The 60948-nt window shown below is 40.5% G+C and overlaps 1 protein-coding gene across 1 annotated transcript; it reads left to right on the top strand.

Annotated features, from left to right (window-relative positions):
* Window positions 1–17862: 17862 nt before the first annotated feature.
* CLRN1 (clarin 1) lies at window positions 17863–52328 on the top strand. The gene is made up of 3 exons (XM_045556152.1): window positions 17863–18408; window positions 39285–39464; window positions 51570–52328. Exons 1-3 carry the CDS (start codon window positions 18156–18158, stop codon window positions 51833–51835), a joined length of 699 nt encoding a protein of 232 aa, XP_045412108.1. The 5' UTR covers window positions 17863–18155; the 3' UTR covers window positions 51836–52328.
* The last annotated feature ends 8620 nt before the right edge of the window (window positions 52329–60948 follow it).

Below are 60948 nucleotides of genomic sequence, written 5' to 3'. Positions count from 1 at the left end.
ATTTAATATATAGTATAGCAAGCATTAATTCTTGGTCCAGTGGTTTTCTTAAAGCATCCTTAATATTTAAGTGTTTCTGGGGAGACCTCTCTCCCATTTAGAAACTAATTATGGTATGAATAAAAATTTTTATAATAAATAATAGCTAACACTTATTAAGCATTTATTATAGGCCAGGCATTATTTCAAGGTATTTATATTATTATTCCATTTCATACTCAGAGCCCATTATTAGCACCCATTTTAAACATATGACCATTCCTGACTTCTAGAATTGAGCATTATAGATTCCAGGGCTGCTTAACCAGGGTGTTGTTTGGGGATGACAAAAGATTCAATAGTTTCTAAAACATTTGTGCATGGAGGATTCTGAGAATACGGCAAAGGAGGAAGCACCAGGAATTTGTCTCCTCAGCTAAACAACAATTTCACTGGAAGAATCTGTCTGATGTAACTATTTTAGAACTCTGGAGTCTATTGAAAATTGCAACTTCCAGGGAAGGCTTAGACAGTAAATTGTGGTTAATTTTGGTCAATTTCAACTCAGCTACCCATTCCCCACCCACAGCCCCACTGCATGCAGGTATGCATCCTAGAGCAGCTTGCACATAGCTTAGGCTGGGCAAAATGGACCCCGACCTCCAAGTACTGAGGATCTGTGCTCTGCTTGCTGAGTGCTCCTTCTGATCACAGAGGTACAAACAGACAGGTTGCTGCACCTCTCCCAGTGCTGCAAGCCTTTCCCTGTCCAGCCAAAGTGACTTCCAGGGAATTTAAAGGGCTAGCAGCACTCCATCTATCCTTAATTTTTCTGGTTTTACCCCTTTGGGAGTCAGATATTAAAGACTAGACATTCAAAAGCAACTGCACATATGTAGGAAATTAGAAAATGATGCACATGCTCAGGGAAAGGCACAGGCTCATAAAAGACCTGTGAAGACCTTAATTTTACACCTCAGGCTAATCCTTGGTACAGAGATAGCCAGCAATAATAAAAAAATAAAATAAATAAAATGACAGCAAACCCTGGGGAAGGGAGAGAATCTGACTTTCAGAGTCACCACATTATTAGATTCAAATGTTTAGTTTTTAACAAAAAAATCATAGGGCATAAAAAGAAATAGGAAAGTATGGCCCATTCAAAGGAAAAAAATTAATGAACAGAAACTGCCCCCCAAAAGGATCTGATGGCAGATCTACTAGACAGAGACTTCAAAATAATTGTCTTAAAGACGCTCTAAGAACAAAGAAAGGTGAGGAGAAAGTCAAGAAAACAATGTATAAATAAAATGGAAATATTAATAAAAAACAGAAAACTTAAAAAGAAACCAAAAAGAAATTCTGGAGCTGAAACATAAAATAACTGAAATGGAAAATGTTACTAGAGAGATTTAAAGGCAGATTTGAGTAGGCTGAAGAAAGAGTCTGTGAACTTGAATATAGGACAATGGAAATGATCAAGTCTGAGAAATGAAAAGAAAAAAGATTGAGGAAAAGTGAATAGAGCCTAAGGGACCTGTTGGATGCCATCAACATACATACTGTGGGAGTTCCAGAAGGAGAAGGAAGAAAGAAATGGGAAGAGAGAATATTTGAAGAAATAATGGCTTAAAACTTCCCAAATTTGATGAAAACAGGAATATAAACATGTTTATAAAATATAAAGGAGCTCAAAAAACTCTAAGTTAAATAAACTCAAAGAAACCCACATCAAGACACATTATAATCAAACTTTTGAAAGACAAAAAGAGAATCTTGAAAGCAGAAAGAGAGAAATGACTCATCACATACAAGGAATCTTCAATAAGAGAAATCAGATTTCTCATCAGAAACTTTGGAGGCCAGAAGGCAATGGGCTAGTATGTTCAAAGTTCTAAAACAAAGCAAAAACCCCTGTCAACCAAGAATCCTATATCTGGTAAAACTGTCCTTCAAAGTGAGGGAGAAAATAAGACATTTCCAGATAAACAAAAGCTGAGAGGGCTTGTTATTACTAGACCTGGCCCAAAGAGATTCTCAAGGGAATTGAGCAGAGTGAAATAAAAGGACACTAGACAGTAACTCAAAACCATATAAAGAAATAGAGATCTCAATAAAGGTAAATATATAGACAATTACAAAAGCTGATATTATTGTAACAACAATTTTAACACCACATTTTGTTTTCTACATGATTTAAGAGAATAATACATTTTAAAAAGCAATTATTAGTCTAAAAGCTATTCTTCTGTAACTTTGGTTTATAACTCTACATTTTGTTCTTGACATAATTTCAGAAACTAATATATTTAACAGGATTACTTGTTTATATTTTTGGGCACACAATGTATACAGATGTAATTTTGTGACATCAATAACCAAAAGGGGTAGGGACAAGGCCATAAAGTAGAATTTTTGTATATTATTGAAGAGACACTGATATAAGTTCAAATCAGAGTGTTACAACTTTATGATGTTAAACGTAATTCCCATGGCAACCACAAATAAAATAGCTATATAATATACACAAAAGGAAATGAGAAAGTTATTTAAACATTTCACTACAAAAAAGACCTAAAAACAAAAGAAGACAATAATGCAGAAAATGAGGGACAAAAACTCTATAAGACATATTAAAAACAAATAGCAAAATGGCAGAACTAAATTATTCCTTATCAGTAATTACTTAAAATGTAAACAGATTAAACTCTCCAATCAAAAGACAGAGACTGGCAGAATGGACAAAAACACATGGGCCAACCATATGCTGTTTATAAGAGCCAACTATATGCTGTTTATTTAGCTCCAAGTAGATTTAAAAAGATACAAATAGATTGAAAGTGAAAGGATGGAAAAATATATTTCATACAAATAGTAACCAAAAGAGAACAGAGATGGCTATACTAATATCAGACAAAATAGACTTCAAATCAAAAAAGATTACAAGGAACAAAGAAGGACATTATATATTAATAAAAGATTCACTAAAGCAAGAAGATATAACAATTATAAACATTTTCACACCTAATAACAGACTGTCAAAATATATAAAGCAAAAACGGACATAAGTGAAGGAAGGAATAGACAGTTCTACAATAATAATAGGAGATTTCAATATCCCACTCTCAATTATGGATAGAACAACTGGGCAGAAAATAAGTAAGGAAATTGAGGACACAATATACCAACTAGATGTAACAGAAATATTCAGAACACTCTATCCCCAAAATGACAGCATACACATTCTTCTCAAGTGCACATGGGACATGTTCCATATGTTACACCATGAATTAAGTCTCAATAGATTTAAAGAGATAGATATCCTGCAAAGCATTGTCTTTGACCACAAGGGATAAAAGTTAGAAATATATAACAAAAAAAACCCCAGAAAATTCACAAATTTGTTGAAATTAAAGAACACACTTTTGGCAGGGTGCAGTGCCTCACGCCTATATTTGTAGCACTCTGGGAAGCTGAGGTGGGAGTATTGCTTGAGGCCAGGAGTTTGAGACCATCCTGAGCAAGAGTGAGACCCCATCTTTACAAAAAAAAAAAAAATACAAAAAATTAGCCAGGCATAGCAGCATGCGTCATAGTCCCAGCTACTCAGGAGGCTAAGGCAGGGGAATCACTTGAACCCAAGGAATCTGAGGTTGCAGTGAGCTGTGATGATGCCACTGCACTCTAGCTGGGGTGATAGAGTGAGACTCTGTCTAAAAAAAAAAAAAATACACTTTTAAGCAACCAATAGATCAAAGATGAAATCACAAGGGAAATTAGAAAATACTTAGAGACAAATGAAAATAAAAACAAAATATATCAAAACTTGTGGGACACATTGAAAAGAAGGAAGTTTATAGCTATAAAGTAGTTCCTCCTTATCCATGGGGGTATGTTCCAGTGTTCATCTGAAACCTCAGATAGTATTGAACCTATATACTATGTTTTTTCATATATATATGTATATATATACACACACGCACACATACGCATATACACACACATGCACATATGATAAAGTTTAATTTATAAAATAGGGATGGTAAGAGATTAACAACAATAACTAATAATAAAATAGAACAATTATAACAACATACTGAAATAAAAGTTGTGTGAATATGATCTCTTTCACTCTCAAAATATCTTATTGTACTGTACTCACCTATTTTGACACTGAAGTTGACTGTGGGTAAGTGAAACCACAGAAAGTAAAACCACAGGTAAGGGGGGACTGGTGTAAATGCATACATTGAAAACCAAGAAAGATCTCCAATCAACAAAATTACTTTACAAGTTAAGGAAATAGAAAAAGAAGAAAAAACTAAACCCAAAGCTAGCAAAAGGAAGGAAATAATAAAGATTAGAGCAGAGATAAAATAAGAATAGAAAATCAATGGAGAAAATCAGTGAAACCAAATATTGGTTCTTTGAAAAGATCAAAAAACAGGCAAACATTTAGCTAAATGAACCAAGAAAAAGAGAGACTTAAATTACTAAAATCAGAAATGAAAGTGGGGACATTACAACTGATTCTACCAAATAAAAAGGATTACAAAAATGTAATATGAACAATTGTATGCCAACAAGTTGGGTAACCTAGATGAAATAGACAAATTTTTAGAAACACAAAACCTGTCAACACTAAATCATGAAGAAATAGAAAATCTGAAGAGACATATAACCAGTAAGGAGATTGAATCAGAAATCAAAAATCTCCCAACAAAGAAAAGCCCTGGACCTGATGGCATCACTGCTGAATTCTACCAAACATTTAAAGGAGAACTAATTCCAATTCTTGTGAAATTTTTCCAAAAATTTGAAGAGGAGGGAACACTTCCTAACTCGTTCTATGAAGCCAGCATTACCCTGTTACCAAAGCCAGATAAAGACACTACAAGAAAACAACAGACCAACATCTCTTATGAACATTGATGCAAAAATTCTTAACAAAATATTAATAGTAGCAAACCAAATTCAGCAGCATATTGAAAGGATTATGCACCGTGACCAAATTAGACTTATTCCTATTACACAAGGATGCTTCAACATATGAAAATTGATCAATGCAATATAGCACCTTAACAGAATCAAAAAAGAAAACCACATGATCATCTCAATTGATGCAGAAAAAGCATTTGACAAGATTCAACACCTTTTCATGATTAAAAAAAAAAAACTTAAACTAGGAAGAGAAGGAAACCATCCCAACATAATAAAAGCCATACGTGAAAAACCCACAACAAACATTATACTCAATTTTGAGAGACTGAAAGTTTTTCCTCTAAGATCAGGAACAAGGCAGGATGCCTGGTTTTGCCACTTCTATTTAACACAGTACTAGAAGTTCTACACAGAGCAATTAGGCAAGAAAAAGAAAGAAAAGCTATCTAAATTGGAAAGGAAAAAGAAAAACAAGAAAAAATGCATGCAAAGAAGCTCTGTCCTAGTCAAATATTTCAAAGTGCTTCCTGGTTTGAGAATAAACTGCCCAGGTTGCTTACTGTACAAAGCAGAGCTTAAGCACATGGTTCTGCCCCTGACATACATAGAGTCCAAACTGAGAAACATTATCCTTGCACATTTGGACCAGCAGTTGCCAGGACAGGGTGTCCAGTGTGGATGCAGAAGAGAACTGCTTCCACATATGGAATTAAGGAGAGCACATATATGTCCTGGAAATGGCAGTGGGTGGCTGTGGGTACACACATGAGCAAGGGCACAGGCATCATCAGTGAGATCCTACTCCAGAGTTATTAAAAGTTGAATTTGTTGCTATTAAACCACCAGACAGACCAAACAACCAAAATAACCATATATATGCATCCATTAGAACACTCACAAAGACATTTTATTAAGTAAAAAAAGCTAGATGCAGAAGAGTTTGCATGGTATATTGCCATTGGCTTGGAACACAAGTGATGAAACGGAGGTTGTATTTACATCTTTGCTAAGATGAACAAAGAATATAGCAGGAAAGTTTCACAAGAAATTACCTTGGGGGAGAGTGCCTGGGAGACTGAAGGTCAGGGATAGGAGAAGACTTAGTTTTCACTGTTTACTTTTATAATTTTTGAATTTTTAAAGCCATGTATATGTATTACTATTTCAGATAGATGACAGATAGATAGATAGATAGATAAAGAAATAGTTAGCAGGATTTCTTACATTTGCCCCCTCCATGTCTATTTTCTACCCATCTTCACCTTCTCACACACCTCAGAGGCTGACCTTTGGTTTTCAACTGGGTTTGGTGAATGGGAGCACCAGCACAGATCAGAGGAGAGGAAAGGAAGAGTCAGATCAAGGTATTTATTCTCCCATCTTTCCCCTGTGGGGTTATGGTGGACTCCAGAGTCAACGGAAGGTCCCAGTTCCTGTCAGGTGGCTTTCTCCAGCCTTCTCTGTCTATAGATTTCAAGAACTATGTCCTCCCCAGTTCCCTTCAGTTCTGCTGGGGACTGTACCATCCCTTGTGGTTTCCCTAAATCCTGCCCACACCTTTGTAAATTGTAAACTCTCCTCCTTGGATTATATTTGAGTGAGCCAAAGGTTCCTGTTGAAACATTACGAGAGAGACAAACAAGCAGAGAAATGAGAGAGGGAGAATTTGAACCGGGTCTAGGGGTCTTGCTTTACCAGAGGCACCACATTCCAGACTGTGACCCTCAGCATTACAGACTCATTAACTTGGCTTTGCTAGGACTCTGAGAATGGTTCCACTAAGGTCACAAAAGACTGAAGAATTAATCAGAACACCAGCTTATCTATTAAAGTGAGAACTAGAACTTCCAAAGGGATCGGCCCACTCACCTGCCCTGGACAGCACCCTTCCCCCTTGTAGAGAAATCCACACATAAAGCCAGATTACAACTGGGAGCAAACAACCTCGCTCAGAGCAATGCAGTTCGGCAAATCTCCTGTTTAAATGTATCAAGCCATCACCATCCTTCGTGTCCACCTCTGTTGCAGGGATGACCCTGTATTTGGAACCTAAAACATCAGGTGTGAAGGCCAGAATGTTCTTCTCTCAGCAGCTGAGGGCACATTCTAACTTTTTTCTGACAGTCTCTTTTAAATTTTCTTTCCTGAATCTTCTAATTGACACATTTTCTCTTTAAACATGTTTATATCATTAATTTTGCAAAGGCTTTAGAGAAGCTACTATAGCCAAACTTTGCTTGCTCTTCCTACTTCTGATTTGGAAAAACATTTTACCTTTATGGCTCAATTTGTACACATACACACACCCTTATTCTGGTGGTTAATATTTATTGAGCATCTGTGCTGTATCAGGAAATATTTGTGTGATGCCCTGGAGATAGAGTGGGGAACAAGGAAAAGTTCCCTGTCTTCATGGAACCTATATTCTTGTGGGAGAAACAGAAAATAATCAAGTTGACCAAATAAATCATATAATACAATTTTAGGGGCAAGAAAATAAAGGAGAGCAATGGGATAGAGAGTGGCTGGTCAGGTGCTGCAGAGGTAGGGTGGTCCAGGAAGGACCCTCTGAGAGAGTAACATTTGAGCTGAGATTTGCATGAAGGGAAGGGACCAGCCATGCGAAGTTCTGGGAGATGATTGTTTTTAGCACAGGGAAGGGGCAGGACAAGCTCCCTGAGGCTGAAACAAGCATCAGGTGTCCCAGGAACAGAAAACAGGTGCATGTGCTAGGCCCAGGGAGAGAATGATATGAGAATAATTCACAGAGTAGATAGACTGGACCACAAAGGGTCTTGCATGCCAGAGTAGAGTCTAGATTGTATTATAAGTGCAATGGGAAGCCACTGGAATAGATCCAGCAGAAATGTGGTGGGATCTGACTTACATTTATACAGGATCGCTGTGTCCACCAAGTGGAGAATGAATTGCACGGGGAAGCAGTTAAGAGGCAATTGCAAGATCCCAGACTAGAGAGGATGGTGGTTAGGACTAGGGTGATAACTGGGAAGATACTAACAAGTGGTTAAGATCAGGATGTATTTTGGAGGTGGAGCCAGAAAAAAACATGTAGAGAGAGTACAGTAAAGTAGGGGGTGGTAGCAAAAATCAAGAATGGCTATTTGGGCTTTGGCCTGTGGCTGAAAGGGAACAGCAGTGCCATTAACTGAGCTGGGAAAGGATCAGGGTTGGGGAGGGGTTTTTGTCTTGAGAAATGATTCATCCAACCACTGTAATTTCAAGGTTTGGGGGGAAACTCATCCAGAATGGTTTTATTCTTAGAACTCCTTGTTCCCTGTTCCCACCTCCAGCCCCCATAATACAAGGAACCAGAAAACCCCAAATAACTGGATTTTTAATGCCTTCTATTTCTAGGAGAAAGAAATACACAACAAATAAACCAGAATGGATTTATTAAAAATTGAACTTTCAGGGTATCATAGGTTTGGTACAATTTCAGTTTAGTCCTCCTTCTGTACCCACTGCTCTGCGTGGTGACAATCCCAGGACACTGCGGAGTATTATAGTGTCTTCTGAATCATCACAAAAAGATGAACTTATATATGGCATAAAGTTAGCATTAGGTAGAAATTGCCTTATACATGTTACACCCTTGGCAGAATCCCAGAATACACTAAATTGCCTCATGGAGATTATTTAATCTAATAATTTTTCAAACAAGTAACTGTCCCCAAGAATTTCAGATGTGTGGGGGCTTTAAAAATGCCTCTGTACTCCCTAAAGATACTAAAATAATCCCTTGGGGTTTATTTTACCCCTTGGTTGCTTCCCCTAACCTATGGAAAAATCACTGAATCATGTCAAATCTATTCATCTGAAGTAGGAAAAAATGAAAGCCAAAGAGGAAAGTTACTTGAATTTGGTTTTTGGGTAAGTTAGTGTCAGGAACTACCTATATTGAACCCAAATATCTTGACTATGGTGCTTCTTCCAAAACACGTTGAATGTTTATATTAGAATAATTTTTGAAAGAAGCATTTTCTTGAATTATAATTCTTTTGTAAGCAATGATCCCTGTATGTAATAGTATATAACTCTATTAAACAAAATATTGAATTAACTAGCATATCCTGTTTTTCTACTCTAAGAGGTCAATTCATGTTTAAAAAGGTTATTCATGTTTAATTCATTTGCATGAGAAAATATCTGAAGAGCTACATGCTAAATGGTGGCATTTCAAGATATTTTAATTGTTTTCCTTTTAAAGGTATAATTTACATACAGTAAAATTCTCCCTTTGTAGGTATATAGTTCTAGAAATTTTGACAAATGTTTTCAGGCATGAACCCTATTGCCAGTCATCACTGAATAAAATTCCCTCATGCCCCTTAATAGTTAAACCTCCAACCCTTGACAACCTTTGGTTTAATTTTTGTCCTAATAGTTTTGCCTTTTTCAGACATCATGTAAATGAAATCATTTATGGTCTTTTGAGTCTGGTATCTTTCACTTGGCAAAAACCATTTGACATTTATTCATCTTGGTGCATATGTTAGTAATCTGTTCCTTTTCTCTCCTGAGTAGCGCACCATTGTATTGATGTGCAACAGTTTGCTTATCCCTTCACCAGTTGAAGGACATTTGGGTTGTTTTCATTTGGGGGCAGTTATGAATGAAACCACTATAAACATTTGTGTACAGATTTTTATGTGGAGATATGCTTTCATTTCTCTTTGCTAAATATCTGGAGTAGGGTCACTGGGTCATACTGTATGTTTAACTTTTAAAGAATTGTTAAACTGTATCCTACCCTTGACAGTACCTGTGCTGTCCAGGTTATTTGGGGTTTTCTGGTTCCTTGTATTATGGGGGCTGGAGGTGGGAACAGGGAACAAGGACACAGACACTTGAAAGTGCCTGTGCCACTTTGCATTCCCACCGACATTCTTAAGAGTTCCAGTTGCTCCACATTCTCACCAGGATTTGGTGTTGTCAGTTGTCTTTTGTTTGTTTGTTTTTAAAATTTTAGTCATTTTAATAAGCAGGTTGTGGTATCCCATTGTGGTTTTGACTAATGGTATTGTGCATCTTTTGATGGGCTCTCACAGAGCAGAAATGTTTAATCTTCCTTCCCTCCTTCTCCCCCTCCCTTCCTCCCTTCCTTCCTGATTTTTTGTAGAGACAGGTCATGCTATGTTGCCCAGGCTGGTCTCAAACTCCTGCTCTCAAGCAATCCTCCCGCCTAGCCCAAAGTGCTAGGATTATAGGCCTGACCACCATGCCTGGCCTAATTTATCTATTTGTTTTTAATTTTATGGTTCATACTCTTTTTGTCCAAGAAATCTTTACCTAACCCAGGGTCACAAGGATTTTCTCCTATGTTTGTTTTCTTCTAGAAGTTTTTTATTTTAGGCTTTACAAGTAAATCTATTTTTGTGTATGGTATCTTGGTTAAAATAATATTTTTCACAATGATAAAATATTTCTTGTGTAATTAATGTGAGAAAGTTGTTGGCTAGCCTAGCTTTCATTCCAACAGAAGTCAAGGTGCAGAGTTCTCCTCCATAAGGCCCCCAGGTTGTTGAATTTACATCTATTCTCAGTAGTGCCCATGGCTCAGTGCCCAGACATTTTACATCCTTTAAAGACACATTGTCGTGTCTGACCTGGCTTGCAGTGATTTTCAGCATGTGGCAAGTCAAAGAGTTTTGGCTCCCAACTAAGTAATTCCATGGGCAATCTCCAGCCCAGCTTAGGGTTTCCAGGGCTCACCCCCTCCTTACCCACCTGTGGCTGCTTGTCTTGGAGAGAAACTTTATAGAGAAGACACTCATAACCTAGGTTTCTTTGGCTACAGTCTGCCCTTATAATTTTTTCAAATAAGGACTATGCACATAAAATATGCACAGAGAAGTCAGAAAATTAATAAAGATCTCATACTTATTTCAATCTGAATTTCCTGGAAAGGGACTCTTAACTTAGAAGTTTTGCCTTGCTTAATAAAATTGTCGTGGCCACTAGGTTTAAAATATTTAGTTTTAACATTTCGCTGCCCTAGTGACTAGCCTATATTTTACCACCCAAAGGGACAGTATTGTGTCTCTAGGTACACATATATGCACATCGTTAAGGATTTTCATTTTCTCAGAGATGGACAAAGTATTTATTCTTGCCAATTAAATGAAAGAGAGAGAGCAAGAGAACCTCTAGAATAGTTATGGTAGAAAAGATATTTGAAAGATTAATTCATGTGTGTTCTCCCTTCTCTACATGTCTGACTCCTTTACATCTACCCTGGGAGTTGGGGGACAGAAAGAGTCAGAGCTGAGCAGGGCATGCCTTGCTGTCTGCAGATTTGATAAAGGACACCGTAGTCTGGGAAAGCAAAGAGGAGAAAGAGACCCAGCTGTCTGGAGAGCGTGTACTGGGAGACTGAGCTGGAACTAGGGTCTGGAGGGAGTCAAGTCCCACATGTTATACCCAATTGTACTGCTACCCAGTCCTTCTCGTGGCCAGCCAGTGAGGCCTACCACCAGACAGCAGCCACTGACTCACAGCAGGGCTGCCTGTCTCTGCTCTAGGACTTAGTTCAGCCCTCCCTACCCACTTCTGTTCTTCTCCATGAAGTCAACCTCAGGAAGTTCAGCAGCCTAGCACTCCCGTGGTTCCTCCAGGATGGGAGGGTAGGGCCTTGGACACCTAGTGACAGCAGGAAAGTACAGTACTCATCCCTGATGAAGGAAGGACCAGACAAGGCCAGCTTGATTGCAAGCTCCCACTAAGCTAGGGCAGTGTTGGCCATAGAGGCCCTGGGAATGGGGACAGGTGACGCTAACACATATATGTTGCGAACCACACATGGGGTCTGCAGAGCTAATGTCTGTCCTTCACTCAGGTGGCCTTCACAGCTAGTTTCACCTAGTGCACTGGACCAAGAACCAGACAGTGGGGAGAGCTGAAAATCAGTGCTTCTTGGAGCTTTCTTTAGAAAGCAAACAAACAGGTAAAAGACTAAGAAAACTTTAAAAACAGAGAACTACACTTTACTGCCGAGAAGGAGAATGTTGACAACTGGTAGAAAAATTGAGCAATCAATTTGGGCAGTATAAGGCAATTCAAGGCCTTATTGGTGGGAAAAGACTGCTTCCTTCTCACTTTCTGCAGACTGGCTTCCAATCCTTTGACTGTGTCTCTCAATATAATGTCTACATTTTCAGGAGATATAATCTGGTTGATCCAGATGTTTACTCCTAATCTAAGTAGGCCAGAGAGGGTAGGTCACATAGTTCAAACGTGGCTGCCACAGAGTTTATATTATATCTGTGGATATTGGTAGAATTTCTCAAAGAAAGTGCTAAGGGCTGGGCAGACACCCTGAAGGTGTATATTACGCAGTAGTAGCACTTGCAGTAGTCATTTCACACTGTTGTCTCCTGTTGAGCTTGTTGTCTAGTTAACTGTCTTTTCACATGAGAGCCTGCCAACCCAGATTTCTCCAGGCAATTACATTTTAAAAATTCAAATGCATCTTGTTGCTTTGGTCCCATCCTTACAAACTATTAAGACAACCTTGAATCTCAATTTGATCATCTATTATTTTTAGCTGTCCCTGCTCATAGTGCTCTCATAAAGGTTTGATATGAAGCTAAAATTTTGGATGACGTATAGTCTATGCTTTTAACCAAGTCATTGTTAAAAACATATGGGTGAATTAGTCTAAAGATCTCTCTAGCTAGCATTGTTCCATTAGTCAACCCTCCTTGTTTCTGGAGATTTGACAAAATATAAACCTACCTAACTGTACTATTATCTAGTTCTTCACCACAAGAATATTTTAGGAAACTGTGTGATCTGATTAAGGATTAAGCTATTATATTACCTGGAGTATCTTCACAGAGAAGGGGCAGGAAATCCAACAATTGCCCCAGTGCGTCTGAAAAGAAGAGCAGTTAGAACAGAGCTGATACATAGCAAGCTCCCCTATGCATTACATTTTTGTTAATATTGCTGTAAGTCATCAAGGAAATTGTCAGTATTTTAAGTGTCACACACACAGACAAAGGAAGACAGTTATACAACAATAATAGCTGGTAATGACAGAATCAAACTACGCCAAAGTTTACCACCTGAGCACGTCTACCCCAGGTTATATCAATAAGAAAAATTATTATCTATTTCTCTGTACTAGGAATCTAGTTCTATTATTGTTAAAAAATGATGTCTCAAACTATGCCTTCTTTCTTCACCTCTTTAGCTTAAGCAACTTTTCTCTCCTTCTTGTTATAGGTCAGACATTCTGCTGGGTTAAGGTCTAAAGATCAACATAGCCTTGGTGTGAGATACCAACAAGAAACACAGACAAATCCAAAGGTGTCACACAGTATATTATGCGGCAGATCTCACAGGCAGCAATTTTCCTCAACTCCCTGCTTCCTCCCTGCGACTTCTCCATCAGAAGCCCAACTCTTCCCCTTTCTCTAAATGTCCCTACAACTGTCATCAGCTCTAAAAATCCCTGCACTGAATTCTCCTTCCCAGTCCAAATTCAAATCCACTGTGGGTTCATCTGTATTCCAAGAGAACTTTGTTTTCTTTTTCTTCCCTTCCCTCAATCCTTTTAATCCTCTAGTTCAAGCAATTAGCTCTACAAATATTAGCTGCAATCAAGGTCTAGCACATGTGGTAATTTTCCCTCTAATAAATCAATCAATTCTTTCCATGGAGTGTTTTTTTCCCTTACAGTCATTAGAGAATTACAATGCTACTTGAGGATCACCAGCAACTTGAATTAGTCAAGGAATGTCAATCAAATTTGCCAGATTTTGCTTTAAAGATGAGAAAAATGGGATAGATTCACAAAGGCCTCTTGTCTTAGAATAGGAAGCTTGATAGACCCTCGTTGAGTCTCTTTTAGAGAGGCCTGCTAGTATAATGATCCATTTGGAGGAAAATCAAAATCAGTACTACCAGTGACAAATCAGACAAAAGGCAGAACCTCTCATTAAATAATCTAAAAATTAATAATTGGAATAATCAACCATGCAGTGTCCCTAGGCAATGCAATATTCTAGCATAGCTAACAGGTTAGCACAGCAAAGAAAAAAGAAATAATCTACCAAATGGACAAATTTTAGTTCCATAACTTAACAAAAAAAAATTTTGTTTTCTTTTGTTAGATGGAAACTAAAGGATGCAAACTGTGCTTCTCAGAGCTGACTTTAGAGTTGGGGGTAGGGAGCCCTAAGGGGTAAGGACTAAGGGGGTCCAATGACAGTTCCTTGACCACCCATCCTCCCAGTATAGCAGCTCAATTTTTATCTCATTTCACCCAAGAGTTCAGTTGAGGCAATGGTTTTTCTGCTTAAAAATGACTTGATATAAGAATATTTTCTTGAAGAGAAAAAAAAATGATTTGAGAATCACCTATGTAGCCTAGACCACTCTTTTCATAAATATGTAAAATGAATGTGAGAAAAATTAAGAAATTCTTAATTTAGTGATAGATCTGGAAACAGATCCATGCTGTCTCTTACACTTGGGGAGCAAATCAGGTAAGAATTCACATGCCTTTGAATTTGGGCTTTTTTTTTTCTTTTTGGCTTTTGTTTTCAAATGGGCTTAAAGAAAAACTAATGCCGCCAAATTAGTGTGAGAAGAGGCATGAATGCTATATTGGAAGCAAAAACAGAATCTGCAATTGGGCTCCTTTCTAGTCACTCTGAAGAATCATGTCATTATCTGGCACCTGAAAGGGGTCACAGGAGGGGAGGCCTAGTTCCATTTTCCTATGTCACCGAATGTATTCCTATTAAGATTGAGAGAAGTAAAGATTTCAGCAGGATACTTGGTGAAAACTTGCTGACATTAATGACTCGAATTCTCAGAGAGACTGCAAGGAAAATGGTGTCATCACTGTCATTCAAGACATTTAAGATGAAATTTCAAAAGAAGGCTGTCAGGCATAATGACTGCCAGATTCCATTATATCATTCTCAGAGGGTGGATCACACACACTACTATGCAGCCTGTGGGTGGTTGATATTGAAGTTTGAAAGGAGGCTGCACAGAGAAGAGGTGAGGTAGGTGTAGGGCCCGAGGGGGGCTGTCCCTCATGGCCAGGATACGCCCCCACTGACATTCACATAGTGATTTGAGGGTAAAGCTATGATCCAAATCTATGATTTAGGGGTAAAGCCTGGTCTTTAGTCTTGGATATGCTGAAACCTGACCCCATCAGGACATTTAGACAAGATCATGCTCTTGGTGCTGACAAAATTCAGAAAGGTTTGACCTATAAATGGTAGTGCCTATTTATCAATTTACTCTGAGCATATTCCTCTCTAGTGACCGAAATGTTCATGTCTGCGTGCATTCCAGCACTGAGATACCTGCAAAGCCCAGTGAGTGTCATAAAGTGTCTATGTGAGAATGGAGTAAGAGCAGTGGCCTCCAAACTTGGCTGCACACTGCAATCATCTGGGGTGATTCAACACCAAGGTCATCCGCTAACATCAAATAAATCTGAATCTCAGGGATGAGGATGCAGACTTCAGTATTTTAAAATCTTCTCAAGTGATTCCAATGATCAGCAAAGCTGAGAACCACTGGCTTAGAGCAAATGGCCCTTTCCACTCAGGGAGCTTTTATGTCATAAACCAGTGGGTTTTGTTTTGTTTTAAACTAGGAACAGGCATAGGTTTGCCAATTTTTTAATTTGTCAAGTAAGGACACTAAAAATTCAACTACCATTATTTCATTAAGAAAGGAAATTTTAACAACAAAAAGTAGGAAGGACATAATTTCAGGATAAAAGATTAACTCCCTATGTTGTATTTATTTTTCTCATGTCTCTATAGAACAGTGAACACTTCGCAAACTTAAGAACTGATGTGATCAAATTGCTCTCTACATCCATAATCGAAGCTTTCCTTCTTGGGCAGCTTCAGATACACTTCACTGAGTTTTGGTTAATTAAACCACTCTCCTATGCTAACCATCCCTCTCTTGCCATATATATCCATTTTGTGGAGGTATTAATAGTATTGATTAAGTTGTACAGAATATCTCTTCCCAGGTTTTGGAAATGTTTAGTCTCTCCCAATTACAGAATATGTTGATTTAATAAGCTTAACTCTCCTTAGACATCTTAAACTAAGTGTTCCAAGGTGGGTGTGACACAAATACACACAGATAACCACTTATTTGTTTTGCTAGTAGACAGTGATGGCGATTATGCTAAGCCCAACAGAATTCACTGCAAAGCCAGATAACCTGTGATGAGTTTTTTATTCTGTGTCCCAAGTTACACAAAATAAAAAGACTTATTAATATTGTAAACCTTATTTTGAGGGTCAATTTTGAATCTTCTACACTCCTAGTTCTTCTGTGGCCATGTTTTTTTTTTTTTTGTCCCCTCCTCCCCCAAATGTACACTGGCATTCTTGAATCAGTTCTATACTTAGTTGTCTATCCTTAACAAGACAAGCTCTGGCAACTCCTAGGAGAGGATAGCTGTGTGAGAAGTTTACTGATCCTCCAAGACTACACCTAAAGTTCACTTCAAAGCATGCACAATGTAGAAACTCATTTATGCTGAGAATGATGTGAAATACATCTTCATTTATTAATTTCTTCTAAGCTGTCATGCTTAAAGGTGGCACAAGAGAATAGAAGCAAGCATAAACTTATGCTTTTGGCCATCTGGGAAAGTTCTATTTGCAGATGTCTGTGTTCTTCAAGCACCCAAGATGTGTTAATTAATAATAGGCCACTCTACATTATGTTACTCCCAGACCAACTAAACCAAACTAAAGTGATCACCATCTCCTCAAGGTCAGGGACTTTGCTTAGTATAGCATATACACCTCAGAATTAGAAGACCTGGATTTGAATCCCAGTCCACTACTATCTTCAGCAAGTTGTGTGTAAACTCTCTGAGTTTTAGTTTCCTTACATATGAGATGGGGATATCATCATCATCTTTTTCTTCTTCTTCACTGTACATGGTAATTGTTAATTAATTTAGGTAATATATTTAGCAAAGTGCCAGACATACAAGTTCTTACTAAAGTTAACTTTGTAGATCAGAGCTCAGCATAATAACATAGCATACAATATCCACCAAGCACTTCATGAGACACACACACACACACACACACACACCAGTCCTACATCTGTTTGCAGAAGGAGGAACCTCATTGGAGATACAGAGTTAAAGAGCTGGCACTGAATTCTGAACTTTAGTTTTCACGTCTTGACAATTTAACCAGACCCACCTTGCTACTTAAGCTTGCTCATGACTTTGTCTCTTGTCTCCCTAATGGACTACCTCTGCTGGCACCCTTGCCTTTTTCATGGAGAATTCTAAGGGCCATCTATCTGACCACAATCCCTCTTTCCACGAATATGCCCTTGTCTTTACAGATTTTGGTATTCTTTGGACCTAGAATCACATTCCCTTGCTATTCTCCTGAAGCAGCCAAACTCATTAAAAGAAAACATTTAGAAATCTAGATACTTGCACCTGCATCTACATATTTTTGTGTGCCACGAAGAATTAGAATCAAATTCTCTGTTGAAACATCAGTTCTAAACCATGGATCTGGGAGAAGTGGAGTTAGGAGGGCAAGCCCCCATGGTTGGTCTCTGCCACTTCATATCCACGTATGATCTAATTCAGTTCAATCTTTTTATTCTGCTATAATTAGAATTTTTCAAAATCCATTAATTATCAATACATGTACATATGTTCTTCCTACCTCTGCTAAAGCTCCCTTCCCCCCCACCAAACAAAAAACAAAAATAAAAACATATCAATAAATGAACTTCTCAAGTTGCTGAAAATTTACCATAGGATTCAAGCCTGTTTCTGAAAGTTTCAACTCCCCCAGTCAGACAAAAGGCTGAGGAAGGGAAGCATTTATCAAGTTACATGGAGGACTCCATCTGTTATCTTAGACCTTTGTTACAAAGTGACACACGAGGAGATACCTGAAGGCAGTTTGAAAGAGTCTTATTTTACAGATTCTTAGTCCAAAGATTTCAAATTGGACAGAAGCAGCAGCAGCAAAGGAGAAAAGCCAAGTATGAGTGATGAAGAAACTATCTTCTGACATTTAACCTGGTGAGAACCACTGTTGATGGTGAAGCCGCATTTTCAGCAGGGATCTGTCTGTTCAGCTTCTATAATAAATGCAGTCAAAGGGGCAGTCCCTTCTCGTTGCTCACAGAGGTCTTGTTTTTGAACTTCACCCTCACAAAAGCGATTTCTCATCATGCCAAACCAACAGAAGAAAATCATTTTTTGCACGGCTGGGGTGTTAAGCTTTGCGTGTGCCCTGGGCGTTGTGACAGCACTGGGGACCCCCCTATGGATCAAAGCCACCATCCTCTGCAAAACCGGGGCTCTGCTCGTCAATGCCTCTGGGCAGGAGCTGGACAAGTTCATGGGAGAGATGCAGTACGGGCTTTTCCACGGAGAGGGTGTGAGGCAGTGCGGGTTAGGAGCGAGGCCCTTTCGGTTCTCATGTAAGTAGCAATTGGATTTGAATTATTTAATACTTTAGGCAGACTCTTCCAAGTGTTGGAAGGAATTATTTTTAAGAGTCTTGCCATTTCTATTGCAGAGCATTTTAAACCGGTGTGAACCATTTGAAATACCTAGGACTCTGAGTGAGCAATTTCTTCTTCCTAGTTTTTGTTACTTTACTTGTTCTCATTAATTATTTAATTCTTGCTATTTTTATTATGATAACACATAGTTAATTAGTTGTTATGTAATTAAGCTTTTTGAAAATGTAAACAATTAAGATTCTTAAATATTAATATTTATATAAGAAATTATGAGTCTTTTTTCAAAAGGGAACTTGGGGAAATAGGAAAGCTACCAGAAATAATCTTCACAACTTTTGTTCTTTAAAAAAGGACCAGTGTCCTGGGCTCCTTAACTAATCCACTAATCCTACCTGGTTTTCGACTTTGTTCATAATTTTGTTTCCTTGTCTCCTCCCCCCTCCCCCTTCCCTACTGGGACCTTCACTGCTGATAAATATTCTGTTTTCATTTTTCACCAATTTGGAATCACTTGGCTGTAGAAATTTAAAACTATCTGCTGTGGTAACTGGGAAAGAAATAGATGCCTATTTAGTGTAGAAAATTTGCAACTGATTGACCTTCAAATCATGTAGAGAATATGAGACAGATTTTTCTGTCATGATTTTGTGAAATGGAAGTGTTAACCGCAGCATTTATAACCTGTTTATCTTAAGAAGAGAATTTTTAAAAAATTACCATGTGAATAGGCAACTTATTAAATGAAAATTAATAAGAAGTCATTTGTTATATCTCTCACAACACACATTCAGACGTTATTATTATTTCAAAAGGGCTGGTTTGGAACAATCTTATGAAGACACAGTCAGTAAATTACTGCATAAATCACTCTTCAGGAAAGGAGGTTACCAATTGAGGCATTTAAAATGAATTATTTTGTCTGGGTTTTTTTTTTTCCTCTAGTATAGGTAGAAGGCTAAATTAATTGAATTTATTATTAACATATGCAGTGTCTAATTAAATTTCAGTGCTGACCTATTTATATTTCTGCAACATTCCTTATGTCTTCTTAGCAGTCATTGGGCACCAACCTTCAACTCACATAGGTTACTAAGGGATATGAATTTTCACAGGGCTCCAGAAAATTTCCAAGAATTAGTCTTCAGCTTTTCAACTAATAAAGTGGGTACAAAGTCTTTTCACTGAATGGCTTTAAGTTCATTAAAGTAAAGACCTGCTTAGTTTTCCTTGGGAGGGATGGGAGAAGAGAACAAAGTGGGATGGTATGTGATATGCAACTGTATTAAAAAATAAAAAAGGGGGAAAAATGAGTGAAATGATTTCACCATGAGTCACTGGCAGCCAAAGCGTTGAGTAAAGCTCCTCATAAATGAATTTAGACAAAAGCAGAGGGCGTATGGTGAATTTTCTGGAGCCTTTGCATTTTCTACAGTGAAATGGAGAGAAGCTTTACTCATACCATAGGACATGTTTCAAAACAATAATACTTTGATATTATTACCATACATTAAGCACTTTACATACTCTGTCTCCTTGAATCCTTAGACAGCCACATTCTTCTGTGGTTCAATGAATGATTTTTGTGGCTGTGACCTCTGCCAGTCCTTTAGTGGTGCCCAACCTTTTTGGCACCAGGGAGTGTTTTCATGGACCCGGGGTGGTAGGGGGAATAGTTTCGGGATGATTCAAGCGCATTACATTTATTGTGCACTTTATTTCTATTATTATTACACTGTAATATATAATGAAATAATTATACAACTCACCATAGGTTGGGGACCCCTGCAGAGGATGAAGTTGTTCTAATCAGGTGCCCCACTCTTCACTTTCTGTGAGGACTTGGCGGAGCTGGTGGGGTTTAAACAGAACCCTCACTTATCTTTCAGAATTACATTCGTCTCCATAATACCCTCAACATTTTTTCTCCTTGCCTAGTGAAGAAAATCTTTCAGTTGCTTGTTTGTTCTGCAGTGACAATCCTCTCCATATACTACAGACTACACATGTTAAGTATACTCTATATACTATGCATGTTAAAATCTCATTCATTTTGGTGAGGCCAGTGAAGTATATTTAAAGTATAACTTTTTTCTGCCTAAGCATAAAAGTACCTCTTTCAATGTAACATGAGAGAGAGTTGGGAAAACTGTGGAATAAATAGCTCCAATGGATTCCCCAAAGAGCATAATGCTCATTTAAATACACACTTTTAATTAAATAAACATTCACCCTGTCAATGATGTTTCATCAGTGTATCCTTGAAGAAGGAGAGTCCTCAGATACTCTTCCTGGTAGAAAAGGATAAGCCCTGTTAATACAAATAAATAAGTGATCTAACCTTGCCTTCTCAATAACGGCTTCCTTGGAGCAAAATTTGGGGGCCTCCAGAGAGCTCGGGTGGATGATTCTTTTCTGTTTCTTCCAGAACCAACTTATAACTAGAATACAACTCATTTCCTAGAACTTCCCTCTTTCTCTTTGTCCCTTTAGAAAGTTATTAGGCAAACATCTGGATTTGCAGAAACTTTCTAGTGTAGGAGGAATATGAAAGGTAACTTATCAAAGTATCAGTCGTCTTATGGCCAGTTTTCTTCATGTTGTCATGTTATCATCAGTTAATGTGAATTTACATTTCAAATTCCAACAGAATTTACATTTCTGTTGGATCGCTAAACACTATTTTACTTAACCAAACTTTTCATTTTAGAACAGCATTGGTCAACAGAAATATAATGTGAGCCATAAACGCAAGCCACATAAGTAATTTTAAATGTTTTTCTAGTAGACAGATTAGAAAACAAAAGCAAAAAGAAACAGGTGAAATTAATTCTAATATTTTATTTAACCCAAGATATCCAGAATACTATCATTTTAACATGTAATCAATAAAAAATTATTGAGATATCTTATATTCTTTTTTTTCTTGGTGCTAAGTCTTTGAAATCTAGTGTGGTATTTTACATTTACAGCACACCTAATTCAGACTAGCCACATTTCAAGTGCTCATTTTAACGGCTACTGGATTGGTCAGTATGGAGATTCACTCTGAATAAATGGACCATCGACAGTGTCCACATTCTAATTGAATTTTTGCTTGGTTCTGCTGTACAATTCTATGTGCGTTATTTTTATGTGCAATACTTATGTCACTTTTAAAACCCAGTGATACAGTATAACATGAGAATGAAGAATGGGCCAGAAAAATAGTTTGGCAATGTAGTCATGTTTGTTCCTATTAAATGTTCCCTGTTGACCACTCTCTCTCTTAATTATAACAAGAATCTGCCCTGCCAGCATGCACAGTTATGCTGGGAAAACTTCTGCCTCGTTTACTCTGGCTGATTCTCATCCATTTATGGGTCAGTGATTCATTTTCTAGAGGTCACCAGCATTCATACCTAGCACACAATTTCATTCATTATAATGAAGGAATGTTTTCTTTTCAAGGCAATACAACTGGTAGGCTTAATTTTTCCTGGTATGTCACCTGTAAAATTTTAATGATGATGTTTAAACTTTAAATGTAGCCATCAAGACAAAAACTGCCAGTTTTAAGCTCAGCGTGTGTGGGTGGGTTTCTGTTTTGGTGGTTTGAAACACTGCAGAACGTCATCAAAATATGATACCCAAGAATCATATGGTATTAATCATTCCTAGATATACTGATCTATTCATTGCCAAGGCAGTTCAATGAGCTGGTAAAAACATATGGAATTATTTTTTGAAATGTGGAAAATAAAATTTAACCAATCATGTATCATCACAGCTTGCAACTTTAGTCATACTTTCAAAAGCATTTTAATTTGGACCTTATGATTGAAAATTCATAAAAAGCTAAACAGAAATTTAGCTTAGAAAAGCAGAGTTTCTTTACTAAATGAGGCATTTGACCCAGATTGGAGAGGATGTTGACACTCCATCTGTGAGCAAGCAGGTGGCTTCTCAAACATATTTTGAGACAGAATAGTTGGGGCTCAGGTCTCTGTGACTATCACTGAAAGTTGGCACTCTCTGTCTCCATGGTCCCCTGCAAGTGTGACTTTGCTCCTGCTGACCTGGGCTGCCCCGAGCTGCCCTGGTGACCCATGGGTCACCATCCTGCACACCCTGCATCGCCCTGCCCATGGCAGAGCTACCAAGGTCTTTGATGTATCTGCTTCTGATAACACTGCCTGTCTCTCCTCCCTTCCTTAGCATGTGGCCTGTGTAGAAGGTAGGAGGGCTGGGTGGGGCGAAGTTATGGGGGGAACCTAAGGAGTTCGCCTGGGAAGATTACCCGGCTCAGGGAAGGGAGGAGGAAGACACTTGCACCATTTCACCAGCAAGCATGGGCTCTCCTGCCTTTTGGCTTAGGCGCCCTGTTTCCTAATCTCATTTCCCTACTAAAACAGTCCAGCAAATAGAGGTTTTGCTTACCTCCCACTGGGAAAAAAGTGATTAATGAATTAGAAGGTAGTAATGTGTGAGAAGCACTAGTATGAAAGAAAAACCTTTAACTTTTCTCAGCCCAATAATAGTTTTCTCCTCCGCCCCACCCAGACTTTGACATTCACTCTATTATTTCAAAATACCTATAAGTATTTGACAATGCATATTTCTCTGCAAAATCTTAATCCTCAAGAAGGCAGGGGCTGTGTATTATTTACCCCAGTACTCCCTCAAACCAGGGCCTAGGACTGTGCATGGCACAAGGAGGCACCTAATAAATGTTTGGTAAACTGAGGTTAAGCAATCTAGACTTGAGGTGGGTCTCTGCCACTCACAAGAGATTAGACTTTGAGCAAATTCCATCACTTCATTGATTTTCAGTTCTCGCATCTGTAAATGAGAGGTGAAACTAAGTGATTTCTAACATCTCTTACAGATTAAATGCTCTCTGATCTATATAATGAGGGGCTGGCTGTTCTAGACAAGGTCCCTCCAGCTTTGAAATTGCATAACCCATCCATCTAGTCTCGGTCACATGATGCTTCCACTGACAGATTTTGGCCACCATCATTAGATGTGCTGCGTTATGTGTGCCTTTGCTCTGGTCCTCAAAGCTCATGATTTTTAAAGTAAAGTGCTCTGAAATGTCTACCATTTATCAGGACCCAGACGGGTTTTGTTATCAAAGTGAATGTTTCTTTTCTTCTCTGTCACAATCTTTTACTTTTTTCTATGGAAAAATGCAGATTAACAAAGGGGAAAATGAAAAATGGGATGCTTTGGAATTCTGGGGAGATGGGCTAGTGGGTTCATAGAAAAGGAGCAGCTATAACTACCCAAACAATTGAGATGGCATTATTGAGAAAGCAAAAAAGGAAGAAGACCAAAAACAGAGACTGACTTCCCTCTTTCTCTAATTTTTCCTTTCTCTGTTTTTCCTAGCAACTCCTCCTCCATCCTCACTGAAAAACTCCTCTTTCCTAAATCTGATTTCTTAAACTGGTAATAGCAAGAAGTTAGGGATGATCAGCAGGTTTAATACTCCAAGAGTATGCTTTACTTCAAACAAGAACTTAGTAGAAATTAAAAACATGGGGAAAATGCTTTTGAGGATAGGAACTTCCGATTCTCTCTGCTTAGTCCAGAAAAAGAACCTTCATTTCTTCCTTCCCCTAATATTAATAACTACCCTCCAATATTCTTATCCAAAAAATCCACAGAATGAGCATTGTTCAAGAATTATAATTTTGCATATGTGTGCCCGTGCACATGCACACTCACCCACACCCAAACACCTTCCTTCCTTCCCTTTAAATCACCCCACATCCTAAGTGGTTGCGGGGAGGGAGGAGGAAGCCACTCGCACCATTTCACCAGCAAGCATGGGCTCCTAAGTGCTTGGAGAATCATTGGCCTGAGCACAGCCGGGAGGGGAAGAGGTGGCGGGCAGGGCTGCTTCTGAAGCTCTGGATGGAAAGTCCTGAGTGGAGCTTCTGCAACAGAACCCTGGTGTACAAATTTTATCTATTGGCGGATAACTCCAAAGTTGTTCTCACAAATTTCTGCTCTGTTTTCTCTTCTAATTTCTGAGGGTAACTTGTTTTCTCCAAGGACTTTCAGCCATCTCAGAAGAAACAATGCTTATTTCAGCTGCCCATTTATTGGATTCCTTGTGGTTCCAGGCATTTTGCATGTATCATCTCCAAACCTCACATGGGAGGTGTTATGATGCTATTTCCCCTTGGACAAATATGGAAAGTAGAAACACAGAGAGATCACAAAATTTCCCAAAGCCACACAGCTAGTAGGTAGCAGATCTGGGATTCAAATTTGAATGCCTGTGATAAATCATGCTCTTTCCTCTGCCACATTTTGCCTCCTTAGAATAGGAAAAAAAGATACAAAGAGCTGAATAAAATGTAAGATTAGCTTTCAGTTTCACCATCTATTTAAAAAATATTGTTGATACCTCACAAGAGCTTGCTTTCCTGCATCCATGGGCCAGTACTTGGCTGTAAGACTTGAATTTATTCATTGTCTTTTTATTTTACATTTCAGTGTCCCTGCTGGGTAAACCCCAATCTTGGACCTTTGGAGAGTGAAACAGTCAAGTGAAGCCTTTTAATAATCTAGGCTGAGCAGGTCGTATATTATGCCCAATCTTTGGGTTATGCAATTATATTACCTTAATGTTGACAGATTAAGGCAGAGATATCTGATAGCACATGTGGTTAGCTGATTTACGATCACTGCCAACTAAAATCCTTGTGGCACGATCCCCGGAGTCAGTTACTTTGACTGTAGCAATGATTTCACCACAGCAATTAACAAAATGGCAGATTCTTTTCTGAGGTGATGTGAACAGTTTCAAAACAGAGTCAGGGACCGAAAGAAAAGCAGGTATATAGCATTTGATTCATTTCAAAAACTAGTATTTTATTAAAAGCCAAGGGGATAGAATTGCAGCATCAATTCAAATCTCATTGTTAAAAAATGAAGTAAAAAACAAAAGCTCACTTTTATCTCTGAAATATATTAGGAACTTCATAAAGCTATAGGCATATTTTTCTAAAACAAAACTCATATATGTTACACTGACAAATTCGCCTCCCATCTAGTCATGTGGATAAACACCCAGACTGGCTGTGCTATGATAAACTCTTATTAGAGGTATGATAGAACTGACTGAACTGCAAACTTAGTACCTGGCAGGCTAATTCATGCATCATATTTTGCTCCCTCTCGGCATGTTGTAACTGTGGCAAAGCCATTCTTGGGAGTTATTACCCCAACATAATCATACCCCTGTGGATTAGGAGCAGTTAAATGGGTTCTGTTATCAGAGACACATATGTGCCAAAGCAGCTGTCGTCCCTAAGCCACTATGGGTGATTAAGACTCACTGATGGGGCTGCCTCCGAATAGACTAGTCAGGTGGATACGCTTCAGCTGAGAGAAATTCAGGTGCAGTACTGAGAAAATTCTATTTTAAACGGTTTTATCATACCATCAGGTCTCCTCCTTTTAAGTGCTGGGGTCACGGATCTCATTCAGCCTGACCACGTAGCCATCGGAAGCCTGGCTCAATACCTGGGTGTGAGATTATGGGTGATATTAAAGGAGATGAATGCATTGAGCTTATGTCAGAGAATGTCTTTTACTGGATTTTCATAATGACTGGCTGCAGATGGGCTGAGGGGAAAGTCAGATCAAGAGCATTTCTGTAAGAAGAAAGAAATCTTCCCTCTTATTCTCTTTCATGAAAATGAATAGCTGAGCACCAAGGGGCCAAATACTTTTTTAAAAAAAAACACCCTTTTATGTGGAGAAGGACAAGTTGAGAAGAAAAACAAGACCTCTGAAACTACATTATAGCTTTAATCTGGGAAGAAATTGCTGCACCATTGCTGACATCATTATCAGCGGCTGCCTTAGTTCTGAGAGCTTCACAGATGGCCTTTTCTGCATTTTACATCTGGCCAGATGAAGGCAAAAAGGGTTGATGAGACCAAAACTATTAGATCAGTGGTCCATAACCCTGGCTGCACTTTATTTTTTTATTTTATTTTTTATTTTTGAGACAGAGTCTCACTTTGTTGCCCAGGCTAGAGTGAGTGCCGTGGCGTCAGCCTAGCTCACAGCAACCTCAAACTCCTGGGCTTAAGCGATCCTCCTGCCTCAGCCTCCCAAGTAGCTGGGACTACAGGCATGCGCCACCATGCCCAGCTAATTTTTTTTTCTATATATATTTTTAGTTGACCAGATAATTTCTTTCTATTTTCAGTAGAGACAGGGTCTCGCTCAGGCTGGTCTCGAACTCCTGACCTCGAGCTATCCACCCGCCTCGGCCTCCCAGAGGGCTAGGATTACAGGCGTGAGCCACCGCGCCCGGCCCTGGCTGTACTTTAGAATCACCTGGGGAGCCTCTAAAACTGCTGATGGCAAAGCTCCCTCCCAGACCAATTGAGTTAGGCTCTCTAGGGGCGAGGCCTGAGCATTGGATTAAAAGCTCCCCAGGAGTTTCTACTGGGCAGCCAAGGCTGAGAATTACTGAGGTGGCCAGAAGCCGAGACAGGTAGAATCAGGTAGGCCAAGAGTTAGAAGCCCTGGCTGTTAGGGATGGGGGAAGCCACCAGGAAGAGGGGAAGGGTGAGAAGCAGTGTTTAGCATTGTTTCTTTCCAACTGGGAGATTTTCTGGTCAAACTTATGCTGGGATCCTTGGCCTCCATTTCTGTCCTCAGAGGGAATGAGCAACCTGATTGATGAATCTGCAGTGAGAAACTGCGCATACTTGGCTCTCAGCCCCGGTGGCTTCCTCTGATTGCAAATCTGCCCACCAGTTTCAGGAGCCTGCTCACCAACTGGTCGGGTTAAAGGAGTCAGCTCTGCCCTTGATGGGGAGGCCTTCAGCTGCCTGCCCTGTCTGTGACTGTGTGGGCGAAGCTGCCTAATTCAGGGAACTTGGTGGAAGATCTAAGCATGTTCTCTAATCGTTCCATCAGAAATAAAGCTAACTTTTGACCTCCATCTGCCCGTCTCCTGTGGAAAGGCTCTGCTCCTTCCAAAGAGACTCTCAGGGGTCCTCTTTAGAGATGTGTTATCAGTCTAAAGATCATTTTAGACAAGCCATTACAGAGAATGTCCAAGAAATTGCACAAGGGAAATAGAATCGAGAGTGGGAACAATATATCAGACAGCAAGGAAAGTGTGTGACTGGTTTCAAATGAGTAATTAACTATAAATCCAAAGTTCCAGTATTATTTATAGCAATAGCTATCTACCTGGTCAGGAAGAAATAAAGTAAAAATCTGAGCTACAAGATAGAAAGTTTGCCTGAATTCCATGTAACCCCAGGACTCCTATGGGGTGTTCTTTGGTCCCAATGTGCAGATACATACTCTGACCACCTGTGGGGCCAAATAACTCCCACCCACCCTCAATGATCGATCCTGAGACTCTCACTACATTCAGTTCTTATATTCCCCACTCTTCTCAGGGGAAATACACTCCTCCTGCTGTTCTCATCATGTGAAAAAAATATCTAGGCAATTACTTAAAATTTACCAAGAGCTTCCACATAAATGATCTCACTTGTGCTTCTCACAAGCTCTGTGACTTATTTCTATTAGAATCCACACTTATAGTTAAGGAAACTGAGATATACAGAGTGCCACATGCATAGTAAATGGCAAAACCAGATGAATCCCAAACTTCCCCAACTCCAAACGCTAGGCTCTGTCCATCCCGCCATGCTGCCTCTCAATTAGTGCCCGGCTGCCTGTCTCCCTTTCTACCAGTTCTTCCACCCTTTCTGCTTTGGTAGTGCATTATATTCCAACCACCTAATATTCCCGGTTAATGCTCTTACGTTAGATTTAGATTGAATTTACTAATTCCTGTTTTAAGATTTGTAGGCTAAGAGGTATGACTCTTAGAATGAATCGGTAATAGTTAAAAGGATAACAAAGTTTCAGGATAAAATATAACAGAAGAACCCAGTGGATAGAAATAAAATAAATTTTAAGGCAAGTGAAATGAAAGCCATACATCTAGGGATATCAAAACACAGTTTAATGGCAAGTGATAAAGGAACATACTTAGCAGTTAGTAAAAACAAATACTTTTTATCTTATTCTTATTATCTTCCAATGACCTACTGAAAACAGTATGACCTTACATGTAGGACACAAATTATTTATAAGTTAAAGAGTAAATGTGCCCTCAAACCCCTCCACCCAAAAAAGACAATTGAGTGTCTATTATGTGCCTGAGAATTCTGCTAGACTCTGAGGATGTGAGGAATTAGAGAGGATTCAACAACTCAGAATCTAGCAAAAGTGTTTTTAAATAACCAGCCATTTGGAAGAGCTGTATGAGCTTTTCAGTCAGGATGGGCTAGGTTATATTTTAGTAACAAGTAAGTCCAAACTTCATAGGTTTAAATCAACCAAGACGTGTTTCTTGCTCTCAGCTCATATTTTTCAGAGAACAGCTGGAGGTCCATTCCGGGCTGCAGCCACCATCTGGAATGTTGACAGTTGTAACAGAGAGAAAGAATTGTGAGGCTTTTGCACTGGCAATTAAATTCTCTGACCCGGAACTGACACATGCCACCTCCACTTATGTTTTATAGGCCAAGGCTTGTTACACAGCCACATCTAACTTCAGAGGGGCCAAGATGTGCCATCCGACCGTGAGCTATAGATGGCTGAATAGCACTGATTGAGGAAGAACCAGAGCTATAGATAGTTGAATAGTGCTGATTATTATCACAATTATTGTATTTGTTAAGAAAGCTCCAAGAAGGAGAGCACAGGGAAATCAGAGGAAAGTTCTTAAAAACGAGCTAGATTTCACTAGACGGCATTGAAGAAACATTCCAAGTAAAGGAAGAGCATGAGCAAATGTGCAAAGAGCTTATTGTGGCCAGAGTACAGATGATGTGTGAGAGTCAGGAGGAGGAGGCAAAAAAGGCTGCAGAGAAAGGCAGTAACCAGAATATGGCAGACCTTGTTTTTTGTACAGAGGTGGTTAATTTTATCTTGTAGCAATGTGAAGCCACTTAAGCAAGTTAAACAGGTGTATGACAGGACAGAAGATGGATTGGAAGAAGACCAAAAGAGAGGTGTGGACCCGTCAGGAGGCTCCTCCAACCGTTGGGGGTCCAAATCATAGTCCTGGCAGAGGAATGGGAAGGAAGGGAAATATTTCCAAAATATTCAGAAGCAAAAACCAACAGAACTAGGTGACAGGGGAAAAACCCTAGATTTCTGCTGCTTGGATAGTTGTTACTATTCACTGAGATAAAAAATACAGAAGGAAAACATTTAGAGGGAAGATGGAATTATTTTTGGTGGTGTCTAATTTGAGATTCCACCTGTGGCACATCAAGCAGAGAAGTCCATCAGTTACTCCAATTTGCAGGTTTTGAGAGAGGCCTGAGGGAGAGGGAGAGGAGTGGGAATTGGCCAATTAGAGCCTCCTTGGAGCTCTAACTGAAGACGAGTTTTCCCAGGGAGGGGAATCAAATGGGAAGGTGGACAAAGATGTGTCCTAGAAGACTCTACTAGGTACGGGTAGAGAGGGGAGTTCCTGCAAAGGAGATTGAGGCATGAGTCAGTGAGGTGGAAGGGACCAGCTGAGGGGAAACCTCGAGAAGAGAGACCTTCACCAAGAAGAACCAACAGTACTGAACACCAGAGAGTCATCAAATGAAAGATGAGAGACACTGAAAATAATTCTTTAAAACTTTTCCAAAGCAGTCTTGAAGAATAGGTGGGGAAGGGTATTTTGCAGAGCTGAGGAGGGCCCGGGAGGTGAGGACCCAGAGATACATACGGGCTGCGGGTATAAAGGAAAAGACTGAGGCCAGGAAATAGTTAGAAGATCCCCATGGCCAGGTGAGGGGTGTGTGTGTTTGCAATGGGAAGATTTTGAGGGTGACTCTCCACTGAGAAGATAGAGCAGGAGGGAGAAAAAGGCTGAAGACGGATGGGAGAGGTAAGTAGTGGATCAGAAATGCCCCTGTGAAGGTGGAAAATGGTAGGTCTGAGAGCACAGGGAGAAGGCTATGTCTTGGACAGGAGAAAAACATTTCTTTCACTAAGAATAAAGGAGAGGTTGGGCAAGGACCATGGAGAAGGTGTGGATGGGTGACAATGGGGCACTGAAAAGTTAAGGAAATTTTTGATAGCCTCTCTTTTCTCTGTGAAATAGGAGAGTTTACTTACTGAGATATTTTTGAGCCCTTTGTAAGCCAGGCATGTAAGACTAAAAGAAATGGAGGTGGATGTGATAGGTGCTTAAGAGTAGGAGAGGTTTAGAATATCTGACAAGAGACAGAGGAGGGAAAGACTGGAAAAGGCTTTGCAGAATGGGGGCCCCACAAATCAGAGGCTCACAGGGTCGCCATCTGACCAGGAGCAGGGGGCAGGAAGGCAAGGGACACAGCTCGAAGAATACAGTCCCCCACGAAATGATTGCAGGAGGGCAGCTTTCTTATAAGAGCATGCCTGTGACTCTGTTTTCACTCCAAGTCCTTAACTTATGACTAACTCAGCTCTGTTTCATAACAGCAGACTTGAGTAATGAGGGTATGACAGCCTTTCTCTGCACACCAAGTTTGCAGTGTCGATTTCCTTTTTTTTTTTTTTTACCATCTCTCCTATGACTTAGGTGCCTTCTATACTGCTATTAGGTTAGTGCATTAGAAGAGTGAACCCAGTAACTAGTTTCTTCTAGCTCTCTTGTTTCTGACTAGGTATCTTGTTAGAAATCTCTGCTGTCTAGACTTCACAGAGGGGGAATAAAGCTTTGAATCAGGGTTGAAAAAGTGGAGTTTAATAAGTACATTACAAAATACCACGCATGTTCTTGAGGTTTCCTTGTATCTATACCATAACTTTCATTCTTTCAGAAAACACTCTGACCCAAATAATCCCTATCCTGGGAATGCATCCAAAAAGGTTGTTCCCACTATCCCCCAACCCATGATAAGAAAGAAAAAGGTATGTGCTTGGAGATGTTTATGAAAGCATGAGTTATAATACTGAAACAGTGGAAGGCAAACCTAACAGACAGCAGTGCATTGGTTTGGTGAAAAATGCATGCAGTTATCTAAGTGATAGTTATGAGGACAATATGTTTGACATAGAAAAAGCTTATATTCTGAGTGAAAAGAACTGCATTATGATTATAGTAATATAGGAAATAAATATTAAGATGGACAAAAATTTCACAGAAACAAAAATAAAGAAAAATTTTGCTTTCTATGTTGGTAGGACTATGGGTGAAATTTTTATCTTAATTTTATTGCTATAATGTTCATCAAAAAAAAATGTTCCTCCAACAACAGTTGGACCTTTGGACCAACTAACAGCAGCAAGTCCATTTTCCTCTATTCCACCTGCCCTGCTAACAGAAAAGAGCTTCGTTAAGTTCAGGTTTGAGATGAATTCTTTCTTCAAATCCAGAACTTTAAACCTATTATTAAACAGCAGTTTCCATGTTACACGTTGACAATCCCCCAAGTATGTTAGATTAAAATTTTCCTTTTAATAAAGGGATTTGAAATTCCATTCCAATTGCCAACCTAGGTCTTTCAACTTCTAAAAACAAAATAAAACAAAACAAAAAACACACTGGTTCTTATGGCCCTCTCTGACCACTACTCTATTTCATGTCCATTGCTCTAAATTCTTCCCAAACCTCTCTCCATCCCACTTCTGTTTGTTTTTAGTCAGGTTTATTGAAGTATAATTTACATATAGTAAAATTCACCCTTTTTAGATGTAGAAGTCTACAAATTTTGACTAATGCATAAAGGCATGTAATGACCACCATGACCAAGATAGAGAACACTTCCATCACCCCGAAAGTTCCTTTCTGTCTCTTGGTGGTCAATCTGCTCCGCCATCCCCAACTCCAGGCAACCACTGATCTGTTTCCTGTCCTTACCATTTTGCTTTTTCCAGGATGTTGTATATATAGAATAATTCAACATGCAGCCTCTTGAATCTGATTTCTTCCAGTTAGTATAATGCATTTTAGATCTACCTGTGTTATTATATGTAGCACTAGCCTGTTCCTTTTTATTGCTGACTACTATTTTATTATATGGATGTGACATGGCTTGTTCCATTCGCCTGTTGATAGATATTAATTTTTTTCCAGTTTTTGGCAAATATAAAGAAGTCCACTATAAATATTTGCATACAGCTTTTTGTGTGGACATATATTTTCAATTCTCTTAGATAAATACCTAGGAATGGGGTTGCTGGGTCATATGTTAAGTCTATGGTCAGCTTTCTAAGTTCTGGAACAATTGAATGTCCATACTTAAAAAAAAAAAATTAACCTTGACCCAAACTTGTACCATATGCAAAGAATAACCTAAAATAGATCACAGACTTAAATGTAAACCTAGAGCTAAAAACTTCCAGAAGAAAAACATAGCAAAATATGTTTGTGACCTTGCATTAGGCAAATACTTCTTAGATTTGACATCTAAAACATGGTACATAAAAAAGAAATGATAAACTGGACTTCATAAAAATAAGAACTACTCTTCAAAAGACACTGATAACAGAATGAAAAGACAAGCCACAGAGTTGGAGAAAATATTTGTGAATTTCTTATCTGATAAAAGGCTTATAGCTAGCATGCATAAAGACTTCTCAAAACTCAATAATAAACAATCCAATAAAAAATGCACAGAAGATATGGACACATCACCAAAAATGATACAGAGAAGGCAAATAAGCTCACAAAAAGATGCTCAACATCGTTAGTCATTTGGGAAATGCAAATTAAAACTACAATGAGATAAACTGCACACCTATTAAATGGCTACCATTTTTAAAAACCTGCCAAGTGCTGGCAAGAATGTGGAACAACTAGGACTCTGGGGCATTGCTGGTGGGAAGGTGAAATGGTACAGCCGCTTTGGAAAATACGTGGCAGTTTCTTATGCATTTGGAGCTGGGAGTGGGGGATGAGTTGACTACAAAGAGGTGGGGGGTAGTTTTTGGAATGGTGGAATTATTTTATATTTTAATTGTGGTGGTGGTTATACAACTGTAGGTGGTTGTCAAAACTCACAGAACTGTATACTAAAAAGAGAGAGTTTTTTGCTATGCTAATTTTACTACAATCTTAAAAATGGGGGTGGAGAAGTAAAAGCCAAGGCAGCAATGTCACTGTGTGACTTGAGGCAAGTTACTTAACTTCTCTGTGCCTTCAGGATTTTTAAAATTTATACATTGAAGATCAAATAATACCTTCTTCATATTGTTGTTAGAATTAAATGTGTTAATGTAAAGTACCTGGAACATAGCAAATGGTTTATAATTATTGTCTGTTATTTTATTATTCTTATTAGTACTTGTATAATAATACAAGTCTTTGAAGAAGTTTGGTGACAATGAAGACAAAGGAGGGGCAATTAGGGCTTGGGTGGCTTAATGATGACACATTGACTGGTAGACAGAGTGGAGGAAATCAGTGAGGAGAGAATGAAAGAGAGGAAAAGCTATTCTGAATGCACAGCCCTGTGCTAGGCTACTAATGTGGCATCAGCTGCCCATTTTAATAAATAGCTCCCTTTCACTTGTCAACAGCTAATCAAGTAATTTCTGGAGGCCAGAAGTGACTTGCTGGATTAATGACGGCTCCTCCACAGATCAAAATGTTCAAATCCTTTTTCTGTTGTAATCTTAAACCTAAAAGAACAGAAAGAACAAACCAACCTACCTCCTAGATACACAATATCCAATATCATTAAAGTGACACCTCCCAATATTTATTTGAATGGTCTGCTCTCAGCATCAACTAAGGAAAAGCCACCTTAGTGTTGATCAGAAAACTGAGGGGTGTTACCAGGGTTCTGGCTGGTCATTATAAACTCAGGGACTTTTATTTTAAAAAAAGAAGAAACCTGATAAAACAGATAAAATGTAAGTAAAACATGCAGGATTAGTGTCCTGCTGGGTGACTTTTGCACAAGAGTGGGAATTTTAAGAGATTTCATAAGAATTAAAATGCTCCACATGACAATTTATTTTAGCTTCTGGCTTTTCTTTCCAGGAGGCAAATCACTTTCACTTCTTTCTGCATTTGTTTCAATTCAGTAACAACCCTCAATTTTCAGACAGGCTTAACCAGCTACCCTATCAGAGACCATGAGGTTGCCACCTTTTTAACAGGTGAGGAGATGGGTGGAAGCAGGTTTCTTGTTTTTTTTTTAAATAACTGCTAGTAGAAACCAAGTCAATAGCTGATTGACTTGAGGGAAGCTCCGGAGGGCAAGTTATTGTAGTACGGATGCTCCCAGATTTATGATGGGGCTATATCTGTATAAACCCATTGTAAGCTGAAAATATCATAAGTCAAAAATGCACTTAATACCCCTAAACTGCCGAATCATAGCTCAGCCTCACCTACCTTAAACGTGCACAAAACACTTACATTAGCCTACGATTCAGCAAAATCATCTGGCAAAACAGCTCACTGCTGCTGCCCAGCATTGTGGGAGAATATCGTATGCATATCGCTAGCCTGGGAAAAGGTCAAAATTCGAAGTGTAGTTTCTACTGAATACTTATAACTTTCAGACCATTGAAAAATCGAAAAATCGATTTTATGTCAAAAATCCTAAGTTGAATTATTGTAGGTTAGCACCATCTGTATGAGACCAGCTGTGACTCCAGAAGTGTAAGCCTGCTGTGTGCTTGGGGCAGAGTGGACCACTGCGATCACTGACGGCAGGAGCTCAGCATCTGTGACCTTCCACATCCATATTGCCACTACCCATTCTTCCAACACAGTGGAAGGACTTTCTTATTTTATCTTTATCCATCCAGCCAGCCATCCATATCATTTCTAACTGATAAGCACTTTTAAAAACACAACCACAACACCATTAACATAACCAATAAAATCAATATCAATTATAAAACATCTAATACCCAATCCCTGTTCAATTTTCCCTGGTTATGTCAAAATTGTCTTTTTATAGATGGTCTGTATAAATCCCAAACCATATCCACAAACAATAGCCACACATTGCTTTTGGTTAATGTGTCTCTTCAGTTTCATTCAATCTATAATGGTTACAGGAGTTTTTTATGTTTTCATTTATCATTTTAATTATAAAAAATATTTATGTAATAATTGCATAGATAATGCTTGTAGAAAAGTAAAAAAAAAAAAAATTCTTTCCAAACAGTACAAAAAGATACATGGTAAAATGTTCCTCAGTCTCCCTTCCCAAAAGTGATGTTACCAACTTTGTGTGTAGCCTTCTAGAAATAGTCTCTGCCTAGACACACATGGCAGTCCCTGAGGCTGCTGTAGCATGGTGGTAAGAGTGAGAACATGAGTCCAAGTCCCTATACTACCACTTACTAAGTGTAAGTTTTGGGCATGATCCATAGCCTCTGTGCCTCAGTTTTTGATAATAGTACTTACTCCATAGGCTTGTTGAGAGAATTAAATCAGATAAGTGCTTAAATAATTATTTGTTCTTCTATATATCCCCCATTAGCTCCAAATAGCAAAATGATACACATTTCTCCTTTTTGTTTGGTTTGTTTTTTCATCTAACATCATATTTTGGCGAAAATTCCATACCTGTTATTATAGATTTCACTTCATTCTTTGTAATCATTGACTAATATTCCATTGTATGGATGTGCTACTGCTAGACATGTAAGTTATTTCCAACCTTTTGTTACTACCAAAAAATGCTGCAATTAAGATACTTGTAATACTTTATTGGATTCATGTGCAAAAATATTCCTAGGATAAACTGGAAGTGAAATTGCTGAGCTAAAGGGCATGTACATTTTAATGCTTTATAGACATTTATTGCACAACTGCCTCAAAGGAGGTTATACCAATTTACAAGCCCAAGAAAAATGCACAAGGGTCTCTATTTCCCTACACCCTAGCTAACACAGGATATTGCTAAATGTTTTCATCTTTGTAAACGTGATTTTTAGAAAATGGTAACTCATAGTTTTAGTGTGCATTTCTCTTACTATTTGAAGATAAAGGAAATGTAATGCTATTAAACCTCTGCAGTCAAATGGCCTAGCCATGACTCCTGAGTGCGGACGCTGGTGAACACCGTCAGGACCCAAACAGCTTTGTCTTTATGAAGAGGCGGCTCCCTATCCGATAGCACTAGGTGTATGTCACGTGCGTACACGTGTACTTAATTAGTCATATCCAGCAGTGGTGAAGGTTTGTTCTGAACCAATTCAACTTTCTCACCAGGTCCCTTTCTGTCATGTGGTCGGGGTAGAGCATTGTTACCATAAGATGTGTGTTTGTACAGCTGCCTGCTACCTCCTCCATGAAACATGTTCCCCATTGGCTTCCCTGCTGTTTCACTCATGGATTTGCTCTTAACTCACAGGCTGCTCTTTTCTGTCTCCTTGGCTGGTTTCTCTCCCCTTCTGTCCTGGTAGACAGGAGAGCTCCAGGGCTCTTTCCGGGCTCTTCTCTCCTCTAACCACATCTTCTCCCTGGGTTACATCCATTCCCATGGGTTTCAATACCAGAGCCATGACTAGAGTGAGGCCATTGAGGCACCTGGCACATAAAATCTAAGGAGACATTTACTCTCAGACTCATCCATGTGCAGAGTTGGCCCCAAGGGTGAGTGCCTCCTTACATTTTACCCCCGAGGCACCCTGCTTGCCTCACTTCACCCTAGTCTAGGTCCTGATAAACACCCCAGTCTTCTCCCTGAAGACCTCCAGAAACCTCCGGAAACATAAATACTGTTTGACATCTCCTCCTGGAGGTCTTAAAGACAACTCGAACTTAAAATATCTAAAACAGAACTCTTGCATCACTTCCTAGCCCTGTACCCAAACCTCTTTCTTCTATTTCTCTATCTCAGTTAACAGCATCACCATTTATTCAGTTGCTCACGAAAAAAAAATTGGGAGTAATTCTTGATTCTTCTTTTTTGACAAGTCCTATCTTCTGTCTCCAAAATGTATCCCAGACATGACAACCTCTCACCACCTTAGGCCTGCCACCCTCTTTCACCTCTGTGAATAGCCTTCCCAGATCTCCCTGGGAAGGACAGGGACATTTGTCCTTCCCTATTCCTGTGGTCACTACTCATCAGCCAGAGTGATCTTTTAACATCATGAAGGAGACTGTGTCACTTTTCTACTTAAAACCTTCTAGTGGCTTCCAAATGAATTTAGAATAAAAAGCAAACCCCTTGCAACGGTCAATAGACTAGGATCTAGTGAGTACAATAATCAGATCTTAGGATAACAGTCCCACTTCTACCTCCTCGTCATTTGCCAGGCTCCACCACACTGGCTAATTCCTGTCTCAGTTGTGCTCCTTGTCCCTGGAAAACTCTTCCCCTAGATCTATAGGATGACTTCCTTCTCAATGTTCAGGTAGCTGTCAGCTCAGGGGTCACTTTCCTGACCCCCCTTTCCACTCATCCAATTACTGAAAATCCCGTTACCCTATTTTATTTCTCCATAGCATTTACCACTATCTCAAAGTATCTTCTTGTTATTGCTGCATAACAGCTCTCCCTAATGTTCAGGGGCTTAAAACAAAAGTTTATTAATTGAACGGGACAGTTCTTGATTGGGTCTCTCCTACTGTTGCAGTTACATAGCCAGCTGGGTAGGCGTCATCTGGTGCCTTTTCTGGGCTTGATATCCAGGACAGCCCCTTCCCCCACATACCTGGAGCCCCAGTGCTCTTCCGGGCAACCTCCTTCTCTAGCAGAGTGGCCTGGACTTCTTGCATGTCAGCTCATGCCTCTAAGAGAAAAAAAGCAGAAACTGCTGGTTCTCTCAGTGGAACTTGCGCAATGTACTTTTGCTGCCATATTCAGGAGGTCAAAGCAGTCATAGACCAGTCTAAGCTCAAGAAGACTGAGGGAAAAATTCTACCTCTGAAAAGGGGAAGTGACACGTGTGTCAAGGCAGGGGAAAGATAAGCTATCACATTTATTCGTTTACTTGCTAATGATTTGTCTACTCCCATTAGGTTACAAGCTCCATGAGACAACAGGAACCGTGTCTACTTTGTTTTATGGTGCTACTTTCAGCACCTAGAATACTGCCCGGCACATAGTAGGTGCTCAATAAATAAATTAAGCACTTGATAAATGTTTGAGAAACTTAAATAGACTGAACTAAACCTCCCCAGATTGGTCCTGCTGGGTTTGCTGATGCCTCACCCGATAAGAGAAACCCTACATTTATAAAGTGTTTCATTTCCTCTGCAAACAAGAAAAACTTGCCCTGAACACAAAATCTAGAAATAGATTTGGTGTGTTTTCTAAATGGAAAATATTTCTCATAGCACCAGAAATTATTTTCTCACAACTTTGTGCTACATCAAAATATTGAAGTTGACTGAAAATACCCCATTCTTTAATCTTGGTGTGGACTAGAAACGATGTGGTTTTATTTATTTATTTATTTTTGGTAACAAGGTAAATAAAAACCTTCTGATATTTCAACTCCCCCAGATATCCCCAAACTTAAAATATCATTTCAAGTTAAGATAGATTTTAAAAAATCACTACTGAGAAATGTTATTTAAGTTTAGCCATCAAAATGTACAGTTTCGGTTTATAAAGCCAGCATTTGTTTATTTAAGTAATTATATATGACCAAGGGTAGAAAAAAAATTCCTTCAAATCTTCCCTTTGCTAATTTTTACTGGTGAATTCTATGAAATGATCCTGTCTTTAAGCTTTTTTATAAACTCCTTGTAAATTAGTAAGTGAGAATGTCAGAAGGATTTTAGTGATGTTTGAAATTTTAAAAAGAGGTATTCAATTTTTAAAATTATACTTCTAGACTACTGCTAATGAAATTTCTTCTAATTCTTGTTTGTTTTGTCTTAGTTTTCCCAGATTTGCTCAAAGCAATCCCAGTGAGCATCCACGTCAATGTCATCCTCTTCTCCGCCATCCTTATTGTTTTAACCATGGTGGGGACAGCCTTCTTCATGTACAACGCTTTCGGCAAACCCTTTGAGACTCTGCATGGTCCACTAGGGTTATATCTTTTGAGCTTCATCTCAGGTAAGTACAAATTTTACCTTAGAAGACAAGTGTGCTTTTCAATATGTCAGAAGATGGTCTACTGAATTATAAAGTTATAATATATATACACAAATGTTCACTGTAGTACTATATATGACAAAAAGTGGAGAAATAGCATAACTATCCAACAATAGGGAATTCAATGATTATATTATGGTAGTCTATATGAATAACTATGATGCTGATATCAAATTTTATTTCTGAAGATGCAATCAAGAGGATAAATGCTTGTCCCAAAGTTTTAAGTGGAAAAAAGCAGTATGTCAGCTTTTATAAATATTATGAACCTAATTTTATTATATGTATAAAATATAGAGAATATACATCTAAAATACATATTATATATTTTAATATACACTCTATCAACATGTATATGTATGGAGGGTACATATTAATATAAGTATATAGGGAGGAGATATATTTAGTAAACAGATAGAGACTCCAGTCTGTTGGTTGTGGTTATCTCTGAACAACGAAATTATAAATGATTTTTATTTTTGCTCATACTTATGAATATTTCTAAATGTTCAATAACGTGCCTTTATTTATTCATACTCAAAAAAATAAATAAATGCCATCAAAAAAGAGTAAAGGGCCAGTATTCCACCCACGTGTGAGTTGCCATGTTCAGGCCTGTAGGTACTTTCTGTAGCTTAATGGTAGGTGTATCTAGGCAAGGATAAACTCTAAACCCAGAAATTTGTTCATCAATAAACATGTGCCTCTCAATAGCCAGGGCTGATGGAAAAGGATATAAAATCCAGTCAGTGACAAAGGGTGTTTACAATATGTTTTCAAGGAGAAGGAGAAAGATGAGAAAATGAAAAATACATAACTCATATGTAGCTTTTTTTCTATAGGAGCTCTCTGATTTCGCCCCAAAGATTCAACACTTTGTTATATTCCTGAGAAGCAAGTAATTTTATTGTTGATTTCAATGAGAGATGATAGAGATTACAAGTCACACCAGAAAACAATGTAATGAAAATCTCTATTCCACTGTTTCTTTTTTTCCCTGTCAGTCTTTTTTGCCCTTTTAGCTGCCAATCACCAGACACCAGGCACGAGGTTCCTTCTTGCTCTTGACACTACTCCCTTCTCCAACACAATTCAACTCCAACCATGAATTTGCACAGATCCTGCTCTATAAAACAAAGCCCTGTATTTAACAGGGACTCACTCATCTTAGAAGACAGTGCAGCCTCTATTAACTGTTACTTGCACGTGTTGCTTAGGGTCTTACCCCATCTACATCTTGCTAATCAAATTATTCGCCCAACCAAAGTAGGTCTCTCTCTAGTAGTAATTCTGCAAATATTTTGTTTATCCTATGAGGGCAGAGTCTAAGTCTTTCTTGGTTTTGTATCTTTGGCAAAAGCATCCAGCATGAAGATCTGCACACAGTACGATTCAGTATGTACTTATTGACTTGAAAAAGCAAGTCCAGGAAGGAGATGCTAACTTGGTCACCTAGACAGAACACGTTAGAGAATCAGAATTCAAGTAGGACGTAGTCAGCAGGGCAGGCCCATAGAGGCGGTAGGACATGAGCCAGGAATGAATAGGACAGAATATCATAAAGGAAAGCCAAGGACTTTGAAATCAGGAAAGAAGCGTAAGAGCACAGGCTCAGGGTATGGATAGTCAGATCATGAGAGTGACTCAATCTCATGTGAAAGTCTAGGTTAGGAGGGGGTGTTGGAATTACTCCACCTCACCCCCAAACATCCAAAACCAAACTGGTGGATCCAGGTGGCATGCCATTTTAGTGATGACCATTGAGTCGACCGGGATCCAGCTAGAAAACAAAATACACACTATCTTAACAGCAGGAACATAATGTACGTCAGCGGTTCTCAAAGTGGAGTCCTCAGATGAGCAGCGTTTGCATCATTTGGGAACTTGATAGAAAAGTGAAGTCTCAGGCCCCACTCCGGACCTGCTGAATCAGAAACTCTGGGGTGGTGCCCAGCCACCTGTGTTTTAACAAGCCCTTCAGATGATTCTCATGCAAGCTCAAGTTTGGGCTATAGGGACTTGATTAAACAGGTGTGGGAGGACTGAAAACACAAAAAGGAGACCCTGAGGGATCTCAGAGACGCTAATTTCAGAAAGCAGCTCCATCCCTAGGCCTTGGGGAACAAACAAGAGTTTGGCTTTACCAGAACCTAGAAGCTTGAGGAGAGGTCCCAAGGCACGGGGTCTCAGACCTTGACGAGTTGCACTGTACCTCTTTGAGACACTGTGAGGAGTTTCTGTGAGTGTGGAAGGGGGTTGGAAACGTCCCAGCTGTTGCCACCAGGGAGAAGGGCCAGTGGCCAGGCTGGCAGGAATCGCAAGCAAAGTGGAAGGAGCGGACCCTTCTCCCTGCTCCCATCTTCCCTCACCCCTGGTGCTCACATTTGGCAGAAAGCAGCTGGCAAGGCAGAACTAGTCTGGGGAGTCTTGACCCAGAATCACAAAACAGAGAAAAGAAGAGCTGGTTTCGAAGGTGAGACACAGCGGCTTATTAACCGGCACAGCCGTCTAGCACTCCAGCTTCTGAATGAGATTCAGAAGAATAGCCCATTTGGAAGACAAATTATTTGACAGTTCTGACAGATGACCAAACTAATGGCATTTGAAAAGCAAGATGACTCAGAGAATGCAGAATCTAATCCAAGTTCCAGATCTTATCTCAGCCTTTGGCCAAGTCTAATGCAAGGAGAACCTAACACACAAATATATGTAGGAACAGTCAGACCCCATGCTTAGGTCATATTTTGTCCATCTTCGATTTTTTTATAAACGCTGGTGCTCAAAAAAGGCTTGTGAATCGGAGAAGGAAGGGGGGGTGGTGAGAAGGAAGGGAAGGAGCCAGCTCCAGATGTGACTGGCAAAGAATAAAGGCCTAGTGTTTTCAGATCAATGTTTTTTTTTTTAAGGCTCCCAATACTTGTTTTTAAATAAAAAATTTTCAATAACTTAAAAAAAAACCTTTGTATGACATGAAAACACGTTTGAGGGTCAGATGGACTGACAGTTTGTGACCTCTGGGGGTAAGCAGGTCACTTGAATCACAGATGACCTCATTCCCCTTAAGTCACATAGGGTACCCAGAAGCCCCTGGACCTTTGGCAATGTTTATCTAAAGTTGTAATATTTGAGCAGACCCTGGCTCTAAACCCCGATTGTGGGAGGGTAGGGTTTGATAGCCTTTATCACAAACACTGTAAGTGTGAGCCAATGCATCATACACTCAGAGGCCAGAGACTGTGTCAAGGGTCCTTTGTTTCTGGCGTGAGTCACGTTCCATGAAGAGCCCCCCAGGGGCAGCTTTCTTCCGCTGGGTTTCCTCCCGTTTCTCTCACCAGTGTGCTCTGCCCAGGCAGCCACACTCACAGTCACCAGAGAAAAATGCCTTCCGGATTCCTGGACCTCTTTTCTCTTTTTCTCCTTCCCACTCACTTCTCGATCCCGCAAGCTTCCCCTTTTCCTTTTGTTAAAGTCATTCTGGGGCCATTTCTTCAACTATCTACTTCCCTGCTGGATGGGGACCCAAGCCGTGACATCCTGAGGCATGAAGAAGGGGGAAAGAAAGGGGAAAAATGTCTTCCCGATTGTCTATATAGAACTTTCCACACTGCCCAGAGTAACAATGCTAGGGGCATCTCCCATGTCACTCTGTGTGGTGCATGCCAGACCCCGGAGGTAGAAAAGGAAAGAGAACAACCCATTGGACCAGGCCAGCAATGGCTTCAGGCACCACGGCTTGCCATGGTTATGGCTTAATATTGTGTTGTCCTCCTGAGTCAGCCATTCCTTCCACTCTCACAGCCTCCAGTTCAGCTCACGTTCCTCAGCGTCCTCTATGTGATATTTCTGATCACTGTCATCGTTGCACAGAACTCATGCAAGTCAGTCGATTTGCTGTTTCTCATCTCGTCATTTATAAACTGGTGCTGGGAAGTCTTTTCCCCAAGATAGGATTTTAGTAATATATTAATTGTTCCCCATAGTTCATTTTGGGCAGTGATTCTCTTCCTGGACTATACATTAGAATCACCTAGAGAGCTTTCTAAGAATATTGATGCTGGGTCCCACACCACACTAATTAAAGTGTAGTCTCTGGGGCTGGGGCTTGGGCACTGCTTTTGGTTTGTTTTTTTTTTTTTTTTAAGCTCTCTGGAATAATTCTAATTTGTAGCCAGTGTTAAGGATTGCTGACGCAGTTGCCTACATTTCATTTATTTGGCAAACACTGAGTGTCCACTATGTGCCAGCCGTTACAACGGGTACTGGTGATCCCACAGTGAATTGGGCACGCAGTCTTGCCTTTGAGGAGCTTTCAATCTAGTGGGAGTGTACATAAATAATTTTTTAAAAGTGTACATAAATAATTAAATGATCACAGATCACAATAATTACAATAAGGGTGATAAACAGGTTGCTATAATAGAAAATGATAGCAGGGATGCAGCTTTGATCTGGTGGTCAGGAAGGATGGCTTCAAATAGCTGAGTTCTTAAGGTAAGAAGGAGCTGAGAACCCTCACAGAACCTCTCATGAAGAGAAGAAAGCATACGTTTCTAGGGAAAGAGGTCTGCTTGTTGTAGGAACCAAAAAAAGGCCAATGTGGTTAGGGGCTGGGCAGTGAGAGGGAAATGGCAAAAAGAAAAAATAATGAGGTTAGACAGATCAGTTGACGCCAGTTAATATGGGATATTAAAGGCCATGGTTAGTCTTTTAGAATTGATTCTAATTGCAATGAGAAGGTTTTGAAAGATTTTAAAAAGATGTCTGATAGCTGATTTACCTCTTTAAGAAAGGTCTGGGGAAAGACAGTGCTATTGCATTGCAGATGGAGAAAGATGAATAGGTTCTGAAAACATTCTGAAAGTAGATCCAAACTGTTTTGCAGGTAGTGTACACAATTAATAGACAGCAGTGGCACTAATTGAAATGGATAAGACAAGGGGAGGAACAGACTTAGACTTTAGGGCAAGAAAGAGGTGGGGAGAGGAGCTTAGCACTAGAAATCAAGTGTTCTATTTGAGGCACACCAAATCTGAGATGCTATGAGATGTGCAAGTGTGGACATCAAATAGACAGTCGTCTATATGAGTCTAGAGCTCAGAGAAGAGGTCTACGAGAAAGACATTAGGCACTGTCAGGATACAGATATTCCATGAAGCAGTGAAAATGGATGAGATCATCTAGAAAGAGAATGTATATAGAGAAAAATTGGCCTAGACCAATCCCTGAAGAACACTATCAGTTAATTTTTGGACTAAGGAGGAGGAGGAAGAGGAGGAGGATCCAGCTTCCAAAGAGGAAGAGGAAGAAGGAAAGCTGGGAGATTGTGGTGTCCCAGAAGTTACAAGAGGGGAATGTTTCGAGAGTACCAGTCAACAGTGAGCTTGGTGAAAAGGTGGCCGCCTATAAGAGTGAATGAGGGTGGGCAAGAAAGAAAGAATGGGGAAAATAGGGTAAAAAAAGACCAAAAAACCTTTCCTCAAGATTTACAGTACAGTGAGAGAGAGGGGGGAGATGTACACACACAAAGGAGATGGAGAAAGATAGGGAAACAAAAAAGAGAGAATCAGGTAGAGAAACAACTGGACCCATAGTTTCAACTTGCAGCATTGATATTTGGGTGTATGCCTTTTATATGTTCCATTCTAGAAGTTTCCTAGTTGATGGTAGAAAGTCTTACCCAGAACTGCGAATAAAAGAGAGTAGGGCATGTGGAAGACCTGACATGGATTGATGGTAGAACATCCTAATAGTTCAGTGAATACTCTCTGAGGATGACGTGAGATGTATTGGCTCAGGCTTTTTGAAGGTGATGAAAACCACCAATATGTGGACTTACTGGAAATTGTATTTTTTACAGTTTGCAATAATTGTAATTATTCTCTTATATAAAGCATCTCTTACATATAGCTTCTCTTATGTATAGCATCATGAATTATGCTTTCTCTTATATATAGCATCTTCTCTTCTCTAAGAGGTAAACAAATAAAATTGCTGCCTTTCTTTAAAAAGGGGATGCTCCTAGTATGGGCCTAATTAATTATGATAATTATAACTATGACATGGAACATAAATAAGCACAGTCATATATGAAACACAAAGACAGGAAAATAAAGAACAGTGCAAAAATAGAATGCTTACATTATATATCAGTTTCAGTATTAATAACACCCTGGCCTCTGTAATATGTCTAGGGCATATTATTCTGCAATTGGTAGTGGAAAAAAAATCTGCATCTTGTTTCTACTTCAGTCCTTACGGAGGAGCTGTTGTTCAGGAGTCTAAGAAAGAGGTACAGGCATGTCTAGTAATCAAAGCCACAAAGCCTGAGAAAGGATAAAGGGATAAAGGATTGGTGGAAGGAAAAGCCAGCAATGAAAACATTCTACTAGTTTTTCAGCATATATCATAGAAAAGAGGCCACCGAAGAAAAAGAGAAGTAATGTTAGCCAGCCCATGATGACAATGGGCAAGGAATTACAGTTTCATGTGTGGCTGAAGGGGCAGTGTTGTGAGAGCATCATGTTCCAGGCCACTCACATCAACGATGTAGTAGGAGAGCTGTGTTTAACTTACCTTGCACAGGGCCCGGCCATGACCCTGTGCAAAGAGATATTCAATCTTTTTCTATCACAATTGCAAAGAGACTTCTGCCCAGTTCAGATTGTATATCTTCCCTTCTGTTTCATTTAGAGTCAAAGCCCAAGTCTTTGCTACGACCTCCAAAGCAGCACTTGATGCATCCACTTCAGACATACACAGGCAGCTCGCTCATCCTACTCTTTGCCTTCCTCTCTTCCTCTCTCTGCTCAGACCACCTGGTTCCTTGGCACTCACTGTTCCTTCAGTCTGAAATACTCTTTCTCCCAAATATCCACCTTCCCACTCCCTCACTTCTCTCAAGATGCACTTAAATGCTAGCTTCCCCATGAAGCCTTCTCTAGCCACCCTTCCCCAGCCTTTCTATCCCTTTCCCTGCTTTATTTTATTCCCTTAGTTCCCATCACACTCTGATAAACTAGAGAATGCACTTACTTATCTTGCTATTGCCTCCATCTCTCTCCATGGTTCCACCACTGGGCGTTCTGTGCAGAAAGGGATCTGCATCTGTCTTCTTCAGTGCTACATCCCACTGCCCAGAACGGTGCAATAAGCACCCGACTAATAGTTGTCGAATAAATGAATAAAATTGAAGCAGCCCTGCATATTTCCTGGTAACAAATGACATCCTTTTCTGAAAATCAATTCAAATTAGATAAACACTATATTTTTAGATTATTTCTTCTTTGCACTAATCACCCTTCTCTACAACACGGCATTTGTAAAACTTGAGTTAGATGCAGGCTCTTCAATTCCCCACTACAAAAGACAAAGGGAAAAAGCTAAACCCAACTGGCATTATTCCTTTATCTACATCTGTTCTTTGAAAACATAGGACCAAATTGCTCACCATTAAGACTTCAAAATCCACTCTTAGTTATTAACTTGCTTCGCTTGCCCTTCCACCCCCTTTTTAGATGGTAGCCATTGGTCTCCGTCTAGCAGTGTAGCACTGTAGAGTCAGAACAGCTTCTGTTTGGGGAAGAAATCATTGTGGGTGACCTCACCTTCAATTACTGACTTTCTAGTGAGATTGCATGATTTCACAGAAAATTAGCACTTGCACCTGCAAAGTTGTGGCTTTCCCACCCCCATTCATCACCTCTCAAGACTCCTTAAAGAGGGAAATTATCAATTTATCATTCTGTATGGGAAATGGAATGCCTCTAATATTTATTACCTATAAGATAATTGAAAGATGATATGTTAGCTTTCTGAAAATGTTGGTCATTACTTTAAATGAAATTGAAATTCCAATTTATTATCTCCCAAAATATGATCTAAGTGATAACAGGATAACATTTTGGAGATTTCTTCTCTTTGAGGACCTAAACCCATAGCACCCCTGGACTCCCACAGATCATGGCCGGTTGTTCCCACTCATAAAAGCATAGTTACCCTCAGGGTCATGCCAGGATGAAGAAGCTACTCTCTCGTTGGCTGTGACCTGCATTCCCACATTGCAAGAACTAAAGGAGACTAGTGCCCAATTCTGCAGTCCCAGACAGCTGCTAGAGGAGAGTCATGAATGTGCAGTGTCTAGCACGTTACAAATGTTTGTTAATTGACTGATCATTCATGGTGTGACAGCCCTACAACTCAGCTATCCTATTCAGTCAGAAATTAACTGAGTAATCAAAGCTATTAAAAGGGGAGAAAAAAACTACAGCTCCAGCCAGATGGTGGGGAAATCAGACAGATGAAAGGAAAATGACTGTAGGTCATCAAGTAAGACACTGGGCAGTAAAACCTGGGCCTTGTGCCTGGTTATATTCCAAATTCTAGCTTGAGCAAGGTTTGGCGGCTTTCCAAAGTCCTAGTTTATTCTAACCTTTCTTGCAAGCAAGAGCAGTGTTGATCAGATGAACAGAAATGTGGGGAATCTGTCCAAATGCTTCCATCTGAGTTTGGGTTCTTGGTGTACATAGATAACTGGGAAAAAGAGGAGGGAGACACGTAGGCCTGATGCTAATGTTTGTGAGGCCTTTCTTCCCACTTTCTTCCTCTGCCTGGCTCCATCCCACATAGCAAAGGGCCTCAAGCATATGTGCGTGGACATTCCACTGCATCTCTGAGCTCTGACCACACCCCTTGAAATGGCTATATTTTGGGCCACTCTCAGTTCTCAGAGATGTGCAACACCAGCCACAAAGTCTGCCCTTGGGAGGACTGACCCAGGGAAGACACCCACAGAGGTTCTGGAAGTGCAGGGCTATTTACAAAGGGAATTCCAGGGTACTAGGAGTATCTAGGATGCTGCATTCTCGATGGGTACATTCCACTGATTTTACAGGGGTTTCTCATCCTTTGGGGAGGGAAAGAGACAAAGCAGGACCTTCTAAACACGGGACCCACACCAGGAGCTCCTCTTGCTAGAGTCTAAGGGTCATACTGGAATGCACAGGCCAAGCTCTGTTCTCACCATCACTCACATCCCTTACACACCTCTCTCCATGTCTGTAGCAGCTAGGCCACAAAGAGAAACTCTTCCTATGTATCTTCTGGTCTGTAAGTCATAAATAGTTATCCCTGATCTCATGTCTTTTTTTTTTTTTTTTTAGAACCATGGACAGAGAGGAGCAAAAATATTCCAAATTCACACTGAGCTGTTTCCCTTCACATCTCCTAGCGGTCACCGGCAGGCTATCAGAGATTCAGGCTGGATTCTATCCTCTAGCTCTGAAATGACAAGTTAACCTTATGATCAACCCTCAAATCCAGAGTGAACCCACTCAGACCGTCCTCTCTACTGCCAGATGGCACACTCTGCCCCGGGAGCTTGTGTGCTTGAAATACCAGCTACGGCAACAGGCTTTCAGTCTTGAGACACCCAAAGCAACTTTTACTTTAGGAATTTAAAATACAGGCTCACTACAGCACTGTCTCTTTAACAAAGTAGTACCTTTAAAATATTTAACAACTTGAAATGGAAACCAAGCTTGAATTTTCCTTTCAGGTGCTAAGGAAATAGTGTTTCACTTCTGTCTGAAATTCACCATCTCCTCAGACAAAGAAGCCTCTTATGGTAAAAGCAGTGGCATTTTTTCCACAGTTTTCAAATAAAAGATAAAGGGGAAACAGCATTGCAGCCTTTTCGTTAGGATCTAACAATAAAGGAATAATACGGTTTTGCCAGGGGAGAGCTCTGGTTTTAAGCTTAGAATATAAAAATAGGCTGACAAATTTGACAAAGGAATATTCTCAGCTACCACTCTGGGGCTGGTAGGAAGTGAAGTTTCAAGAAAATTATATTATTTGATTATCTGGAGGTATTTTATGACGATAATCATGCTGATGAGGCCAGTCCTATGTAAAATTCTAAAGCAGAAGAAATACGATTTCACCTTTTCTGCTAAGCCCTGTCCCCCAGCCCCCTCCCAAACCTGGCCTTTGGATGGGAATGGGGACCATCATTTGTACCGCAGCTCCGCGTGCCGGGAATGCTCTCCCCAAACAGTCCAGCCTCCCTTTGCTCGGCTAAATTGTCCTACAGCTCCTTCTGGCTGGTTCTAAGGAACCTTCCGTGATGCTGCCTATGCTCTCAGTATCAGCACCCTGTACTCCCTCTACATTATACTCACTGGAGTTGGTTGTAATTATTTTTATGTCCCTTGTCCGATTATACTCTGTGAGAGCAGAAACCACATATATTTTCTTTAATGTTCAAATCTCCACCACTATCCCCATGCTTAGCTTGTAATAAGTCTGAATGAATGAGTGAATTAATGAATGGAAATTTAAGCCATTATATTGCCACTCCCAGGATATTTGGATTAACTTTAATTGAAGAGTATAAAAAGTACTTACTTCAGAGGAGTCATAAACTTAATGGGAGAGTATTTGGAGAACCAAGGCCCTGGAATACATTTTTCTGGGTTGCCTACCCTGAGGAGTCAGGTTTTCCTGATATGGGGTGGGGTGGGTACTTGGAGTAAAATTGCCTAATTGCACATAGCAAGTGGAGGAATCAGGGCTTAAACCCAGATTGGTTTGGACTCAATCAATGGATTATGGTAAGGACTTACAAGAAAAACGAATACATAAAAACCATAGGAATAGCTACCAATTAGTAAGCATTTATATGTGTCAATTACAATGTCAAATGTTAATCATGCATTATCTATATTAACTACCTTTTATAGATGAGGAAATTGAGACTTCAGAATTAAAATTGCCTAATTTCACATAGTAAATAAAGGAATCAGGGTTTGAACCCAAATTGGTTTGACCTAAGCCAGAAAACCATCTCAGCAAGTCTCCTATTAACTGGAAGCCCATTGTGGTGCCTGGGATACAGGAGTAGCTGTGGAAACTCTGAAGAGTCTTGGCCATCCACTGTGCTCCTGATCTGGTGCCTCTTGCCACCTGCTTCTGCCCCCTGTGTCATCCACCCACCTGGGGCTTTCCCATTCTCCATCCTCAGGGGAAACAACTCATCAGTTTCCAGGTCCTACCCAGAATGGAGTATCCCTGTCCTGCAGAGACCTCACCCAGACCATAGCTGCAGCCATTAGGATTAGGTTAGGCTTCCAGTGACTAATAAATGAAAGAGGAAAATAATATTGTTAATAGATTAAACAAAATAAATGTTTATTTTTTTCACATATAAAAAGTCCCAGGCTGATCTGGTGGCTTCAGGTGTCTGGGACCCAGACTCCTTCTTTCTCGTTTTTCCATAGTATTTGGCTTGCATTTCTGAGGCCAACTGGTCCAAAATGTCAGCTGGAGCTCCAGCCATTCCATCCATATTTCAACTACAGGAAGGAAGAAGTAGAGAGGAAAGGGCAGCCCCTAATATCTGTATACTCAAGGAAACTTTCCTGCCCCTACATCCCAGCCACCCTCAGCTGAACAATGTTGTCTATATTCAAGGTAGCCATATGCCTAGCTACAAACTTGAATTCTGTTACAAATAAGAACAGATCCTTATCCATGACTGCCTTTGCTCCGATAGTCCTGTGTTCACCTATGCTCAGTTGGTAGGTGGAGGAGTCGTGGTAATCGTTCTGAAGGGAGGCCTTGGGCCTTTCACAAGGGGCTACATGACTGGTATTTATCCTGTGTGGTCTGCGAAATATAGAGAAATTTGTTCTCTTGAAGCTACATCATAGGAGTGGCAGCTTTGTAGCCTGATTCCACCATTGTGCTTTTAAGGTGCCCAGCAATTCAGCCTCTTTCATGCAAAGAGGAATATCGCCCAGTCTTTATAAGATTAATTTGATTCTAACCATGCCCTACCCTAGCCACACATGCACTCAGAACTTCCTTACTCAAAGCCATAACCCAAGCACTATCACCCATAGGTTGGCGAATCAGGCTCATGATTACAAATTTGCAATAATATATTTTTGCAGGATAATGCAAAAAGGATGATGGTAAAAGGTTTTCTTTGATTTGCACATTGACCGTCTTTCCCGTACCCATCAGGAAATATCTGTCCCAACACATTGTTTGTTTCTTCTATTGCAGGCTCTTGTGGCTGTCTTGTCATGATATTATTTGCTTCAGAAGTGAAGATCCACCACCTTTCAGAAAAAATTGCAAATTATAAAGAAGGGACTTATGCCTACAAAACGCAAAGTGAAAAATACACCACCTCATTCTGGGTCATTTTCATTTGCTTTTTTGTTCATTTTCTGAACGGGCTCCTAATACGACTTGCTGGATTTCAGTTCCCATTTGCAAAATCAAAAGAAACAGAGACAACTAACGTAGCTGCAGATCTAATGTACTGAAAAGCAAACGTTTCTATAATTTTCTAAGTAAGGGAGTAGACTTGCTTTGGTCACTTTTGGATATGGTTAATTTTGTCCATCCTTTTAGACTGCATAAACTAAAGCACCAGAACCCTCGTGACAATGTTTACAAACTATGTACTAAGGATGCAGGCTGGAAAGAAAGGGAAACAGGAGGAAGGCCTTGGAAAGGTGTTTCACCTGGTGGGAAACTGCTTGAGCCAGGTCGTCAAAGGCAGTTGACTAGAATGGACAAATTGTTACCCCATACACATTAAATGCAAGATGCCTGCTCCATCAGGGAGGAATCCAAAGGCACATGAAATATATTTTAATAAAAACAAATACCATTTCTGATATATCCACACATTTGTTGCCACAGATATCAGAAAACCAAGCTGGAATTGTTTTCCTAAAATGATAATGCATTAAATGAACATCTATAAAATGTATCAATGCTCTTTTTGAAAAGTGTGTTTAAAGCACAGTCTTATTAACCATGCCTGTTAATCAAAATTTGTAGTCCTCTAAAAGAAAAAATAAGAAAGAGCAAAGCTAAGGGTATTTTCCCTCCTGTCTCTAAGTCCCAATTACACTCACAATAGTACTTTCAATAGACATAATTGCTGGGACCACTGAGGAACCATGAAAAATGATTCCCACTTGATGCAAAATGACACGCTGGGGACTGTTGTTTCTAGCTATTGTGTCTCAGGCACTAATTTCCAATTATGAAAATTATATTAAACCTGGGATTATGATGGTATCACTGCATCATCTTGGTCTTTGGTCTGGCTGTCACAAGCCTGAATTACCCATGAAATTCAGCTGCAGCTGACCAAAGGCCGCAGCTAAGCCTGGGACTGACTCTCCCTGTATTCTCAATTTGCTGTCCTCTAGAAAGTGCCCCGAAAAAAGCAGAGACTGACAGCGACCGCATAACCAGCCTCATGGCCACAGGTGCTGGGTACTTGGCCCTCATATAAAGGGTTTGAAAATGCTTCTTAGAACAAAATGCCTTTTCCTTTTTGGAATAATTTACAAGGAAGAAACAACTATTTGTAAACCTGAGAACTACCATGCTCTGGTGGGGATCTACTGTTCATAGGCAGCATCAGAGCATTGCCTGAGTCTCCAGATGCTAGTCCTCCGCCTTACTTCAGGAAATACACCTGGAGAATTTCTAGGAGACCACAAGTCAGTCTAGCCACAAAGGGGATGTTTATTTTGGTAATGGGCTGGAGTGCAGTTCTGAAAATCCTCAGCAGAAATGGTCCAGTACAGAAACCCTGGTAGCAAGGCGTGGGCAGGGCAGCACAAGGGCCGTCGCCCGCTGCGGGTAGTTGGTCTGAGGTCCCCAAGGCCGGTCTCCCCTGCACTCTCATGTGACCTCCCGCTCTCTTCTCAGAGGTTTGAAAAACTCCTTCTAACACCAAGCTTTCTTCTTTAGAAAACAAGTCTCTGGCTGTTCCCAGTTCTGTAAAAACAGAAAGAAAACCTGGAGCAGCCACTGAAAACCTAATGAGGACCTGAGAGGCAAACCAACCGTATCCAGTGGATGGGAAGGAGAAGCAGGGCTGTGACAGACACCCAAACAGTCCCCGCAAACTGTGTCACACAGGAAAATAAAACAGGATCAACCTGGGCACACACAGCAGTGCACTGGAGTCATGCCCCTCTCTTCTCACATGAACTGTGTGGTCCCAGGGTCCTGTGGGAGCCCTCGGAACAGGGATCTGCCCAGGAGCTTTTTTGTGGCTCCCTCTCTGGGAATCACAGGCCATGGCAATGACATTCATTTTGCTGTGACCAGCCCTCCCTCCCCAGGTGGCAGCCGGCATTCTCACAAGGATGCAGGGCCCCCTGCTGGCTCTGGGGTGGCAAACACCATGGCACAGTGGGGCACCTGTTTCACTGTCGCCTGACACCCTCAGCTCTGAGAACGTCAGTATTTGTGATGCTGCTGGAAAGAAGCAGCAGGAAGAATCTACGGAGGCCCCCCTAAGTCCTTCTGGTGGACCCAGCGAGGCAAGAAACGTCCACGGGAATAGGAAGAAGCTTCAGAACTCAATGAAAACAAGTGCAGACTGTGTTAGAATGAAGAGGAGTACTCCTTACAGTTTACAAAGGTCTTTTGCTCTCGTGGCCCCATCTGTTCCTCCCTGGGAGCCGCTCCCACGTCACTTCACCGGTGTTCAGGGCCCATAATTGGGCTGGTGGCTCACACATTCACACAATCAGGGCAAGGGACAGTGCAATGCCTCTCCTCTCCTTCTGCCCATCTGCAGGGAGAGAGGTGAGGAGAGGGAACACCGCCCCCTCCCAACTCTGGGGGACGTAGAGAGAGGGGAGCACCTTGGAAATCGTTGGGGTGCACCAGCTCCCAGGTAAGCACACCCTGCCATTAGAATGGACGTTTGTCCCAACTGTTTACCTAGAGAAACCTGAATGAGAATGCAGGGAGACTCCAGAGGGTCGAAAGTAGGGAATAGAGGGTTTAACCTCCCTCTTTTCTTCAACCTCTCCCATTCCAATAGGATTTAGTCTAGTTATGATAAAAACAGAGCAGCTGGAATAGAAATGCTGCTTCAAGACTAGTCTCAAGCCACTGGCCTCATTTTTCCAACTGCCTTGCTGCCCCTGGTCCCTTCTATTTAGACGTCCTGGGGCCTGTGCCATTTCGGTGCTTGGTGCTGCTCTAGTGACGTACCCATTCTCAATCCCCTTCACCATGGCAATTGGTCACGGCTCAGGGGCTGATGGCTGGTGGGCTACCTCCCCCAGTGACAAGGGACAGAGCATTGCTGGCCAGTATAGAGAAAAGGGTAACCGTTCTTTGAAAATATAGGATAGAGAGAAAGGGCAAGACTGGGGTCCTGGCTTCTGGGCCAAAATTCCTCCTTGGGAAAAGCCCTCTTGCTCCTATAAATGCTGAGGTATACTGAATTAAATTATATTTTGATTTACAGACTTTGTGATTTCCCCTTCCCTTGGGTAACCAGGGTGTCACAGCCCAGAGCTGAGATTCACTGGCCTATTTTCAAAGAAGAACCAAGTCAGAAATCTGTAGAGAGTCTCCCCCGCTGGTCCTAATGGACAGGATCAGACAAGTTGCAGAGACCGTGGGATGGGGGTGGGGGAGTGGGTTAGGTACAGTGCTAGGAAAGCCACCCAGGAGTTAAAAGGCAAGTGTCTTAAGGGATAGTGTTTCTCTGCTAGAATCTTGGTCTGAGGGAGTTCAACCCACTCTGAAAGTAGTGGACAGAATAAGTTGCAAGCAGGTGTGTCCGTCACTCAGCAAATGTCCTCACCCACTCTTCCTTCTGTGGGTCATGAATACGATTCTAGAGGAGAGTGAAAGACTCGGGAGCCCCTACCAGCCTTGTTCCCTCTCTCCCCTAGTGTGGTGTGTAAGAGAGTGTGCACAGGAGGAGGCCTGGACCTCTCAAGCGATTCAAGCTGGTGCCCCTCCAGAAACATGCAACTCAGTGCACACAAGCTGTCACCCTGCCGTTGCAGTCTCCTGAGGTTCCAATTTACCATGGACTCTACCTAAGCAAAAAAGTGTAGCACAGCTAATCCAGAGGTATGAATTTCAGGATGCTACAGTTGCCTGATTTGCACTTAAATTTTCTATCTTTCCATTTAACCATGTATAATGAATACTGTGCCTTAACATGGGGGATTTCAGCATATTCTGCACATCCCAGGCCAGAGGCCTCAGGAGAAGCAGGTATATAGACTTTCATTTGCTGTCACATAACTGCTCCCTTTGTCCTGCCCCTTTGCTGTCATGCTTTCCCCCACAGAGCCTCTGGCAAACAATGCTATGTGTTCTCCACCAAGTGCCCTCTTCTTTGCCACACAGCTAAACTACATTTCCCAGCCTCCTTTGGCGTGGGGCTGTGTGAGTGAGGCTATACCAACGAGATGAAAATGACCTGTGCCATTTTCAGACCTGGCCCTGAAAAATAGCCCATGCAATCCTCCAGCTCTCTCTTCCCCTGGTGCTGCAGTCTTGGAAGCTGTGAGATCCTACTGGGAGGCTGCAAAACAGAGGCAGTCTTCCTCACCTGCACTGGGGCACAACAAGAGTGGGAAATAAACTTTTTCAGTAAAGCCACTGAGTTTGGGAGGTTATTTGTTGCTGTAGCTTGGCCTAACTTAGCCTAGCCAACAAGGACCCATTTTCCAGGAAAGCTCTTCTGATTTCTGGACCGAGATGCTTTTTGAGGTTTCTCGAGGGATGGGCTGAGGCCAGGTGCGCCCACCACCATCCCCACTTGGCCACTCTGTGCCTCTGTCCTCTGTGGTCCTGTGGTCACATCACCCATCACACAGTGAAATGAAGACTAGAGAATGAATTTTCTTTTCTTTTCTTTCTTTTTTTTTTTTGAGACAGAGTCTCGCTCTGCCCAGGCTAGAGTGCCATGGCATCAGCCTAGCTCACAGCAACCTCAAACTCCTGGGCTCAAGCAATCCTACTGCCTCAGCCTCCCGAGTAGCTGGGACTACAGGCATGTACCACCATGCCTGGCTAATTTTTTTTTTTTTTTTAGTTGGCCAGATAATTTCTTTCTATTTTTTAGTAGAGACGGGGTCTCGCTCTTGCTCAGGCTGGTCTCGAACTCCTGAGCTCAAATGATCCACCCGCCTCAGCCTCCCAGAGTGCTAGGATTATAGGCGTGAGCCACCTCGACCGGCGGAGAATGAATTTTCTGCATAGTTACCTAAAGAGTATGAATGCTTGCTTATGTTTGTGTCCTTCAGGATTCTTTCTAATATGTATTAATTAATCCTTTTTCATTATTCAAAAACGATTTCTGTTGCACTTACTACAGATACAGCTGTGTGAAAGGCATGGGAGATTGGGGGAGCTAAAATAAAGAATCAGAAAAAGACTTTTTTCCTTGATCTTTTGTTAAGAGCAGAAAGGAATATTCTTCAAGACTCTTTATGTCCTTTTTAAAACTTCAATGTTATTAAAGAAAGAGTTTTAAAAGTTTACCAGTAAAAGAAAAATCAAATGAAATTCCTTAACTACATAAATTTTTTAAAAATCAACAATTACCCTAGAGTTTCCATTTTCACAAATTGTTGTAAGAACTGTGTTGCTTACATAATGCTAAGAAGAGGTTGCTGTTTTTTTGAATATGTCCAAAAGAGTTGGCCGGGAGGTGGGAGGGAGGCTTCCATCACAGTCCAGACTTGGGGGCTCACCTGGTTCTGAGCTTAGTTGCACCAGCACATTCCTGTGGGAGGCACAGCTGCTCCCTCCCTCCCGAGGGGTGGGGCACTTGGATGAGGGAGGGGTTTACCTCAGTTCTAAGTCAGACTACATCTTGGGGCCTAGAGAGTGCCCCCCTGCAAGTTGGTATACAGGGGACCTGTCACCTGCTGTCAGCTCGGTCTTCACCTGGATGACAATGAGGCAGCACTGGGCACTGACTTGGTTTCCCCAGTGTTCTCTAGTACTAGAAAAAGATGGCGCCTGCTCCAGCAGAAATGGTATAGTCTTGGAGTGCCTCCTCTTTGCCTCCTGCCCAGCCCCAGCCCTTGAAATTTTCTAGCTAGTTTAGAGACAAAAACAAACCCATCCCATAAGAACATAACTGACTGTTTTACACCTAAACCAGTAACTATCGAACTTAAAAATCGTTTTTGTTCTCCAGACCCAGAGTCACCCCCTTCTCCTGAGAGTTTATGTGGAGCCGCCTGGACGGGGCAGAGTACAGGTGAAGTGAAGCGAGCACAGGGGATCAGAAAAACACATCAAAAAGAACCTGTCAAATACTATTCCACCACACACATTAACACAAAACTGGAAACTCATGCTTCCATGGTTTTTTATTCTTTAACAAACTTCATAGATGCCCCTCAAAATATGCTTATTTCCCTTTAAAAATATATAAATATACAAAAATAGAAAATATATGCATGCCATATCAATTACCTCTCTTTCCTATACCACAAAGGAAAGAAAGGCTTCCTATTTTGCTTAATGTTTTGGTTGGGGAGCATTTAATGTGAGACGCAAAAGCCCACTGAAACCATCTTAAACAAAGAGCTAGGGAGCGAGAATCAGAGATCCAACTGGAAGATACAACGATGTGGCCCATCACACTAGGATACCAGGGCATTTGGGCCCCATCACGGGGTAGATTCAGGAGTTGAAAAGTCAGTGGAAACAAAAGTTTCCCTTCCCGTCCTCCTCTCGCCCTGCCCCACCACATGGCGTGACATACGTGCATGTGTATATGTGCACATACATGTGTGTCTAAGGCCAAAGGCTTCTGGCCCCTGTTTTTTCCTTGTGCTTCTGAATAACTCATTTTTCTCTGTACATAACAGCTTTCTTTTTCCAAAGCATGAGGGGAAAAAAAAAAAAAACACTCTATCTTGGGACCTACACCATCCCCTAGATTCAGCCCCAGCTACCAATGCCTCATTCTCTTGTTGCCCATCCCCAAATTCCAGAGGGAAAGAGAGAAAGGATTGGAATGGCCCTGCCCAGCCTCTAGATCAGTTCCCCTTGATCAGATGCCCACCCTTGGGCCACACCACTGAAGCAGGGACAGTGTGACTCAGGGCTGCAGGGGCTGGGTGCAGGGGGCAGGAGTGGGGGAATTCTCAGAGAAGAGGATGTGAACTTGGCAGGTACCCCAAACTGCCCATTATGGTTGGTAAAAAAATATGTGATTCTGTATCCTAAATGTTAATATTCACTTTTAGGGGTCTTTAGGTCCAGTTTCTTACTTTATAGTGACTGACAATATTGTCTTCCCATTTTATTGTTTTCTAAAACCAGAGAAAGGCGGAGATTTTCAGCTTAACTTTTTCCCTACATATCTCATTCACAAATATCTCGTTCACAAATATCTCATTCACAAATATCTCAACTGAGTGACCAGTACTTCCTTAAAAACAATACAGTCTAGATCTGCAGTCCCCAAACCACACGCTGCAGACTGGTCCTGGTCCATGGCCTGTTAGGAACTGGGCCACACAACAGGTGAGCAGTGGGTGAGCGAGTGAAGCTTCATCTGAATTTATAGCCGCTCCCCATCGCTTGCATCACCGCCTGACCTCCGCCTCCTGTCAGATCAGCAGCAGCATTGGATTCTCACCGGAGCGCAAACCCTACTGTAAACTGTGCATGCGAGGGATCTAGGTTGCGCACTCCTTATGAGAATCTAATGCCTGATGATCTGAGGTGGAGCTGAGGCGGTGATGCTAGCACTGGGGAGGGAGTGGCTGCAAATACAGATTATCATTAGCAGAGAGGTTTGACTGCACAGAGACCATAATAAATCAATTGCTGGCAGACTCATATTAAAACCCTATCAGTGAGTGGCAAGTGACAATGTAATAATAATAGAAAAAAGTGCACAATAAATGCAATTCACTTGAATCATACCAAAATCATCCTCCCCCACCCCATTCCCAGTCTGTGGAAAAATTATCTTCCATGAAACCGTTCCCTGGTGCCAAAAAGGTTGGGGACTGCTGCTCTAGATGGCAAAACAGTTTTATTGCTGGATGTATTCATTCTATTCTAACATAACAGAATGTTTCCATCCTTTCCCTGGTCTTCCCTCACCTATATCATAGCACACCTATATAGCCAAACCCACACATATACAAAGAACAGGGTGGGCCAATTGGCTTGAGCTGAGATTGTTCTGACTGAGTTTACAAACTCACATTTCTCTGCAAGATACTGATGTCAAGGCTTCTTATCTCCCCCTTGCCTTATCTCCAGCTATTCTGGGAATCACAATATAGTTCTTTACCTCATGAAACATGTGCAAGATCAATAGCCACAACTTTCCTTTGTGTTTACTGTCTTTGCCACATAAAGCTAGATGGACTCACTTATGATGGGCATTTCCTGGAGACTTAATATCAACTCACAAAGACTTGATCATTGAATTCAAGGTGACAGCTCTCCCAGCCTCCTATGGGTGGCATTTTGTTCATGACATAGTCCTGTGGCACATCTACAGAGCATCCTGTTTTTGAAGGATTCTTAGAGACATTTCCTTCTGGTCTTAGCATCAGGATTAGATATTCTTCTTCTAAAGAATGGTTTTTGTTTTGGTTGTTGTTTGCTTATTTTAACAGGTAGTACCATCACTCACTGTAGATTTGTCACTGCAAAGCCTATGGTGACATCTGTGGCTGACTTGCTGCAGTGTCTAGAATTTCATGGGTGTGTTTGTCTACTGGGAACCAGCTTTATTCCTAGCTTGGTTTTGGCTCTAATGCTTTTTCTTTAACTTTTTTCTTACTAATCCATCTTTTAAACTTCTGATTTATAATCTTTTAATGAATCATATGCATCTTTATAGTTGCTTTATGATTTTTAGAACAAGGTGGGATACAAATTTTACAAATCTAAGTCTTACTGTTATACTGTACTAGAACTACATGGGAATAAGGAGAAATGTAAATATAGTATAACCCGATTCTCAAAATGCTTTCATTTTCAGTCAGTTGTTTTGTCCACTGCTAAATCCTGGTCCCTGGAACAGTGTTTGACATGTGTCGGCACTTGAAAACTATTTCTTGAATGAGTACAGGCTGATTTCAAACCTTCTTTCTCTTGCAGAGAACTGACTGTTTCCAATCTTGGCTGAAGTCCCTAAACCCAATCAGCTTTCTGCCATCTTGTACTTATCATTTTCCTTAATTTTCATTTAACTCTAAATCTGACAAGGCTTTCACACCTTCATTTTGAAGGAGGTGATTATTATGAGACATAAGATCTATTGCACTATCATATTTTCCTGATCCTTTGCCAGGAACTGCCCACAGCCCTTGGGAGAAGATGCTGATGCTGGTTCTAATGAATGAATCAAATGACTCATAAGATATTGATTAAGCTTCAACCATGTGCCCTGCAGGAAAGAGAAGTACAAGGCATGACCCCTGCTCTTAGAACTTAAATCAGTTTCTAAAAATCACGGAAACTATGCTGCCACTAAAATACAGATTGGTTTTTCAGTAAGTGAATTCAGTTTGAACCAGCTTGATGAAGTGGGAAAGGTACTATGTTTAAGCCCAAGCTCTTCCTCACACCAGTTTTGTGAGGTTGGGATGTCACCCTATTT

The sequence above is a fragment of the Lemur catta genome, chromosome 1, assembly GCF_020740605.2.
Source record: "Lemur catta isolate mLemCat1 chromosome 1, mLemCat1.pri, whole genome shotgun sequence".
Lineage (NCBI taxonomy): Eukaryota > Metazoa > Chordata > Mammalia > Primates > Lemuridae > Lemur > Lemur catta.
The sequence above is the reverse complement of the archived record's forward strand: the minus strand, read 5'-3'. Positions and strand labels throughout refer to the sequence as shown.

Coding starts and splice junctions, on each gene's coding strand:
- CLRN1 (XM_045556152.1), top strand. CDS start 18,156: ATGCCAAACCAACAGAAGAAAATCATTTTTTGCACGGCTGGGGTGTTA. Junction 18,409..39,284: donor GAGGCCCTTTCGGTTCTCAT/GTAAGTAGCAAT, acceptor GTTTTGTCTTAG/TTTTCCCAGATTTGCTCAAA. Junction 39,465..51,569: donor TCTTTTGAGCTTCATCTCAG/GTAAGTACAAAT, acceptor CTTCTATTGCAG/GCTCTTGTGGCTGTCTTGTC.